Source organism: Panthera uncia (genome assembly GCF_023721935.1).
Source record: "Panthera uncia isolate 11264 chromosome D3 unlocalized genomic scaffold, Puncia_PCG_1.0 HiC_scaffold_8, whole genome shotgun sequence".
NCBI classification, from domain to species: domain Eukaryota; kingdom Metazoa; phylum Chordata; class Mammalia; order Carnivora; family Felidae; genus Panthera; species Panthera uncia.
In genome coordinates this window covers 9,049,274-9,121,362 of record NW_026057586.1, presented here as the reverse complement: position 1 = coordinate 9,121,362, position 72,089 = coordinate 9,049,274, and the positions used below count along the sequence as shown (strand labels likewise).

The window sequence follows — 72,089 nt, the reverse complement described above, 5'->3', positions numbered from 1 at the left end:
TCAATTTGGAGCAGCAGTGGCTCCAGAATTTCTGTTGTGAAGGGAACTAGGGCCCATAATGTGGTTGGGAGGGATGGGTCAGGCAAGACAGAAGAGCTAAGGAATTTATCTAGACTTTTTCCCCCAGAACAGTATACTTACTTGAGGATGGAAATGGAGATCCTAAGGGAATAAAGATATCTTCAGCCTTTTGGGGGCACCAATTAGCATTCAAATGGAAACTTCCTTTCTTCTGCATTTTTTCTGCAGTAGTGACCTTCACTGCTTGCTTTTATGACTTGAAGTTCAGTTTGTTGTTAAGCACCTATAATTCTGTTTTAGAATGTGGTCATTGTGTAGTTCTGCTGGCAAAGCTGAGGCTGAAAACAGCTGAATCCCCTGTTTCTTGTGTTCTCAACACCCTCTCCTGTTGTATTTTCTTTGGGTTCTTTTATAAAGATGCAGAGAGGGGCGCCTGGGTGGCGCAGTCGGTTAAGCGTCCGACTTCAGCCAGGTCACGATCTCGCGGTCCGTGAGTTCGAGCCCCGCATCAGGCTCTGGGCTGATGGCTCGGAGCCTGGAGCCTGTTTCCGATTCTGTGTCTCCCTCTCTCTCTGCCCCTCCCCCGTTCATGCTCTGTCTCTCTCTGTCCCAAAAATAAATAAAAAACGTTGAAAAAAAAATTTAAAAAAAAGATGCAGAGAAAAATACAAAAAGTTTTGTCTGTCAAACCCTGAAAATACTGTCATCCTTCCACATTTGTTTACTCGGCTTGATTTTTAATCCCTGGACAGGGTAAGTAACGGTGCAGTGTTGTCAAAAGGAAGGAGAAAGAAAAGTTACCCTTTTGTCTTTTAATTGAGATATAACTGACATATAACATTGTGTAAGTGTAAGTCTTACAGCCCATGGTATTGCTTTGATACATTTATGTATTGCAAGACGCTTCCCACAGTAGCATCAGCCAGCACCTCTACTGGGTCACATCATTATCATTTCTTTTTTTGTAGTAGGAACAATTTAGATCTGACCTCTTGGCAACTTTGGAGTTTACAATACAGTTATTTGGAGTTACAAATACAATTGTTGTCTATAATCACTCTGCTGTGCATTAGATCTTCAGGACGTATTTATCTATTAGTTCTAAGTTTGTGCACTTAAACATCTCCCCAGTTCTCCCGTCCCCCAGCCCCGGGTAACCACCATTCTACTTTCTGTTCTTATCAGTTCAGCTTTTTCAGATGCCACATATAAATGATATCAGAACTTGTCTTTCTTGTTTTTTATGGGGTTTTTTTGGCTCTCAGTAGAATGGCTGGAGCTGGTTCGAGAGCTGGGGAAGAACTTCCTTGGCTTTGCTCATGCATGATGAATTCGTAATGTTAAACAGAGCTTGCCACCTATAGGTCAGCACACTGTGGCTTAATATCATTCCACTGATTTTCTGCCTTCTCTTTCAAGAGGATCTGTGCAGAGATATCATTTTATCTAAGAAATATTGCTCAGCGTGGCTTACAGTAAACTTTACTGGGGAGCCAAAGGGGTCGATTTGTCCCTTGAAATCTGCTCTTTCAAAGTTTTGCAGTGTTTTATATTTGAGAGTCACAGAATCCAGTTTGTATCCGGAGTACCTGTTCCTCCAGATAAAATCTTGCTCTAAATAACTACTCAGCACTGTGAGGCTAGAGATGAGTGGCAGGCTTTAATGAGAACATGTGTTTGCACAACAAGTGGATTGTTTTTCCTAAGGAAGAAACATAAAACTAAATTATTTATGTAACATTACTGACTCCCACACTATTGATTATAACCGCTGTCATCAATTTGCTCCCCCTCCAGCCGTCCCAACAGGTTATTATTTACAGATTGTGGTATTATTTGCTGCCAGGATTGCATTTTTAAAAATAAGTATGAACAGTGGGAGGAAATTTTTAGCATACCAGAGAGTTCCTTTCCTCTTGAAAATGACATAAGCGGCATCTCTGGGTTTTAATTAATCGGATACCAAGAGTTGGTCCTAAAATTTCAAATAGGATCAAAATGAGTGGCAAATGATAAGCCTGAAATAATTGCATAGAGTAAGGGAAGGAAGTTATTAGAATGAGTTTCTTTATGACTTAAGACCAATGCCAGAGTAATCAAATATTGATCATGTTATTGACAAAAGACTAAAATTAAATAATATATTTATTAATTGGACGATAAAATAACAACGGCCTATTTAATTGTACATTCAGGCTCCTGGGTATAGAGAGAAAATATGAAATATAGCAAGCAACAAAAATTATTTATTGCCCATTAGCAATTAGGAGATTTCTAGTTAAATATTAAGGGATTACCTTGAAGAGTTTTTTGTTTTTTGTTTTTTTTTCCCTTCAGAAGCCTGAGAAAATTCCATTTATCCAATTTCAATACGCAGGTTAATAATGAGCTATGCAGGATGTCATTGTACCAATCCATAGAAGGTAAAACTAGGAAAAAACACTGTTATACCACAAAAATATGCTTTGTGCTATGTACAAAAGGATTAGTAAGGGAGTCTTGTCGTCTTCTTTGAAAAAGGTACTTAGTTTGGATAAGCTGTCTACTCTAAATCACACAAACAAACAGAATATTAATAATTTATAACCCCAGGTTATCCTGGAGCTGGGTCCATAGTTTGTAAGTGAAGTTTCTCCCAACTTATTCTAATATCTGTGACAGGTATTTTCCTGCCCTCAAAATAATCACTAAGGGAATATTTGAGCAATCTCAACTAACGATGATTTAAAGAGACAGTCAAAACAGAACCCCAACAAACACAACAAGCCCAGAGACATTATTCAACCCAGTTCATCCCCCTCCCTGCCCCCCCCCCGCCCTCCCGCCCCCCTCCCGCCCAGAGGAGCACACAGGTGTAAGTTATGGTAATTGTACTGATTTCTGTGCTTCCACAGCTGAAGAATCCACCTTAGAGTCATAACCTTATTTAAGTCTTAACTTTACTCTTAATAGAGTTTTCCCATTTATGTATTCATCTCCCCTCCTCAAGACTGAGAGGGTTTCCTAATGTCTAAATTTGTGGGGTTTTTTGTTTTTTTTTTTTTTAATTTTAGTTAGCAAACAGGATTTGGTGTGCAATGGACGACTAATAGAGCCTACTTGAATTCAAATTGCCCACCTCATATGATACAGATTTTTTACATGAAATAACTGAAATTATTTATTTTTCTGTGCTTTATCACCATGTGGGACACACAGTCCACATCCACTTTTTATATCAATCTGATGCACTTTGGATTCAAGTACTTACACCCATTTGGTTCTCTTCTCAAGAAAGAAATACATTGTGAATTGCTTAACAGATTATAGTCACCCACCTGGCAAACCTTCTCCCATCATTTAGCATTCCTGGAGCACTTTGGATTTAAGTGCTTTATAATAATACTTATTCTCTTGACTGTTATACTTTTGATGAGTAACAATATTTCAGAGGTGCTTTACTACCTTCTGGTTGCTTCTATACATCACTAAGGAGGAGAAATAAGATCGAGTAGGATGTCCTTGCACGATATTAGTTTGAAGGCTTTATACAGAGTATTAATATTTTAACCAAGCAGAAAACTTTGGAATAAATAGTATAACGTGAATTAAATCACCATTACTTTCCTATAATTTAGATCTATTTCTATGCATGTGAAAGCGCCGAGCTTTCTCTAGGGTACTCACATTTCTAAAGCCAACTTTCTGCTGAATCAGACTTGTCAGTAAATCACTGATTCGCTGATAATTTTTCAGGTTCAGCGACAGTTTTTTTCTTCTTTTATATCACTTTGTGGTCCCCAGGTCCCTTAAGATGGTCATAATATTTCATCTTCAGCTAAAGAAATAACCTGGGTATATAGAGTGTACATTAAGATCTTTCTGGGCTTTCAATAAGGACACTGTTTCAGAAATATATCAGTTGTGAGTCATGATGCCTTTAGCATTTTCCAGTACCCTTTGCTTATATATGCTCAGATTATATATCAATATATCTCAGGAATTCAGAAGTAGCGAACAACACATTCTTGCAAACGGAAACTGCAAATCAACCAATATGGATTGCTATTTGTACAGTACAGTCTTATTCATCATGACTTCCAGTCATAAACCCCTCAAACTGGGCACACTAATTCACTTATTAGCAACACATTGATTCATCACCTGCCTTAATTCCGTTCTATGATCTTGGGTTTCATTGCCTCTTACCAATGCTCATTTAAAATGCAACAATCATTTCATACCCAATATTCACTTCAAGAGCCTTCCCCAACTAAGAGAACTCATAGACATCTCCAGGAGCGTGTAATGAAAGAATAGTGGGATGACTGGGCTTGAGTCCTGGCTTAAGTGTTTCCTGCTCCTGTGACACGAGGCACATGATCTGCTTCACTTAGGCTCAGATTCCTGATTTGCAGGAGTGGATGCTAAGTACACCTGTCTCTCGAGTGGCCAGTTATTCTAAAATGAAATAGCTCAAAAAAATCACTAAAGGTTATAGCATGTAAATTGTTGTCAAATTTTTGCAGAATAGTATTATACTTGGAGTCTGTGCATGTCACCCACCAGTTGAATAACACATTGTTTCCTGTTTGTCTTCCCTCTCTTTCTTTTTTTTTTTTTTTTTGTTTTTAGCTTGTTTATTTATTAGAGAGAGAGAGAGACAGAGGAGCAGAGGAGGGGCAGAGAGAGAGGGAGAGATTGAATTCCAAGCAGGTTCTGCACTGACAGCACAGAGCCCAATATGGGGCTCAAACCCACGAACCGTGAGATCATGACCTGAGTCGAAATCAAGAGTGGGACCCTTAACTGACCGAGCCACCCTGGCACCCATTTGTCTTACCTCTCAGAACGGATTACAAGCATCGTGAAGCTAAATAATATGTACAGTAATCTTGTTATGTTCTGCACAGCATGTAGTACAATGCTAGTCATATACCCGATTCAGTAAAATCTGATTATAGATAGATTCTCTCTCATTCATTAGGAACAAAATACATTATCTAGACCAGATGACTAGATTGACAAATGGGTTTAACTTGATGGAACTCATTCGACATTTCATTACATTTTTTCTTCAAAAGCGACTAAGGCATTTGTGCTATTTAAGGGAGATCCTTGGGGCGCCTGGGTGGCTCAGTTAGCAGAGCATCTGACTTAGGCTCTCACAGTTTGTAGTCTTGAGCCCCGTGTCGGGGTTTACACGGACAGCACAGAGCCTGTTTCAAATTCTCTCTCCCTCTCTCTCTGCCCGTTCCCCGCTTGCACTCTGTTTAAAACATAAACTTAAAAGTTTAAGAGAGTTTCTTTCTGAAACAAAACATTGGAAGAGTAAATAAATAAAAATATTGTTTTAGGATAAAGCAGCAATAAACATCATTGAGGAGAAGACTGTATGCATTGAGGAAAGCTGAAAGAGAGCAAAAGTTAGCCAAGAAAGGAAATAGAGAAATTCGAAAATGGTCTGACCAAGACAATTCTGAATTCATACTACGCTGAGAGCAGTTGGCAAACTGTGGAAAACTACGAGTTTCGGTGACCATCACATTCGAGTTCTGATACTTTGCACAAGTAGGTTAAACTTTTAATTACAAGTTTTATCATCTATAAAATGAGGCCATTATAACACCTGGTTCATAAAAGTAGTGAAAGCAAAAGTAAAAGCTTGCTTTTTAGCAAGCTCTCTGGTTCTCTGACTTTGGAGAATTTTCTCTAAAACATTATTAGTCTTAGGAGAAACGGGCTAGAGTGATCAAATCTGAATAGGTTATTAACATAATTAAACAGATATTCAGGGTCTTGATTTTCCTTAGTGATTAAAAACTAAACCTTTATCTGTTACTTATGTAGCATATCTTCCAAAAAGCAGTTTCCTAATATCAAATAACCTATGTAACAATCTGTAGTGATTCCATGTAATAAAATACAAAAATCTCTATTAAAGCTTTATTAGATTATACCATTCACAAAAATTAACTCAAAATAGATCATAGACATACACATAAAATGCAAAACTATAAAACTCCTAAAAGATTACATAAGAGAAAACCTAGATGACCTTGGACATGGCAATGACTTTTTAAATACAACACAGAGGCACAGTCTGTGAAAGAAAGAGTTGATAAATTAGATTTCATTAAAGTTAAAAACTTTAAGGATACTGTCAATAGAATGAGAAGACATTCTCCTATAGACTGGGAGAAAATATATGCAAAGACATATCTAATAAAAGGCTAATATCCCAAATATACAAAGAACTCTTGACACGCAACAGTAAGAAAACAAAAGAAAATCCAATTTAAAAACAAGCAAAGGGGGCATCTGGGTGCCTCAGTCAGTTAAGCGTCATGATCTCAGGTCGTGATATCACTGTCTGTGGGTTCAAGGCCTGCATGAGCCCCGCATGGGGCCATGTGCTGACAGCTCAGCGCCCAGAGCCTGCTTCGGATTCTGTGTCTGCCTCTTTCTCTGCCCCTCCCCTGCTTGCGCTCTGTCTCTCTCTCAAAAATAAGTAAAACATTAAAAAAGTAATAATAATAAAAATAAAAATGAGCAAAAGATCTGAACAGACACCTCACCAAAGAAATATAAAGATACCAAATAAGCATATGAAAAGAAGCTCAACATTGTAGGTCATCAGGGACCTGCATATTCAAAAAATTAAAAGAACCCTCCTATTAGAATGTGAAAACCAAAAAAACAAAAACAAAAACCAACCACAAAAAAAAAACCCCACTGACTACACTAATTGCTGGGGATGTGTAGCAACAGGAACTCTCACTTGCTGCTGGTAGAACATAAAATGGTACAGACACTTTGGAAGACAGTTTAGGGGTTTTTTACCCCTACACATACTCTTATCATACAATCCAATGATCGCCCTCCATGTTTACTCAAAGGAATTGAAATCTTATGTATGCACAAAAAGTTTGGTCCAACATATGAAAATTTATTCATAATTGACAAAACTTAGAAGCAACCAAGATGCCCTTTGGTAAGCAAATGGATATATAAACTGTGGTCCATGCAGACAGTGGAATATTATTCAAAGCTAAAAGGAAATGAGCTATTAGGCCATGAAGAGACATGGAGGAAACTTGAATGCATATCACTAAGTGAAAAAAGCCCATTTGACAAGGCTACTTGCTATATGATTCCAACTATATGACATTCTGGAAAAGATGAAACTATGGAGACAGTAAAGAGATCAGTGGATGTCAAGAGTTACAGGGAGAGAGGAGGAATAGGCTGAGCACAGAGCATTTTTAGGACAATGAAACTACTCTGTGTGATGCTATAATGATGGACACATGTTGTTACACATTTGTCAAAACCCATAAACTATACAACACCAAGAGTGGACCCAAAGGTAAACTATGGATTTGGGGGGATTATGTTGTGTCAGCGTAGGTTTATCTTTTGTAACAAATGTCCCATTCTGGTGGGGAATGTTGATCATAGAGGAGGATGTGCATGTGTTGGGAAGACAGTCTATGGAAACTTTCCATACTTACCGCTCAATTTTGCTGTGAACCTAAAAACTACTCTAAAAAATAAAGCTGATTAAAAAAAAAAACTTTATTAAGACATCCAGAGAGACACAGATAAGTATAAATTGTTAATGACTTTCAAGTCAATGGCTAGACTGGTTATGCTGAAAGTTGACATTTGAGTTTGAGTCCTGTGAAGGAGACAAAAGCAAGTGCGGTCAGGTGACGAAAGTTCTACGTGTCTCTTCCACTTCCTGTCCATGAACGTGAGATTTATTTCTTTAACCCTCCTTCATCCGATCTTCTTCACACCCCCACTTGTTCCTGTTTGCAGGCTTTCTAAATACTGGTTTTCAAATTCCTTATTTCCATACCTATCCCAACCTGATTCCAATTTATGTAACTCCATTTCTTATTTTTCTGGTTTTGGTTCCTAGTTGTGTCTTGTCTCTGTTTAACGCAAAGGAACCCAGAAATAAAAATCCTGGCCCCTTCCTTTCCCATAAACTAGAGTATGGCAAATATGTTATTTAGATGGTGCTCATCTATTTTCTCAAAAAGGTTAAATTTAAACCACTACTAAAAACTTCCAGGTTAAGTTTTATTTTCAAAAAAACACTTCTATAGTGTAATTAAAATATACAATGATGCATTGCAATGCTAAAAATAGACTGAAAAACTGAAAAACTGTTTGGAAATTAGATATTAATGTAATTTACAGGGGTGCCTGGGTGGCTCAGTCAGTTAAGGATCTGACTCTTGGTTTCAGCTCAGGTCTTGATCTTATGGTTCCTGAGATCAAGCCCGTCATTGGGCTCCATGCTGAGTGTGGATGAGCTTGGGATTCTCCCTCTCTCTCTCTCTCTCCCCTCTCTCCCTCTCTCCTTCTCCTTCCCTCTCCCTCTCCCCCTCTCCCCTGCTCATTCTCTCTCAAAATTAATAAACATTTAAAAATATATCTAAAATAATTGTAACAGGTAATAGAAACTACACCAGCAGCGATGAGAAATACATTCACAGACACACAGAGGCATTAGGATTTTAGTTCCTGCCTTCCATTGAGGCTCGAGCAAGAGCTGATTTCTTTCAAAGCTAACTTTGAAAAGATCTGCTGGGAAAAAATAATGTAAGACATTTAATAAGCATGTTAGGCTTTGGGGTTTTTTTTGTCCTGAAAAGTGACTTGTTTGATTCATATACAAATTAAGAGAATTGCTCAGTTTGATTCAGTTGTCAAGAATTCTCAACTTGCCAGTTTATCTTGGAGAATCATAAAGCAGAACTTTATTCATGAATACATACTTGGTGTCTTACTTGATCAATAGGACAGTGATTGCTTATGCAATCATCCTGTGAAGCAGTTTCTTTAGTAACCACCTTTATCACATGAAATTAGGAGTAAGAATAGGAAAGTTTTATTTTTTTAAAACATGCCATGCTTCAAGGATTTCTTCCCCTCTCTATTTAAATACCAGAAAATAGAGATGAAGTGAGAAGCAGTTTGGAAAACTTCATGTTTGGATTTTATTTGCTCCTAAATGTTCTTCAGAAACTTTTTGAATATAGAAGATTTAAGATGCATACAGCTGACAGTAACAGAAAACCACATCACAAGCTAGTTTAAACAATGAGAAAAATGCATTATCTCACATAGCAAGAAGTCCTGAGAGCAGTTCCAGGGCTCAGTAAGAGAATAGCTCAACGTTTAAACCGAGGGTTCTCTTCATCCTTCCAAGTGTGGAAGTGAGGCCTGCTTTGTTCTCAGCTGTGTCTCATGGTTACAAGATGCCTACCAGAGTTCCTGGCTTCTCATGCTAACTTCAAAACAGTTAGCGGAAACACACAGAATATCTTCCTGTGTGTCTTTTGTTCTGAGGGTGAGCATTCTGAGGGGAGAATTGATAGAAAATATGTCCCATGCCCATTTCTAAAGCAGTCACTGGCAAGGGAAGTTGGATTGCCATAACTGATTTAGGAATACGAGTGAAGAGTGTGGATATAGAAATAAATCAACATTGGGGCACCTGGTGGCTCAGTCTGTTAAGCACCCAGCATCCAAGTCTTGATTTCGGCTCGGGTCATGATTTCACGGTTTGGAAGCTCAAGCCCCACATAGGGCTTCATGCTCACAGCCTGGCGCCTACTTGGGATTCTCTGTCCTCTTCTCTCTCTGCCCCTCCCCTGCTTGCTCTTTTGCTCTCCCTCCCAAAATAAATAAACATTTTTAAAAAATAAATCAACGTCTTTTTCTAGGAATAAATCCTGCAGGCACCATCACTAACTGTTGTGGAACTGAGAAGCAAACATTTTCCCCAGCTTTATTGAAATATAATTGACAAATAAACATTGTGTATATTTAGGGCGTACAAAGTGATATTCTGATATATTGTGTACATTGCGAAATAGATACCACAACCAACTAATTAACATACGCCTCACCTTACATACTTACCTTTCTGTATATGTGTGAGTGGTGAGAACACTAAAGATCTACTCTCTTAGCAAATTGTGAGAATACAGTACAGTATTGTTAATTATAGTCACCATGGAATACATTAGATCCCCAGAACTTAGTCATCCTGCATAACCAAAACCTGATACCCTTTGACCAACATCTCTCCGTTTCCTCTCTCCTCCAGCCCCTGACAACCACTATTCTATTTTTTAGATTCCATATAAATGGGATCACACAGTATTTGCCCCAGGTTCATTCCCAGGCATCTTCGAAAACCAAAATCCTTTGGTAGTCCCATAGTATAATAGCATTCTGCATTTTAAGAGGCAAATTATAATTGACAATTAAGACGTATCGCTTACCTGTTCTTTATCACATGTATGCTCTCTTTATGTTTGGCTTCCCATACGAAATTTCAAAATCCTTTATTTTGAAGATGATCTATTTACACCTTTATGTATATTCAGTATACACAAAATAGATATGCCAGAGATTTTTTTGTAGTTCATTATATTGTAATTTAATAACTCATAAAATCTTCTCTTTAGAGTTTGGCATATGAACCCTGCCTGCAGTCATGGACTTCAAAATAATAAATAGTGTCTGTCTTAGTTTAGTGTAAGCTCCGTGATAATTAGTCCCCAAGACCAGCTCATTTCTTGCCCACCAGTAATTGTCAGGGAATGTCCATTGTGTGGCCCACGTTCATGCAGTCATTTCTGGACCCAGGATAAGAAAAGTTCTGCCATGTTTAATTTTTAAGTTTTCCCGAGGGATTATCTTTCCTCCAGCCTGCTGGAATGGGCACAGAGCATGGGAGGATCGGATAGACCAGGATTGGAAATGTTGCAAAGTCATTTTCACTCACTGGCTAGAGCTCAATCATACGGTCACAGGTAACTAGTGGGCAAGGCTGGGAACAGAGCCTGGTTATACAGAGAGATGAGCTATTTGACACCCATGTGTCCTGTTTGCATCCATGACCCTGTTTTATTCTCCTAATAACCCCACGATATAAGTACGACTGATACCCCCATACTGCATATGAGAAAACAGACACAGTCAAACAGGTTAATCAAATTGTTTTACAGTAAGTGGTAGAGCCTAGAGTCCAAATTTCCAAGTTTTATCCTTTTTTATGTTGTAACAGTTGGCTGTCTGAGGCCAAACAAACTTTGGTCATTTGCACTCTCAAGGTTCTCTTGAACATTCAGAGCACTTCGCTTAAGCCAACGTCCAGCTGCCAGTGTCTCCTCCTGCAGAAGTGCGTGTCAATGACCCCCTGTGCTTGGTGCCTTAGTGGGCGCCCATATTGCCTTCTTCTGCCTTTCTGTATCCCTCCCACCCTTACCTATTGGTGTTCCCAAAACTTCCCACAAAAACTACTTTTCTTCAAACCTCTGTTTTAGGGTCTGCTTCTGGGAGAACGCCAACTAGGACAGTCAATCGCAAAAACAGAAGTCTGAGGGGAAGAAAAGAGATGCCGTACAATTCATAGAATATCGTAGCATTACACAGACAGACATATACAACTATAGATAGTTGTGTAGGGATATATACACGTGTGATAAATCATTTCTAAAAGGAAAAGAATGATAAACACAATTCAGGAGAGTGGTGTCCTGTGGGAAAGTATCCCTGTGAGAGCACGTGGGCTTCTTCGTCATCTCCAACAGCCTGGCTCTTTTGTAAACAAAATATATTGAGTTTATCCTTTATGATAGTTCATAGCTTGCAAGTGGATTAGCGCACATTTATTCATGTGAATGGAAAAAGACATGATTTTAAAACAAATATATTAAGAAAAGGACATTAAAAATATCCCAAAAGAAATAAATAAAGTAGGTACCATCTTAAGTCCTTAAATTCCAGTGGGGGGTTTAGGGACTTCTGAGCTGTATCTTCAGTTTATGTTTTTAAGTGGACATTGTGCAAGGAGACAGTCACCACAATGGGCTCAACCAGAATTGCTCACCTGACAGGGTTTAGAAAAAAATGCAAAAAGGCAGAGCTCCCAGTTACGTTTGAACTTCAGGTAAGCAACAAATAATATTTTAGCATAATTATGTTCCTAGTATCAGTATGTGCCTCTCCCTTTAGTCTGGTGATGTCCATTTTATTTCTCTTAGTCCAGTGGGATATACAGTTTTCTGTTATTTAATGAATGTATTCAAATATTACATGGGATATACTTACACTAAAACATGTGTTGATTATCTGAAATTCAAATCCAGCTGGGCATTCTGTCCTGTTTTGATTTTTCCCCACTCATGAGCCTGCAGTTCATCTGATTCTGAACACACTTGTTATGAGTGAGAAATCGGTTAGACATTTACTTCCTGTTAGGTCTCCTATGTCTGAACAAATGAGAGTCAATTAGGATATATGTATAAATTAATAAAAATTATACTTTACATTAGATTTTAGAGTAACTTGATCCTTGGTGCTGTGTCCTTCGGTCATATGTTTTTCATTTTACAAAGCTTTTTTTTTGGTCTCTTCAACTATGATAACTGTACTAAGCCTGAGAAAATGAACTTTAAATTCAGTTTCTTCACACGTATAAACGCATAGCAGTTACCATCTACTTCCTGGAGAATGTGGAACATGTGATCAACAGAACATTCCCCGAGAGGAAACGATCAAAATATGAAGGAGATTCGACTTGAAAAGTAAATACAATAAGGAGATTCGACTTGAAAAGTATATACAATATTACTTACCACATTGCAATTCCGTGTCATTTAGGAAAAGTACAGTATTAAGTATTTAGTTTCCAGTTCCTCCTTGACAAGGGTAGTGAAAATAAACATTAGAAGTTGACACACACAAAAATTTTAATTCTAGTGTGCTAATCCCATTCCTATAACAACTAGATGTTTTCCAATTTTTAATGGGAAATCAATTTAATAATTATTTTAGGCAATTACAGACTTCTTCATGTGGTAGATATGTAATACATGTAAGAATTGACTGGCTATACTGACTAGGATTATTGTACTCCAAAATGCACAAAGAGGGTATTAATCACCTAGATATATCATGAAAAATTAATAACATACACAGAGATTGGGGGGTTGATTTAAACAGAATCCCCAGAGGATGGAAGTTGTACCATTATATAAACATACGAGCATGATCATCAGCAAAGAGACATGAAAACATGTTCCCATCGTGTCATCAGGAAAATGCGAATTAAAACATACCACTACACACCGATAAAAATGGCCAAAATCTAGAATACTGACAACACCTCATCATGGTGAGGATGAGAAGCCATAGGAACTCTCATTTACTGCCACTGGAGTTGAAAAATAGTGCAGCCACCTTGGAAGGCAGTTTGACAGTTTGGTACAAAATCAGATTTACTCTTTCCATACCATCCAGCAATCACACTTCATGCCGTTTACCCAGAAGAGGTGAAAACTTGTGCACACACAAAATCCTGCACGTGAAGCTTTACAACAGCTTTGTTCATAGTTGCCAAAACTTGGAAGCTACCAAAGTATCCCTTAGTGGGTGAAAGGATAAGTAAACTGTGGCACATTCGGACAATGGAATACTAGTCCAGGCCAGAAATGAGCTATGAGACCATGAAAAAACCCTTACGTGCATATTATGAGTGAAAGAAACCAATATGAAAAGGCTACCTATTGTATGATTCCAACTGGATGGCATTTGGGAGAGTCAAAATTATGGAGACAGTAAATGATCAGCCATTGGGTTAGGGGTTGGATTGGGGGCATGTATAGATGGGGCGCAGAAAATTTTTAGGGCAGTGAAACGTCTCTATATGATTCTATAGACAGATACATGTCATACGTTGGTTCGAACCCATATTCTGTGCATCACAAAATAGAAGACACAGAATAGACATTTTCAGCTCAGTACTGAAGGCGTTTGCTCCTTCCAGGATGCCACTAAAGGCATTTTAAAATTGTAATTATATTTTAAAAATGTAAAAACAAAGCAAAGCAAAGCAAACAAAAAACCAACTTAATGTAACATAGTAATACCCAGTGATCTCACAATAAAGGCACAAGAAGTAGAATGCTTGTGAGCAATAGATTAATAAACAGACAGGTAGGTCTCATTTTTGACTGTAAAAATATCAATAACAATAGATGGTTTGTGGCATCTAAAATGCCTTATTATCAGACAACTAGTAAATAATCTCCATAATAATATTTCTATGTAAGGTTGTTGGCTTCACATCTGATGATACAATAACATGACAGAGGATAAAGATATGTTCAGAGTGAAAATATTTTGAGTGTTCTATAGAGGTCGAAAGAAGAATTATTAAAGTTGAACTTTACTAAGTCGACAAATCAAAACATGTTAAATTTCCTTATCCACATTACTAAAATTTCTGGAACTTCTCTCATTTCAAAAACCTTTTCACTTTGTGAAGACCAAATGAAATTAGAAATGATACCATGGTTTGAAAATCTTAATGAATTATATTTCAATAAAGCTGTCCAGTGAAAGGTTTCAGAACACGGGGATATTAAGAGTGGATTTATAATGTAAGACCTGGGCTAGGAAGGCCCAGAAGACACATCTTTCACCACAGCTGTGAGAAATAAATTCATGAGGGGAGCTCTAGCACTTTTGAAGAACTGTGTGGTCTTTTCCACGTCACCAGTTGCAAGAGCCCTGCACATGGAAATGGGCTTTCAAACAAATGGGGATAATGGGACCCCAGGGTAGTAGGAGCCAAGTGAAGGACTTAATTACCAAAGGCAGAGTGAGTGTGGTTACTCTAATGGCACAGAGTTTAAATCCAATTGGTCAAACTAGAACTGAAACCAATGGGAAGTCTTACCTGCTCTGTATAAACAGAAAATCTGCAGGTCTGATGAACTGAAGTCTGAATTGAATGACTAAAAAAGAGGGCCATGCCCCTTAACCTAGTCCCAAGTCACACATTTACTGTAAATCATCTTCTCTACCCTTCCCTAAAGGGTACTGTCAGCCATTTACCAGGTGACAGTTTTGCAGAAGAAAAAATAATCAGATATTGATGATTTATGGACATAATTTATGGACATTATGACAGTACTTCCTGTGATCCACCAGTCAGAGAAGGAAATTACGGAGGTCAGATAATTAGTAGACTTTTGGCTTGAGTTTATCTCATAGTGAGCTCACCCTGATTATTTTCCTGGTTCTAGAATGGGTACTTAGAATACATGTATAGCAACTCGCAGAACTTCCATATAGTACCTGATTACAGAGTGAGGGCTAAAAGAGAGAGAGCCAGATGGAAGCCACTGGAACGGACTCTACCTTTGAAAATCACAAACCAAAGGCAACACCACATCCCTGAAGAAACTGCAGGAATTAGTGCCATCATCAAGGACTCAAAATAAGATACAAGGGTGGTGATTTTGTCCAACTCTCCAATTTTGCCTGTGTGGAAAATAGATGAGTATTAAAGACAGAAAGGTGATAATTGACAATTTAATCAGGCCTTGATCTAACTGCAGCTGTTGTTCTAGATGTGATCTATTTGCTGCAGCAAATTTAACACGTCACCCCCCCCCCCCCCCACACACACACACACTCCTTGTGTCTGATGTATAGCTGTGGATCTGGTGAGTACTTTTTCCCTCTCTACCAGGCAAACTGTGGCTTGCTGACCAAATTCAGCCCGGAGCCTGTTTTTGAAGAGGGCTTGAGTTAAGAAAGATTTTTACATTTTAAAAGAGTTTAAAGAAAATAAAAGAATATGTAACAGAGTCCATATGTGGTCTTCAAAGTCTAAATTATTTGTTATCTGGCCATTTACAGAAAAATGTTTGCTGACCCCTTGTGGGGCTTTAAAGAACATGTTTCTATTTCTGCCTTGTGAGGGCTTTCTTAGCAGTTTTTGCTGAAACCTGGAACCTGGGCTGAAAGCAGGTAATTTATGACTGAATAGAACTTTGGAGAGTTTGCCTTCTGGAAGTATTGTTTTCATTTCAAGGGGGGCTGAGGCCTGAGATTTGGAGACATCCCTGGGCTGCTAGATACAATGGTGTTGTTATCTTTCCCCTGGGGAAATGTATTTACATTCAAAGGGTTATAGTAAGAACTCAGAACACTCAGGAAGGAGCAAATTTTTCTCCCTTCTTTCAGGACGGAAGGTGGACATCACCTAGAGGTGTATATAAGCACCTCAATTTTGCAAGATTTCTCACCTGCACCACTGTTATGGACTGAATGTTTGTGTTCCCCTGCAAATTCATATGTTCAAATCCTTCCCCCAGTGTGATGGTGTTAGCATGTGGGACCTTTGGGGTGATTAGGTTAGGAAGGTGGAGCCATCATTGATAGGATTAGTGCCTTTCTAATGGACACCCCCACAGAGCTCTTTTGCCCCTTATAAACAAGAGGACCCAGCAGGAAGGTTCCCGGTCTTTGGCTATGAACCAGGAAGTGGTGGGGGCTGTAAAGGCTCCGCCTTCCTAAGACAGATGCTTGTGTTTAGCACTGTAGGGGCTTCAGAAGGATACTCATACCACCAAGGTCAGAGCCCGCAAGAACTGCCATAGGCTTCTGTCAGCTTCTTCTTGCTCTCTACCACCTTACTTCTGTCTCACTGCCCAGCCAGCTCTGTGGACCACACACTCAAGCACCACATCCGAAGACCCCAGCCTTACAGAGAACTTTCAACCCGCTCCTATCACTGTGCACGTTCAAATTCCTGCAGTGAATCTCTTTGTGAGTGTGTGTGTGTGTGTGTGTGTGTGTTACAAATCACCTAGTGGTTCTACTTCAGAGATACTCTATACTTACTGATTAAGCTGTCTCTGCACAGTTGACATTTTACAGTTTTCCAGTTTTGTGGAAATATGTAATGGAAATGTTGCCTTGTGATACTCTCATAGGAAAGGTATGATGTGTGAATTTACGTGTATGCGTGTACAGTCATTCCCAAGGAACTGACAATGAAGACAGGAGCCTTTATTGAATGGTTTTGGAGGAGCACTGTGATTTGGCTATTTATAACCATTATGGTTTTTTGAAAATTCTGTCTCACCTATCTATGCAATGACGGATTCAACAATGAACAATGGTTCATTCAAATTCTTACTGAACATTCAGCCCAGGCCACACAATATCAACTCTTAAAAATATTATTAGCTTTGGAGTAAATACATTGGTTTAATTCATTAATAGTGCAATGCTGTACATTAAATACCAACTATGTTTATATAATGTCCTGTGTAGCAAGATGGTGGGAGGAAGGAATTAATATCCCTTGGAAGGGTCAGTGAAAGCTTCAAAGAGGTGGTGATTTATAAATTAGACTGGATTTTTTTCTTTTGTTAAGATTAGCAATACTCTGATATAATAAGTGACAGTAGCCAGATATTTACATGCTTTCCTGGAAAAAATTATCATCAAATGTCTGCTTATATATTTATTAATTTTCCAAGTTGATTGAAAGGGATGAAACTTTGTGTCTATACTTCTGGCTTTTGAATATGATTTATTCATTTATTTTTAATAGCAAGAGACTTTTTAGAGTTTCCAGGAACCAATTTGTTCAAGCCTCTCACGTGCCTCTTTGAGTTGATATCAAGGTTTTTATTTTACATAAAGCATATGGCATCTAAGTTGTTTGAGATACATCATACTTGATATTAAAAACACCTCGGTGTTTATTCAGGATTACCACAATGAAACAAAAATTTACAATAATGCTTACTCTATTCCCCCCTCCCCCACCATTTATTTTGAAATTTTTGAAACCTACATTCAAGTTGCAAGAATAATACTTGTTGATTTTAGGTGAAGGACACATGGTACCTTCCTGTCCTGTACTACTGAGAACTACCCATTGTAAATATGTAGCTAATTTTACTTTACCTGTTTGTTTCCCTAAGTATATACACAAAGAAGTATTTGTGGGTGTTTGTTTAACTAGAACTATAAAATTGACTAAAAGCAGAATCTTTAGGGTCCAAACCATGGTGCTGTCCCTTCTTCCGTTGTAACAGCCATCACTGCACAAACACTGCGAATTTTAGTTCCTCTCTGGTTGTTATTATTGTGGACAGTGTGAAGTTATACAGTCCAATATCTTCGGGAAGAAACTGAGATCACAAAAGTCTCATTACCGGGAAATGAACTGTACCTGATGACCACAAAGAGGTGGGACAGAAATGGCCTTGTGCAGAGATGGGCTTTGGTGTCCCTGAGCTACACCTTACATCGTTAAATGGGTATCTCCATACACGTTGTATATTTGCCAGCAGTAACTGCTCACATAAGAAGCTTGTTTTACAGAAGGTAGCACAGAAGGAAGAGGCAAGATTGTGAATACTTTTGAGTTTTAAATTTCATTTTCTGCACAAATGGCTCACAGGGATGAATGAAGCCAGAAAGCGTGGTACTCTGACGTTCAGGCCTTACGAGTGCCCAGTCTTCACCCTCATCTCCAACAGCAGAGGCTAATTTCAGTCCACTGGGCCACACTGTTCCTCTCTAGAGGAAGAATGGTAGAGAAAGAGGGAGATAAAGGATCCCAGCTGGACATAACCTACTTTCTTGTTCATAAGAAAAACAAAACAAACAAACAAACAAACAAAAAACACTTTCCCGAAGCTGCTACTGTTGTGCCAGCAAGTTTACTCACCGTTGGCCGAGGCTGCGGGGTCACGGAAGGGAACTGAAGCATGTGATGCTCTTGGGTCATACGTGACCTCTGAACGCTTGCAAGGAAATCACAGAAAACCCAGCTTCTTCCAAGGCACTGACACTTTTACCTTTCCTAACAATCATTTAAACCATTGGGTCACAACTGGGAGTCAACAGCAAAATCAGCTGGGGAAGGTTTTGTTTTCTCTTTGTTTTGGCTTCAAGCAGAAGGTCATCCGAAACCAACCCAACGGATCTTCTAGGGCTTCTCCGTATTTTCATAAATCATCTGAGGCAATGGATGCCTATGTGATTCCAATGATAATCACTGCTGGTTCGGAATCCATAACTTAAAGTGTAGTAATTATTGCCACAAGGCTAACAGTTTTACACTGACTTTTGCAAAAGAGCTAATTATTTTTCAATAGTATTTGAGGGGTAGAGAATATTTGTTCCCTAAAAGTTTTCATAGTTCTTCATCTCTAATCCATTCTTATTGTCACTGACTGTATAGATTTTAAGATTTTTGATCCCAAGCTAAATATTATAAAAATCTTCTGTATTAAAACATAAAATATTTCCAAAGTTTATGACCCTTTTATGTTAATTACTTATCTTTTATATTGCTCAATCAGTAAACATTTAGATATTTTTGGAACATGCGTTTAAAATCTTCAATTAAAATAAGTCTTTCTGCTGTTTTTTTAATCAGAACCCTTCAACACTAACATACTAGTAATAAATACATTATATAAATATATATTCAATTATTCATTTATTTATTCATTTATTAGACAAATATTTATTGAATGCATACTTCATGCTAAGCATGTTTCAGGAACTGAGAATGTAGTGTTGGACAAAAAAAAAAAAAAATAGATAATGTCTCTGACCATTCAGGGCTTATATTAGTGTGTATTTAAGGTGGGAAGCAGGCAGTAAACAAACACTATGTAAGGTTACAGAGAAGTACTTGTAAAAAATAAAGCAGCAAAGGGGTTAGGGAGAGCTGGAGTCCAGGAGGTCTAATTCATGTAGAATGGTTTAAGGCGTTAATGATAAGATGGCCTCCAGTATGGAGGGAGCGACTCACGTGGATATCCAGGAGACCGCCATTCTAGTCAGAGGAAATGGCTGGTGCAAAGCCTCGAACTTAGTGTGCTCCAGGAAGGGCAAGAGGGCAGGAGGATGTAATGGAATGAGCAGGAGGACTGGGGAAGTGGTAGGAGATATAAATGTGGTAACGAGTCAGGGGCAGGGATGTTGTAAGAAGCAACTACAAGTTGTATCAGTTTGGTAGGTTGCTGTAACACAGCACAACAAACTATGTGGTTTAAACAACGGAAAGTTATTGTCTCACATTTCTGGGGTCAGACGTCTAAGGTCAAGGTGTCTTGTGTCTTCCAGGGTTGGTTCCTTCAGAGGCTCGGACCGAGAATGTGCCGCAGACCTTTCTCCTGGCTTCCTGTGGCTTGCTGGCAATCTTCGGCAGCAACTCTGCCTTCAACCTCACACGGTATTCTCCCTGTATGTGTGTCTGTCTCCAAGTTTCCCCTTTTTATTAGGACACCAGTCATTTGGGATTGGGATCCACTGTCCTCCAGTGTGACCTCATTTTAACTAATTACATCTAACGACCGTATTTCCAAAGGAAGTCACGTTGTGAGGTGATAGGGGTCAGGACTTCAACATATGAATTTGGAGCGACACATCTGAATCAATAACACAGTGCATGGTGAGGGAGGACCTTGTCTGTTAGACTAAGGTAGCAAGGCACTGGAATGTTTTGAGCAGAAAAATGCCATGATCTGCCTTCCATCATAAAAGGGACCCCCTTAGCTGTTCTCCAGGTAGTTGACTGCAGTCAGGCAATGGTGCAGGGCAGTGAAGTCTGGAACAGGGTGTGGTGGCCTAAACCAAACTGCTAACCTGTAAAGTGCTGTGAAGTCTGGCTTCCACGTATATCTTAAAGACATAACTAACAAACATTTCTCACAGGTTAGATGAGAGGTATTGAAGGACAGAAGTCTCAGATCAATCCAGGGCACTTGGCCCAAGTAGTTAAAATGATGATGTTACCATTTACTGAGATCAGAAAGACTGAGCATAAGCTGGTATTCGGTGAACAGCCAGTGCCTTGGATATGTTGTTTGAGTTGCTTACTAAACACCCAAGTAGAGACGTTGAGTCGGATATAAAGTCTGGAGTTCAAGCTGGAGGTCCCAATTTGTGAGAGGTCCACGCCGAGATTTTTAAAATCAAGAAACTGACTGAGGAATGATGTTGAGCACCTGTTAATAGGTTTATTGTCCATTTGGGTTTTCTCTTTTTGTAAGGTTCCTATTCAGGTCACGTCCTCATTGTTCATCCTGGGTTGTCTTTTCCTTACTGAGTTGAAAGTGTTCCTTATATATTCTGGACACAAGTCCTTTGGTAGATGTAAGTATTGTGAATCTCTCTTTTCCCTCTCTTAATGACATCTTTTCATAAACAGGAATTCTTAATTGAACAAAATCCAATTGATTTTTTTTATGGTTATCTGTGTTGTGTCCTCTTACACATTTGTTCTCTACCAAAGGTCATGAATATTTTCTATAAGAAACATTAGTTTTATTTTTCTATATTTAGGTTCATGATCCATCTTGAAATAATTTTTGTGTACAGCGTTTAGTATGGCTCCAGGCAGGCTCTCTTAGCAAACATGCACGCTCCTGTCCAGCTTTCCATGGTCTCTTTCTTGTAAGAACCTTCCTGAAGATCACAGGGAGTAGCAGCATGCCCTATTACCCTGAGATTCTTCTCCCAAGTCCCATATGATCACACTGCTCAGAAGGGATGGTGAACGAGTCAGCCTCCCTCCTCCTATCCCATTTGGACTCCGCTAACAGAATGAGTAATAAAAGTTATTTGTTAAACAATTATCAAATAATTCTACAGAGATCTCAATCTTAGTTGATCTCCAAAGACCCTTTTGAACTATACATCATATCATAAATATATAAAAAAAATTAAAGTATCAATGACTTTTCTCCACAATATATCTGAGACATATCTAATAATTTTATAAATAACTGTGGTTCTATTTGGAAAAATAAATTCTTCTAATACCTTCCTAGAGGTTGGTTGGCCCCTGTGAAAATCATTGTTATGATTCACACACGAGCAATTCAGAATTTGAGATTATATTGTTAACAGCTCACAATAGATTGTACCAAGTGTGGTAATTTGGACGTGAGAGGTTTATATATTAATCTTGGAAGCTAAGGTACCTAGTCTTTCACAAAAAATGTGAATTAACCTATGTCCAAATAGAAGGTGAATCTTTTTACTCCTTCCAAAATAATCCCTTGTAAAAAAGAGTCACCTTCTACCTAACAAAAAAATCTTTCAGATTCAGTCTTGACTGGGTTATGGTTTGGAATAGGATTTCCAGGGATTAGCATCAAACATGTTGAGAGACTGGGTAGATCACCCACCTCTGATGGAAGAAAACCAGTTACATAAATCCACAAGTGAACATAGCAAGGATAGTGACGGAGTCATGTGAAAAAACCGAATGAGCAGAATATCCTCAGTTACTATGTATGCTTCACTTTCACTGGACTACTTCATCCACCCAACTAAAATGTATTAAATTTAATATATTACAATCGGCCAATTTTTATTAAAAAAAAGTTTTTTAAATTGGAAACAGAAGGCACTATTGTCAAATGGACATAGAGGGTGGTTTTAGTGCTTACATCTATGGCCTCGCAGAATGTCCGTCTCGGAAGGAAAGTCGTGTGTAAATATTTTCAGTGTGGGTGCTCTGAACCTCCCGACAGCCCGTTCTGTCTCTGGAGAGTTCTTCTGTTGAGACCTCTTTGTATTGCGTTCCACACCCGTTACCTGCACCTACAGTAACAGGTAGGTTACTACCGGGTGCAGTTGCGGACATGCTGAGCAAATCCAACGCCTTCATCTGTAGGAAGAAGGCCGCTGTGTTCTACTCTGCCTGGTCTCTTACCCCGAGTCCCAGAGAGCCCACAGACCTAACAAGGATTTCAGGTTGAACAACAGATCGTAGGAGAAGGAAAACCAAGACAAACAGGAAAGTAAAACCTTGGAATTGAGCACTGTACGTGATGACTGAGGTCACAGCAGTTCTTTACTACTGTATCTGCGGTACACAGAAGACATTTAATAAACATTTGTTAAAAGAATAAATTGCAAGAAAACAACTGCCACTTTTTTACTAGTTGTTGAAAATGCCTTTTCAGTTTAATTTTTTTTTTTTTTAATGTTTTTATTTATTTTTGAGACAGAGAGAGACAGAGCATGAGCATGGGAGGGGCAGAGAGAGAGGGAGACACAGAATCCGAAGCAGGCTCCAGGCTCAAAGCTGTCAGCACAGAGCCCGACACGGGGCTTGAACTCACAAACCGTGAGATCATGAGCTGAGCTGAAGTCAGACGCTTAACCGACTGAGCCACCCAGGCGCCCCATCCCTTTTCAGTTTACAGGGGATGGGCTCAGAGGAAAGTTAGGCGCTGAGAAGTACTCAGGAAGGCTTTCAGGAGAATCAAATCATCTATATTCAGTATCCATTAGTGTTCTAAATCTGGGTCCAAATAACATTTACATCTGTCTAAACTATTTACACGGGCTGATAATCCTACTGAATACTTGTATCCCTCCTCTTACGCTTACTCATTTTCACTGAAAGCACAAAACCCAAAGGATTTTCAGAGATGTTTGTCAACCTAAATTGGTTAATTTCAATGTTAAAGAAAACTTCTTTACATGTCTACCCACTGAAATTTGCTTGAATTGCAAAAAGTAGCTGAGCAAATTTAAGCATATTGGTATTTCATATTCCCAAAGTCTTGGCTTTTCTCTGTGGTAAGCAATACTAAATTCTAAAAGAAGTGAGAAGAGAAATCAGTTTGATACAAAAATGGTATAATTTCTGAGCTGTTTTCATGTGCCAGGCATGTTCTTAACATGCCTCATGTGTAACTCACCCGATCTCCTAATCCAGTGAGATGGGCGAAATCTTCTGGAATTAGCACAGGAGCAGGGAGGGTAAGCGTCTTACCAACTATGCACAGAGGGTGACAGAGCGACTGGAGAGGTTGATTCTAACCAGCTAGTTTGTGTGATTCCCAAGTTGGGTGGGGCCATTTTTTTGGCTGTTATTCCCGTGCCAGAGCAATTCTTATTAAAAAATGTGCCCACAGTATAAAATATGAAAAATAAATTACTAAAAAAACCCAGTATTTGTATATATATTTTTAATAATATACTCTCCCCATTTGATGCTATTTTTTTTGAAGTTTATTTGTTTATTTTGAGACAGAGACAGAGGGAGTAGGGGAGGGGCAGAGAGAATCCCAGGCAGGCTCTGCGCTGAAGGCACAGGGCTTGAACTCACCCAACTGTGAGATCATGACCTACACAGAAACCAAAAAGTCGGACTCTTGACTGACTGAGCCGCCCAGGCACCCTCTCCTGCCATGCTATTTTTAAAAAGAACATTTTGAGGCTTTGGATTCCAATTTTACTGACAATGAAAAGGAGGGGAGCCTGTGTTATGTCCGAGATCACAATGTAGCTGCCAATCGTGGACTCGGTTCCAATCACTTCAACTCTAAACTCTGAAATTAATATTTAAAAATAATCAAGTTTTAAATACAAAATATATCCAACCAATCTTGGGTTCTTCATCTATAAAGGGATAACAATCTGATCTCAGGTGTGTTTACTCATTATATGTTTCTATAACGATGAAAAACTTACAACTTAATAAAAGAAAAAACACTTTGTGGAAGATCGGTCTTCGCTATCCTCTTCACTTGCACAAGGAACTGTTTGTATTCAAAACGAAATAAAAATAGTAAAAATAATAAACGTGTTTTCAATTAATTTATTTTAGAAAAAAACAGGTTTACAATTGGTGCCATAAGGCAAGATATCATGAATTCAACAAGTTAGTAATACAGACTTTCAAAAACCTTTATAGATTTAGTCCAAAGTAGAAAATTATTTTTTGCCCACTCTTGGACTCAGACACATTCAGAAAAAATATATATTTATAAAAATAAAATGGCAAACATAATCCCACCATTAATTGATAGTCTTAACATCCCACACTGGTTTATTTGAACAACGTGTGCATAATAAAAAGAGCTTAGTTTTTTTTCCTGTTCTATCTCCTAGCATATGAAGCAATGATCGAAATATGTAAATTACTTTTTAGAAAACCAAAACCAAACAAGCCCCTGAAGCAAAACACCAGAAACATCAACAAAAATCCACTAAAATAATAATAATAATACAGCTGTTTACTCACATAGGTCCTTCCTTCAGCCTCCAGATATTTGGCTCTTAATGCTATTTGTAAGTCAGATACCAGGAGACCAGTAGGTTCGAGGAAGAAAATAAAAATTCAGGCCTAATACACCTCAAACAAGTTTCAGATAATAGTAGCTAGAGAAATATTACTGTGTATGATGAAACAAAACAAAAAGGATTGCAAGCTATAAGGGGGTGCACGGCTTGATAAAAACATGTACTTTCTCTGCTAAAAAAATTGAGCAACAGATCCCACAACAACAAGCATCTAGAATTTTGAATTTTAGGATTAAAAAATAGAATTTTATTGCAACTGAAAGAAAACGTGAAACTCCAACTTAATATGCAATCATGGTAAGATTCACCAATGAATTAGGACATGTATGTCCTAATACTAAATTCATTAAGATATTAACTATATTTTGCAGTAATTTCTCCTGAAATGAAAGTAGCATTCCAAGTACTGATAACCACATTAAGTGAGACCATATTAAAAGCATACTAGTGAACAAAATTTTTAATTTTTTTTGTAAGAACTTTGATAATATCCTAAAGTCAACAAATAAAAAGCAAAATCTTAATACAAACAGAAAAGAAAATTATTTACTTATAAACTATCTAACCATTTTGTTTTCCTAACAGTCACACTTTGAAAAAACACAAATAGAATGTGGGCCAATGGGAGAGAGCTGTGAAAAAGGAAACAGAGAACTAAGGCATTAATTTACAGATAAAAAAAAAATCCCAATACAAAGACTGCCAAACTTTTTGTATGTTGATATATATTGAGCTTTTAATCTATTTTTCCCCCTACTGAGGTCTTTCATTTATAAGTGATGCCTGACAAAGGCTAAGAAATGTGCAGATGACTGATAAGAAAATGGAGTCATTTCTTATCATTTCCTCCTGTCACTGGTGGAGGCTAAGCTTTACCTTCCTTACTAGACTAGACTCGAGTGAGGCACTGTACCCACCTAAGCTTTTTTTCACTGCTGCGAAGCAAGCTTGACCACTGGGAACATTAAGATTGTTCCTCCAAAAGAATCCCTCACTACTCTTTGGAGAGGAACCTATTTGTTTAATTAATAGCATTCATCTCCAGTTTCCACTTGAGAACATTTCTTTCCAGTATTTCCTGAAATTTCCTATGTGCTTCACTATTAAAAATAATAGAGTGCCAAACGGTAAAAATAAGCATTTCATCACTGTATGTAAAAGAGCATATGGATACGATAAAACAATTGCTAGCAACTTCTTAGGACTTAGATACTCGAGTTTTGTTTCAGTCGTGAGCAGCTTAGTATCAGACATCGTCAACAGCTGCCTTGGGACCAAAGCCCTAAACAACTTCAATGTCAGGACCATGAGTTGCATATTTTTAAAATGATTACACATTTTTCAGTGTTTAAGAAAAACCATTCTATTGTTTAACTCAATTGCTCAATGAATAGTCACCCAATGGTCATCTCATAAAAATCTAAAGTTAGCTAAAATGAAGGGCTCAAAAATAATCTACAATAAATATACCACAGTGTTACTTGCAACAATTCCAATCTGTATACACGAGTTGGGACAGAATTCCTCTGTCACGTCATTATAGACAGAAGGTGAAAGGGGTGTCAGAATTGAGAGGACGGAGAGGGTAACACTTGGCTGTCGATCACTGGATACAGACTTTGCTGACAGGCTGATTATGTCACTCATTACTCATTATGAACATAGACATGCCCATAATATTACATATGTCAATAAATTTTATATATATATATGTAAATATATGTGCATGTTGTGTGTGTGTATATAGATAGATATATATATATATATCTATCTATATACACACAAAGATACACACATATTTTAAGTTACCATACAGTTACCATACCATAAACATAAAAAATAAGATCTATATTACTTTTTAAAAAGCAGCAGGAGCTTTTTATCAAAGGAAATTTTCAGAAGAAATTCCAATATACAAAACAAGAAAGAGAAAAAAAAGTAGGTCATTCTGGCTAAAGAAGGGTAGGAGTAACAGACTCTCCCCTTTCTACAGTGATCACTGAGACACCTGCTAAGCATGTCCCAGCACGTGGTCTGAAATCACTGCTCCAAGTAAATCCTGTTTAATTTGCAAAGATTAAACATAAGACTGTTTTTTCCCACTATACAGACCCATATGAAAATTTTATAATGTAACTGAGTAGAAAGTTAAAAAGTAACATTTCTTCTCCGTTAAAAATAACTAACAAAATAAAATTGGTATGCTATATAAAACCAAATTATTTTTAAGTTGTAATCTGAATTTGATCCATGGAAAAAGGTGTTAGTTCTCCTTAAAGTGCTAAATTTTAAAGGCTTGATTTTGCCCGTGTAAATCTCATCTAAAATACATGAGGAGAATGAATGGTAGGAGGTGAAAGTATTGTTTTTCTTTATCGAACATGTGTCTTCTACCTGACTGACCAATTTAAATATTCTGCCCAAGAATCTTAATTTGTCACAGAATGCTCAGATAGAGAAACATGCAAAAGAACTACTCTGCTAAAACGACATCTATATGGTAAACTCCGATGGAGTGCTTCCTCATTTTTTTGTTTTAGATAAACATTTCCTGTGTTTGCTCCAAATGTCTCCCCATTTATGAAGGACTACTTCACTCCATGCAGTTTGATATTAGCAAAATACAAATAACATATTCTCTTTTGTCAAGATCATGATTAAATGTCTAAGTTCAATAAATAGACTCTTGGATAATTTGAAATCCTATCAAATATGCCACACTAGCCAAGATTCAATCTTTCTTCTTCTCTAATACATCTTTGGGTTCTTGCACCGTAGGCCCGAGGGTGGCTCCACCGCTTGGCTCCTGTTCTTTGCCGTCTTCTACTGGTTCCTGGCTTTCGATTTCACTTCTGGACACCTCGTATCGTTCTTCTATGTACCCTCCATCAGTGTCCGCCGTGTAGATGCCGTAGCACATGATACTGATGACACCCAGTGGAAGGCCAAAGAGAAAGCAGCCCATGAGGGGCGAGCTCTTGAATATAGACTGTGGGAAGATCATCACAGCTCAGTGTTTGTTAAAAAACCACTACACAGTTCATCCTCTTGCTACCCCCCAACTTCTTTTAGTTCCAATCAATCAAGGTCGGTATTTCTGCAGTGACTACCCTGTTACAGACACTGTTAAGAGACAGAAATTTTACACTGTGTGTGTGTGTGTGTGTGTGTGTGTGTGTGTGTGTGTATGTGTGTGTGTATCCAGCTACCAGCAGCAGAAAGAGGCACCAAATACTCTATGACTTTTCTAAGGACATTCATTTTCCTCACATCAACCACAAAGGTCTCTCTGAGACGGTAACTACGTGCCCAGCAGCTTCGGAGTCGTATCTTGGACTAGACGAACCTATTCACCGAGAAGGCTGCTTGTTTACCGTAAAGCAGGTGCATACGCATTCCTCTTCACAGGACGCTTTAAATCCTTTTTACTTTCTGCTTAGTAGCAAAGCCACATGAGCTTAATAATAACTCCTCTCAGCATATACGCCATCTCCTCAGGTCTCAGGAAACAGTAAAAGCAATTTGGCTGAACAGGTCTTTCAACTATACTGTATCCTATGGGTTGTGACTACACGCTTCTCAGACGGTAACCCTGAGAACGATACAGGTGAATTCAGAGGAGGGCAAGGTCACCTTGGATTGAGACAACGGAAGAAGGCTTCCCAGAATAAAAGTGTTCTGAGGTGGAAATTTAAGCCTGAGTAAGAATGAGGCACTGAGAACGCCCAGGCGGCTTCTGCAGTATTCGAGAACTAATGAGAACACCTGAGGCGGACAGAGTATTGTCCCACGTGTCGCTGGAAAAGGGAAGGAGAGCGATCACAAGTGACTGTTTTAGGAATACTCACCGTGCAGTGGTAGAAACAATGCACGGAGCCAGGGTAAAAGGAAAGGAAGACACCGCGTGCAAGTCAGAGGAGCAGCTACGCATCACGTGCTAAAGGCCTACTCTGAGGACTTCCGCTCTGAGAACTGCTTTCGGCCGTAATGAGCGAAAACACCTCTGGACTGAGCAGCTCAAGACAGACAACTACAATGCAGTTTAAGGCTCCAACAAATCTAGGAATGCTGACCGAGAGCTGAAGCACCTTCAGACCCAGCGACTGAAAAGGGCGGAAAGAGGCTCCGGAAAACGCTTGTAAGTCACGTCACTGAGGTAATGGATTCTGAACTCTAGTCAACTCACCGATCGTACAGAAGTAAGTAGACAAACTTAATTTCCACCCGAAGAATACATTTTCTTAATATAAATATGCACCAGTTCTCATCTTTAAAGATGTATTTTTAGGGGCACCTGGGCGGCTCAGTTGGTTAAGCGTCCGACTCTTGATTTAGGCTCAGGTCATGATCTCGAGGTCGTGACATCAAGCCCCGTGTCGGGCTCTGTGCCGGGTGAGGAGCCTACTTAAGATCCTCTCTCCCCTCCTCCCTCTGTCCCTCCCCGACCTGCATGCACACGCCTGCACTCTCTTTCTCAAAAGAAGAAAAAAAAAGATGTATGTTTTTACCCAACCCTTTGAAATTTCAGGTTTTACCTTCCTTAGACATTAACCCATACGTTTTCAATTATCAGTGACACCAAGCAAGCTGTCACGACTCACCACAATAGTCGATTTGGCATCAAATATTATTCTTTTCAATCTCTGCAAAATGCTATCACCTCCTTGGGCCTTAAATTTAACAGGAAGAGAACAATTACATTATTTAAGTACTATAACTTCATTTTTCTGTTATAATCTTACAAGTGCAGGTCAGGGTTGACCCCAGAGGATTACAAAAAGCACCTGAAAGAGCCATGCAGCAAATATTTACTGTGTTTTCCGTCCCCCTCCCCCCCAACCTCCTTTCTTGCGTGAACACACTCTGACCCTCCTCTGAAGACTCAGTCTCCCTACTGACACTCTGAGCGTCGTGGCTGATGCTGACCCACCTGAGCCCTGCCCAACTTCTTTCTGGGTTTAGCTGAGCTTGTTAAAGTCACTGCACCTCAACTATCGTGGAGGGAACCTCCCCAAGAATGACACCCAAACGGCAAAAAAGTGCTCAAAGGGAGAGAAGAAAATTCCTGATGAAAATCAAATCCCTGCCTTCAGGTATCTCTGAAGTCTGGCTCATTCCTTGAATTTCTGTACGAAGCTCACTTTGTGGTCAAACAGTTTGAACTGGGTTTCACTAACTGACATACGGAAGAATTCTCACTCATATAGGTGAGTTTCATTTCAACAAGTATTGTTCTCACAAATATAAAATTCCTACTCTGTGACTGTTTTCAGAAGAACTGCTTGTTATTCCGTGAGCCAACTTTCAAATAAAGTTTGTAACAATCTGAAACAAAGCTCTCACAAACCAGTAATTAGACTTCCTAAAAGTCTACGAGTCTCCTACTTTTTCTATTTTATTCTAGCCTACTGAATTATGATGCCTGCCGCTCCTATCTGAAGTCATTTCATGAGCCCATAATACGGGTGACAACCCACACTTTGAGTAACACTGCAGTACTCCTTACAGGGAAAAATGCAAAGTGAAGACAACCCATTCATTATTTCTAGAAAATATTTTATGTGGTTGGATTTGGAACTCTCCACTGAGGCTGATTCTCGGTACATTTCCCCATCTCTCAAAAAACTGAGGTCTCAGTCACAGGTTTTTCTTAGGAAAGCAGCCTGAATAACTTAATCCAGTTATGCTCTTGAACCCAGAGAGGTTAAGGGCTGGGGCAGCTCACAACTGGGATGCCCCTGCACACGGCAGACCTCTCAGCATCCGCAGCCCCGACCCCAAACACCAACACCACCTACCGTCACTGTGACAACCAACGATGTCTTCCAGATACCCCTAGGATGTCCCCACCCATAAGCAGCTTCTGTGTCTCAGAGAATGCTGCTCTGCGACCTGAGAGAAGCGAGGCGGGGACCCTGCCCCACCCCCCCCACCCCCCTCTGCGCCAGGCGCCGCCCCTTCCTTTCAGAGTCCCCGGGAAAGAAGAAAACTTGTTTCTCCTCCACCTCCTCCCACGGCCCCTGTGAAACGGAAGGGAACAACTCACCGGGACTGTGCCATCTAAGATGTCACGAATGAAATGTGCCATGTCCTCGGCACTGCCGATCTGTCTGTCCAGTAAGAAGTATTGTTGGTTTGAAGTATTCAGTACAACCACAGTCGGGACTTTCAGTTCACTGAAAAGGGAAAAACAAAAGAAATCAAAATACACATTGAACAGAGAGAGAACAAATATTCTGACAGTCATTTCTATTATAGCTAAGTAACAAGTACAAGAGGAGGAAGCTGTACGAATAGCTTTGCCTCCCTGTGTCTACATGAAGAAAATTTCAAATTGTGCATCGGTTTAAAAAAAGCTGAACGAACACTGTATGATAAACATTCTAATATATGGTATCAGACAGCTTGGTATTTATGATTAAACTGAAGGACAGAAATTATTACGTATGAAGTGTCAATTTCTGGGCAACCCCGCTCCTTTCCCTCCAAATACCAGCAGTGTTGGGTCACACACGACCCGCTCCAGTCAAGCGGCACGAAGGGAACTTGAAGGGAACTCGACGGGAAAGAGCGCGGTGTCTGAAGACACGCCGCCTGTGTGCAAGCCTGGGGCTTTCCCGCCATTTACTTTTTAAGCCTAATGTTTTTCATTTATAGACGAATAAGAGGTGGGTAGTGGGAGGTTGTCTTGTTTTAAAAATCAGGAAAACTCAAACATTCAGCACAGTCCCTCGTACATCGTACACGTTCAATACATGCTACTCTGAATTCTCTGAACGCCCACCATCCCAACGCACGTTCCACGGGCGTCCTCGGGAAGGGCCTCACTGATACACTACGTATCAACTCAGTTGATACGAGAGAAAACATTACCAACAGGTGTCATTTAATTGAAATAATGTTTTATTTTTTTCCTTTCAAGGACAGGTTGTTGAATAATCATAAAAGGAAGGGAGGTGCTCAATTCTGTATGTCACCTACACATGGGCTTATGGCTATTTGTGCCTATATAAAAATATTATACAAAAGCACAAAACTACAGTAGAAACAATTTACACCACCACTGTATTATCACCACATAAGTAACCGAGTCCTGTGGGTTGCTTTATCGCTCATAATTCTCTCTCCCTCCCCACCCAAAGCCCTTTTCCCAGTGAGGCAAATCGTGCTCATGTGACTCCTGATGTTGGGCTCAGCCATGGACTTGGCCAGCCATGGACTTGGCCAGGGGGAAGGTAACAGAAGGGACTCGAGCAGAGACTTCAACTAAGCTTGCAGGGCTAGGCTTGCCTTCTTCTATTTCTGTGACTGCCACAAGAAGAGCCCCAGGAAAACGTCCTGCTAAGGTCAAGGATATGGAAGACTGTGCAGCTGATGGCACCTCAGTGGCAGTTTGGAGCCACATCCTTCTGTGCCCAGTCAACATCAGCCAAGCCGAGACAAGAGAGAGAACAAATACTATTGCTTGAAGCTACTGGGTATCAGGTAGTTGATTATCCAATATTATTGTTAGGCAAGAACTAGCTGATTGTATAATTTAAAAAAAATCTCCATTCTTCATAATGAATGCAAAAAACAACTTTTTGATTGATAACAGCTTAGTTATTAGTTATCATAATGTGTAAATAGGAAAAAAACTTCTATATTTTACAGAATGGATTAGAATTTGGCCTTCCTATAAAAGCACATATTGTAAAAAAGTTAAATACACAGTTGAACTAAGGACTATCTGTTGTGAACTAATTCAATTCAAATAATGATGGAAATGGAAAACATCACTTCATCCTATTCCCTCTTAATTATATTCACAAAAACCCCAAACAAAACAAGTTAGTAGACCCAGGGTCTGACAGTCCCTATTTATTTTGAGAAAATTTAGAAAGCATAGTGCTGCCATAGAACTATCTTATAGAATATCATGTGTTTGTCCTAAGTTAAAAACACTTTACGCATCAATACCTATTAAATTCCACTAATTTATCTGACAATATTAGCGTCACAGAAGAGCTTTGGAGTAAGAGAGATCTGGATTTGAGAACTGGATCTCTTTAACTTACTTGTTGGGCATCCTTTGGCATATTACTTAACTTCCTTGGGTTTCTTCTAAGAAATTTCAATTTCCTCATCTATACAAAATGGAGATAACAATCGTACTTATACCTTACTAAGTTCTACAAAAGTTCAAAAATACATATTGACCAGTCGAGTGTTGGTCACAGAATTAAGTGCTCAATAAGGACTTTTAATTATTATCACATAACCATCATATGCTTTCTCTTCTTTCAGAAAAGAAAAAAAAAAAAAAGCAAAATATGAATAAAAAACAAACAACACAACAAGGTGTTGGTGGTAGAGATTATTATTTTTCTCTGACCATGACTGTAGCTCAAAATATCTACTATCTCACAACTTACATTAAAAGTCATACTCATGAAGGACGGCCCATCATCTGTACATATTCTGAATATTATCCTGGATCAAGGCGTTGTTTATTAGACCCAGACTGCTTTGACTTCTTACAAACCATGTTTTACTGAATGCTGGCTTGCCCTGAAGGACATTGTAAGAAATGGTTGTATCAAAGTCCCTACTATATATGCTGTAAAAATCCTATTAAAAATATACTTCTATTATGGTGTCCTCCATTACGAGATTATACAGCATAGCATATTCTCTTAGGTTTCTGCAAAGTCTGCCATACTCCTTATAAGCTATAGTTGTTTGATAGACTATGGGGAATGTATAAATAATGTTTCTTTACTTTGAGTATGAAAAATTCAAGGCCAAATTTTTCAAGTACCTTTAATAATTACCTACAAATGATAAATCCCTCAAATAATAAAGATCTTTTATTTTAGTTTCCTTTGTCTTGATGTCTTCGTGATATAGGATATCTGGTACTTTATATCATTGGTAAACACTCTCAAATCTTTATTATAACAAAAGGGATAATAAATATAAATGAATAAAGGTAACACTATAATTTTAAGACTTTTAACTGAAAATTACGAATGTTATCTTGGGATTGTAAATTTGGTTTTAATTTCCCCAATGGAATACATGCGCTGAAACCTGAAGCAAGGCAACGCTCTGCCTCTGCTCCCACGCCAAGCTAGAGAACACCACACACGGCACAAGGGCACAACGCCGTGAACTTGAACTGGCACCTCAGTGTCGCTGGAGGAGGTCACCGGCCTCTAGCGAGTGGGCTTTCCGCACCTTCACTTCGGGGGCGATCTTAAAGCTCCACACTCTCCAAAGCCCCATTTTCCCACCACCTCTTGTGTGTGCTGTTAGGCTCTGTCTGGAATGAGTTCTCTGCATTTCTTCTTGCAGGAAACTTCTCTTAATTACTGCCTCCTCTAGCAAGCATGTTCTGAACCTTCCACCTTTGTGTGCACTGGGATGGGGGTGAGAGCCTCCATGTTTCCAAAACCTTCTACTACAAAGACCTTTTCATTCAGTTGTGGAATTACTATGTTGTGTTACCCAGCAGACCATTAAGTATTTGAAGACAAGGACTCAACTCATTTTCTACATCAACAGTACCAATCACAGCGTGTGACATGTAGTAGATATTAAATGTCTACTCCATAGACTCTTATCTGAAATTCATTCAGTATAGGTAGGTTAAGTGTTTTCTAATACCAACTTTTTGAAGTGACAAATCAAATCTTTACATCATAAACGTAACCGATAGAATTATTTTAAAATCATGTATTTTCCCTATAAAACTATTTTAATCTGTTAAAATAAATTCTTCTAAAATAGCAGTTAATTCTTGAATGTAAAAACATGCTACTTAAGGGGCACCTGGGTGGCTCAGTTGGTTAAGCGTCCAACTCCTGATTTTGGCTCAAGTCACAATCTCATGAGTTTGAGACCCACACAGGGCTCTGTGCTGGCAGTGCAGAGCCTGCTTGGAATTCTCTCTCCCTTTCTCCAACTCACATGGGTGAACCCTCTCCCTCTCAAAATAAACAAACTTAAAAAAAAATGTTTACTTAAGTTACATTTACTCATTAAAACTGAACTTAAAGTGTGTGTTAAATAGAAACCACAAAATCTGGAAGTTTTTGAACACTGTCTTCTTTCCAAAATACTATCAATTATTAACATGGAATTGGGAAATAAATTTTTTTCTATGTTTATCTGAGTGCGTGCGCACATTGTGCATTGGGGTGGGGGGGAGGGCAGCGAGGGCAGAGAGAGAATCCCAAATAGGCTCTGTACTGTCAGTGTAGAGCCCGACATGGGGCTCAACTTCATGAAACCACGAGATCATGACATAAGCTGAAATCGAGAATCAGATGCTTAACTGACTGAGCCACCCAGGCACCCCAAGGTAATTTTTTTTTAATATAGTGCAATTATTAAAGCTCAATGAGTTTCAAATTTAGATTTAAAAACGAAAGTATGGTATTTGAGGAGAGAATATCTGTATCAGCATATAGGAAAGTTTGCTTTTTTTCCAGCTAGTGGTTCTTTTGTTTCTCAGAAACAGAAATTTAAAAATTGACAGAATTGATAAGGAAATCATGTAATCATTTAGAATTTTACTTACTCCATTAGCAAAGTATTTATATAGTCATTTCCATCCATATGGCCAAACTGAAAATCTCTAAATAACAACAACCAAAAGAAAAACAAAAGAGAGAGACAGAGAGAACACTATTAGATACAAAATAAGGTAAATATGTACCAAGAACTGAACTTTAGGGCTTGGTAAGCATGTAAACACTATAAACGTTAAATATAAATCACATAAAATAAATGTCGAAAAGAGTATGAATTCTACTGGCCTCAGATACAGATACACACGAGTAAAATTAAACAAGTCCTAAGACATTTCTAGTCTCTATATATTTAACATGCAGGGCAATATAAACTTTTCTAATTAAAATATGTTTAAGAAAAAATACCCACTTCTAAAAAGAACTAATCAGAAAATGCTCATAGCAGGACAAATATAAATATGTATCACTCATACTTCACTAGAAGACTCCGAATAAAAACGGGATAAAAAGTAAATATAATGAGTGTCTCTTATGGCAGCAACAAACACAATGGTTAGCACAAAGCAAAAAGATCACTTAGTTTTTATATTGTTATTCTTTGAGTTCCTGTGACAATTATCATCTGTCTGTATCTGACTTGCGACCGCGCATTTATCTTCAATGTAAGAGCGCAAGTCCATATATCCTAACCACAAACGTATCCCGAATCCTATCAAGAAGCAAGTATGCTCCAAATTACAAATGAAAGTTTCTTTTTCACTTATATGACATCCATCAACAAATTTTAAGTCCAAACAATTCATACCGAAATGCAACATACTATAATTCACTTCAGTATCTTGACTCACCTTTGAAAGTACGAAACAGTACTATTTTTTGCCTCACTGTATAACAAAACATAATTAAGCAAAGATAAAGGAATGTTCCTGAATGCAAGCACCTACCTGTGGAACTGGTCTCTGTAATCTCTAGCAACTTCCTGAATAATTGACTTTAATCTGTGAAGGAACACATGAATATTTCATCTCTGCAGTTTAAAAATATATTATGACTTTTCAATTACAACATCTGCTGCCTATTCTAGCAGTGTAGGAAAAGTAAGATACTATATCAAGTTTATGTGAAGTCACGTAAAGTTTGAATGAGATGATATTTGATATACCTGGTGTGTTCATTTGATGTATTTTTCTCATCAATAACTGCAATCGCCACAAGCTTTCCTGAAATTAAGAACGACATATACCTAAATTCAAAACCCTCGTTACACAAATTTTTCAATTTTTATTGTAGGTATGAATCGGGAATTAGTAAATAGCTTCTAGAACTTAATTCCAATTATGCTACATGTTATGCACAGTAGACTGAATCAGCGCACTAGTCAACTCCAAGTGAGACAGATGCTCCCTCCCAACCCCCAAATGTAAATAATAGCAACTAACAACTTATATGCTCGTAAGTTGTTGTTTTCACACAACTCACAAAGTGTTAACTAAGTATTTTGTCCAACGCTAAGACATTAAGAAATAAGTTGATAAAAGAAATTTATCATCAACTAACGTAGCTCTAAAAGAATGACATGTAACAAGGGGATGATTTTTACACGCTATTCCACTCAGTACCACGCATGGGTCACTACCTGCCAGTGATGCCACACAAACCAAAATGGACTGCAATTTACCTAACCCTGAATACAACATGGATCCCTTTCATCTCTAACATCCTCTAGTGGACAGCAGGATGTCATAAGCAGAGCACTGGGACCGGAGTCACAAGACCAGACGTCGCGGTCCAGCGTGTCTATCCTGTTCTAGGTGGGGGGGAAACCGCAGTGAGGCGCCACCATTTATTAGCTGAGGGACTTAACCACGCAGTGATGGCCACACAGACACAGCCCGGCACCAGTGGAGAGCACAGTCTGGTAGGGAAAATAATAGTAACATTTACAGATCATTTACAATACACAAACAGACGTATGGCTAACAACGAGAAGAGTTCCGAAGGAAAGGAACACGAAGCTACAGAAGGGTATGACACAGCGAACTTCGGTAGTTTGAGGGGACCAGTAAAAGGTGTTCTTAAGAAGCAATGTCTGGTCTGAGTTTGACGGATGAGCATAAATTAACTACACATTTCTGGGTATTGAAGGTGTATTGGTACAAGGTTTCCAGCCTTTGCAGGAAACCGAGAAGTCAGTGTGGCTGGAGAGGAGGGTGAGGAAGACCAGAGAAAGAGGACACGGAGACTCAGGTGGGGTCAGAAGACACAGGGACCTGCCGCCACCAGGACAAGAGCCAGGACCTCTTGTGGTCGTGTGGAAAGTGGCCAGTGGGACAAGGAACAGGGGCCGAGCCGCAGCAACACAACCGAACAAGGGCAATTGTGTTGGACATAAAACAGGAACATTCCATAGCCAACTTCTTTCCGAATTAATCTGGGAGAAGAAGCTACAACCACCTCGAGGTCATGATGTCTCTTATGATTACTGAACTGAAAGCAAAACTACTGTATTCCTATATCGTCCCCCTCTTCCCTTCACAAGGGTCCGAGAGAATCCAGAAGTAAACCACATTCTTTGACAGTGTCCACACCACCTTCCAACACTGAGCGAGCACACCCCCTCTGTAAGGATAAGCAAAGACAGAAACGTCACCAGACACAGAACATGAAAAAGTAGGCTCAGGAGCCAGAACAAATATCCTAAGAGTCAGAAAATAACATGAGAACCTGTTAGAACATTTCTAATTTGCATTTTTAATCAGATTCAAAAGCAGGAAATCATCAAGAGGAAACTCTACGCACACTACTTCTCATATAAAAAAAAAACAAACTGAACCTTGAGTAACATTTTCCCGTTTTTTAAAAATCTGCAACTATACTTCCATCCCACTTATCAATGAAATTATAAATGAAAACAAATGTGGCAATAATATCCATAATTTATTTCTCATTTGTAATTCAACATAAATTGACAAAACGCTTCCTCCTACAACTTACATGGTTAGTTTCTTACAATAGTTTTCATCTATCTGAGACCCTACAGTCAGCTGCTGATCGCTTTCATTTTTGCATCTATAAATATATTTACTTTGCTTGTCATTTCCAATCATGCAACTTTAAGAAACCATGCTAATGTGGTGCCTGTATTTTCCTCACAAGTAAAAGCAGGCTTTAAGAGGTTGTGATGAGTTGTATTCCGACTCCCACTACAAAATCAGCCTCCTAATATAGGTTCCTGGTTATTTTTTCTCATTTCTTTATTACCCAGGCTCAGTTTTCCCTGGCACTATGAGTTCTAACTAGGAAACCTTTTCTAACTGACCTTTATCCCCATACAAATGTTTGTTCTTTGTTAATATTAATCTATATTCTCATAAAGCGGAACTGGCGTTGAGGTCTATTTAAGGAAGGAAATTATGAAACAGAGCTTAAAATTCCCTTCCTACAAAATCAGGTTTAAGTGACCAATAAAGGAAAAACTGTACAGATTGATGGAGCATTGTATATACGCTTGTTACCTGTGTCTCCAAGTTCATACAAGAGGAAGCCATCCATGGTAAGATAGTTCTGAAACCTCTCCCTGTTAATCCAAGATGACAGATCACCATCCTCGTACTCTTAAAAATACAACAAAACTTAGTAAGTTATATGCAAATATGACTTTAAAATGCTTGTAGCATTCTAATCTAACAGTATACGTAAAATGCCTTGACACAGAATCGTAATCTTAAACTCATAAATTTCATTTTAGGGGTCTATTCTAGGCAAAGAATGAGCTGTACAAAAGGATTAATGCACAAAGCAATTCTTCACCACAGCATCATTAAAAACAACAAAAGACAAATAAAAATAAAGGAAATAAGTGAAATACCCTCAACAGAAAATAATTTAAATAATTATGGTACATTTTTGAGGAAGACCATTTACAGACTTTTAAAAAATGGAAAATTAAGTGGTAAAGCAAGTTGCAAAACAGGTATTACAGCATCACTGGAACTCTATAAAACATAAAGTATGAAAAAAACAGACAGAATGATAAAATGAAGGCATATACTCCTACCAAATGGTTATCCTAGACTGGGAGTTATCCCTGAATGATGGCAGTATGGGTAATTTTTTATTACAGTTTCTTTACCCTTTTCTATTTTACATTTCTACTGCACTTTAAAATCGTTTCTCATATGTACAACTACCATAGCACACATATGAAGCCACAGTATTTTGGCCTTTATCCAACATCAACTGCTTCCCCACTAAACAGAGAGGAAGCATTTATAATATTCAAGAGAAATATTGTGTCCTGATTAGAAACAGAATTCTGAAGTACTTGTGAACGATTTTAACTGCATGATAAAGAAGGTGATGTAAAAGCCTACCAATATGTTTGGCTAAAGACTGGATTTTAATGATTTCTTGAACGATGTGCTTTTTCTATCACTTGCATCGCTAAACAAAACATTTTCAAGTTATCGAACCTATCAAATAAGTGGCATAATCCAAATCTGGAAGTATTTTTGGCTTCGGATTTACAAATTAGAAAAATAAACATAAAAATAGGAGTTGATTATTGGGCCACAATCTCCACTCCAGGTCAAAAGTAAATGTTTCAAAGATTATACAGAGTGATAAATCTGGAACTCATCAAACTATCCTTGGGGCACCTGGGTGGCTCAGTGGGTTAAGCACCGGACTTCAGTTCAGGTCATGATCTCATGGTTTGTGGGTTCGAGCCCTGAGTCAGGCTCTGTGCTGACAGATCAGAGCCTGGAGCCTGCTTAGGAGCCTCTGTCTCCCTCTCTCTCTGCTCCTCCCATGCTTGCACTCTCTCTCGCTGCCTCTCAAAAATGAATGAATGTTTAAAAAAAAAAAAAAAGAAAGAAAAAGAAAAAAGAAAAAAGAAAGAAAAGAAACGAAATGAAACTATCCTCCTGAGCCCCTATCACAAAGCTTCTAAATTTATTGGCAACAATTAAATACTAGAAGCAGCATTCAAAGTAAATGGTTTCCTCTGAAGCTTCAGCAGGTTCTCAATACTAGCCTACTGCACATTAAAAACCGCTGGCCTCTATAATAGCTACAGATACTTAACCTATCCCTCCTGTCCCCTCGTGGGAGGCCATGTCTGAAACATGGTGACATGAGGATGGGCACTCTTAGTCGTCGTGATTCAAGAACAGATTTACATCTAAACAGGTATGAACAGACTTTTTCCAAAAAGAAACAAAGTGGCTCTCTGAAGCATTAACAAACTCTTAACAGAACTAGAACAAGAGATCTGAAGACTAATGCTTGATTACACTATTTTGACTTGGGGGAGAAACACATTAATCCTATCTTTTCATTTGTAAAATAGTAAGAATACTAGGATCTCAAAAGGATTGTTATCAAATAGGACAATATATGTTAAGTGCTTATCACACAAGGAGGGTCGTAATCAAAGAGCAAATGGATAGAATCAGTGTAGATGTGAATTATTTTCCTCCTCATATTTTCATATGCGCCAAGTTCCTCCTAACTTCCTTTTTAAGCCCAATGTCTAATGAGGACAATCAACAAATATCCGGTGAATGAACAAATAAGTGAATGAACCTGTGATGAATTATACATCCATCGCCTTACCTAACGCTCTTCAGTCATCTCTTTCATAACCTCAGAATATTAATCTACCTGCTTTAATATCTATCCCCACAGAGGGGTGACGATAACATGGAATATCAAATACATAATAGTATCTGCTGTGTAAAACATAACAAATAAATGGGAGTTGTTATACTATAGCAAAAAAAATAAAATTCAGCCGTCACCCTTACTTAAAATTAATGAAGATACAAAATTTTAGAAATGCTTAGTTTTCGATTAGTATAATAGTTAAAATGTTCCTTTCATTAGAAAAAAATCAGAATATTCTTTTTATTAGATATTCTTCTATTTATTTGAGTTATTTAAGCAAGACAAAACTTACAGCTCTCAAGTAGGTCTAGTTTCTGTTCTGTTCTAGAATAACAAGACTCCAGAATATTTCTGTAATGACTAAAATGTTGCATATCTGTGCTGTGCAACATAGTAACAAAAAGTCACACAAAGGCACTGAGTATTTCAAAGGTAGCTGGTGGAAATAAGAAACTGAAGCTTCGAGCCGAAATGTTCAACTGGACTGATGAATGGATAAAGAAGATGTGGTACACACACACACACACACACACACACACACACAATGGAATATTAGAGATTAAAGAGAATGAAACCTTGCCATTTGCAACGACATGGCTGAAGCTAGAATGTATTATGCTAAGCGGAATAAGTCAGTCAGAGAAAGACAAATACCGTATGACTTCACTCATACGTGGAATTTAAGAAATAACACAGACAAACAGAGAAGGGAAGGAAAAATGATAAAAACAAAGAGGAAGGCAAACCATAAGAGACTTTTTTTTTTCTGTTTTTATTTATTTATTTTTTGAGACAGAGAGAGACAGAGCATGAGTGGGGGAGGGGCAGAGAGAGAGAGAGGGAGACACAGAATCTGAAGCAGGCTCCAGGCTCTGAGCTGTCAGCACAGAGCCTGACACGGGGCTCGAACTCACGGACCGTGAGATCATGACCTGAGCCGAAGTCGGATGCTTAACCGACTGAGCCACCCAGGCGCCCCATAGAGAGACTCTTAAATCCAGAGAACAAGCTGAGGGTTGATGGAGGGAGGTGCGCGAGGGGCACTGAGGGGGACGTGTGCCGGGATGAGCGCTAGGTGGTGTAAGTCAGTGAGGAATCAATCACATTACACTGTTTGCTAACTTGGATTTAAATAAAATTTTAAAAAACATATCGTATGCCTTTAAACATACACGATATTATATGTTAATTCTCTCAGTAAATGTGGAAACACACGCACACAAAAAGAACTGAAGCTTCTACTTTATGAGACTAATGGAGAAGGTCACCGAGACTGCTACAAGCATGACTTTGCATTTACTTTTGCTTCTCAGTGGCTGTGTGGGATCCAACAGATGTTGAGTTTCACTGTTTCCCTTGAGATCTAAACGATCTCCCGGAGCCCCTGTGAGTTTGCTCCACTGGCCCGAGGAACCTCACTGCACGGTTCTGAGATTGTGGGGGTAGGTATTTGACAATGCCAAGGAACTGCTGATTTTATTAAGTGTTATAACAGCATGTAATTATACATAAAGGAAAACTAACATTTCTAAAAAGATGCGTAACAAGGCACATGGTGAGGAAAAGCCTCTGGGATCTGCTTTAAAATACTTCCAACAAAGAAGAAAAGTGTTGAAGCAAATGTGGTAAGATCACGGTAATTGCCCAGCCTGGGTGATGGGGATGTGTTTTTTATTACTCTAGCATTCTCTTTATTATGATGTATGTTTGGTATAACACAAGTGTTTTAAAAATAGACTAGGTACTTACTTCACTGAAGAAATGTTGAACAGTAGGTGGGTGGTTATTCTATCAGGAAGGGAGAGATGGGAGCGAGGGCAGAACATACCCTACAGGGACTTCACCACTATCGAGGGGGTTTTAGTTATTCATCTTTTTGTGAGTCTGCAATGTTAGATCTTTTTTTTCCTATATAAATAATTTTGAATGCTTTAAAATAACACACAGAAATTGCTCAAAAGACAAATGACCAGACCAAAATAAATAAATAAATAAATAAATAAATAAATAAATAAATTCATTGCAGGCAAGACCCAGAAAGAACATTAGATGAAAAACGAAAGTTGAAGGGCAAGAAAAACCTGTCAGTGCTCAACTATCGGGAGACAGAGGAATCGTCAAATCTACCAATTCTTTGATCAACACCTAAGTCCTATAATAGACAGCATTTTAATTTCAAAATGTTTTACATCAGTTAAAACTTCGGAACTTACCATCGTAAACAAAGTAAGTTTCATCTTTGAAAACAAGTACAGCAGGCATCTCCTTCAGTATCACATACTGCAAAAATAAGACACGCAAACAACTTTTATCATTCTAAAAGTGCTTAATCGGTAGCTATAATTTCAAAAGTATCGAAAGAAATCAGAAAAAAAAAAAAAACACAACAATAATGAAATTGTTGCAAGCAGTTAAAAAGCAGCCAATCCCAAGCTTATCCAAGGATGGGTTTGGCATCTCTTTATACATCTCCAGGTACAGTGCCCTGTTGTTTGCTGTGAGAGCCATGGAATATTCTTAGAGCTGACAACAGAGGTAAAGACACCACAGGAAGTACAGGAGACCCACTCTGAGGTAGGGAAGAGCAGTGGCTGAGGTAACAATCGGCACCGGTAGACTCAAGTCCCTCCCTGCCATCTCTCGACTGTGTGACACTGAGGCCGCTCGTGTCCTGGGGAGTTGGGCTTTCTCCTCTGCAAATCAAGGACACGGAGTCCCTACCCCACCACAGAGTTAGGAAAATTAAGTCCGCTAACAAATGTGAGAGCAGGTTTAAACTGTAAATTGGCTTTATAAATGGGAACCTATAATGGCAATTAATAATAAGAAATTCTTTCAGAAGCATGCTGTATTTATTTCAAAATAGTACTATTATATAGTAGAGAAATCAGTATCCATGCGGAACAGATATAATTTGGGTAAACCACACAGAATTATTCCATGATGTGGTAATAATGAAAAGTAACAACAATCAATTGATAACTAATAAAATGCAAATAACAGTAACAGTAAAATAAAAATAAAGATGGCTGTTCTGGAAATATCAAAAAGGGGGGAAGGCATACCTCAGTAATATAGAATGAGCTGTTTACATGACTACTATAAAATGGTACAACACCATGAAAATAACTATTTTTTTATGAATGTGATTTATTGTCTAATTGGTTTACATGCAACACCCAGTGCTCATCCCAGTAAGTGCCCTGCTCAATGCCCATCACCCATTTTCCCTCTCCCTCACCCCCCTCATCCACCCTTAGAGTTTGTTCTCTGTATTTAATAGTCTCTTATGGTTTGCCTCCCTCCCTCTCTGTTTGTATCTAGTTTTTCCCTTTCCCTTCCCCCGTGGTCTTCTGTTCAGTTTCTCAAGATCCACATATGAGTGAAAAAAATAACTATGTTAAAGGCAGCAGCAAAGCTTGTAGGTAAGGCTCTATCATCAAGTAACTCTATTCGCGTGCTCTTGGCAACTCATCTACGAAGGTGCTTCGAAAGTATTTTTCAACATTCGGCATCCCTCTCTTTCAAGGATGCCCCTGAGGTGCCCGTACTGTTAATATTACTAGATACGTGGAATCTTGCAGCCTTTGATTTCCATAGATTCTGAACCCCTCGTCCTCTTTCTCTGTGTTCCTTAAACTATCTGATATCACAGTTATTTGTCTACAGGCCATTTTTCTCCATTCACCTTTAAGTATCCTGAAATTAGAAATTGTCTTCATCTTTATATCCCTTCTTACACTTACTAAGGCTTTCAAAAATACTAGCTGAAAAACTAGCTGTAAATCTAAGGAAGCTTTTCATGACCAAATATAAAATTCAAGATGGGGGGGAGGGGGAGGGGCATAAAATCACGGGCTTTGTCCTTAGTTGAGAATTCTCTATGGGAATAAAAATCCTCATATGATTATGAAATAACAGACTCCCCCCAGCAGACTTTTGCAACCACATACACAGAACTAAAAAAGAGATGACAAATATTGCTATTTGCAGGAATAATGAAGGGATGTTTGAAGAAAACTAGTTGAGAGGCTAATAATAATAAATACAGCACATGAGGGGTGCCTGGCTGGCTCAGTCCGTTAAGGGTCTGACTTTGGCTCAGGTCATGATCTCACAGTTTGTGAGTTCGAGCCCTGTGTCGGGCTCTGTGCTGACAGCTCAGAGCCCGGAGCCTGTTTTGGATTCTGTGTCTCCCTGTCTCTCTATCCCTCCCTGACTAGTGCTCTGTCTCGCTCTGTCTCTAAAAACTTTATATATATATATCTATAGATACATATATATATATCTATAGATACATATACATATAAGAAATAAGTAAAAGCAAATACAGCACATGATAACCAATAGTCTGTCCGGGTAGCAGACACCATCTGTGCTCACCCAGAAGCTGTAGGTGCTAGAATTTTGATCTCAGACACCTGTCACTGCAGAAGGACCGGGGTGGCATCAGACGGTGTCAGGGGATGAAGCCAGCACGCTCTCTGCTGTGCTCCAAAGAAACTGCTTGGAGAGCTTCGGAGGTGAAGGTGCAGCGTACATTCTCATCTCTAACACTAAAATGTGGTCCCCTGGGCTTTGGAGAGGAGAATGGACTAAAAGTTCCAGTTCCAGTCCATCCTAGGCCTTTCTAGCACACTGAGACAGTCCAAAGAAGTTCATAACCCTGTGGGGCATCTATTTGAGAATCTAATGGCAAGTATGGCTCTTCATTCGCCCTATCTTCTCCTCCCCATCAAAAATAAATGCATAAGCAAAATACTCCAAAATAACTTCTTAGACCAAACTAGGTAAATTAACCTAGAATGAGTTTAAACTGACCAGAAATTGTCTGAGGCTCCTCCAAGGAGCTGAAACGTTTATGGACATATTGCAGGAAGCACGAGACCGTATTCTAGGTAACTCAGTAATCTTCTTAAATCAATAGTACCTAAATATTAGAAAATAATAAACAAAAACTAATCAAATGTATATTATGACTTACCTTTGTGGGGAAAAAAAAAAAAAACTTTTGATTTTTTGTAACTTATACTGATTAAAAAGAAAAAGCTTCCCTTGATTTCATGTTTCTCGTCAGCTCGTGCCAAATTTCTCAGGTCCCTTCTCAGCAAAACCTTTCTAAAGAGAAGTCTACACTTGTAACCTACAATTTCTTACCTGCATTCTCTCAAATGACACCAGTGAGGCACCTGTCCTTCTCATAAAACCAACAACAACCTCCATGTGTGGACAAAATCACAGTTAACTGTACTCTCCTCATCTTGACCACTTTGCAAGCACCTTGCACAATGGATCCTTTTTTTTAAAAAAAAATTTTTTTAATGTTTATTTGTTTTGAGAGAGAGAAGGAGAGAGAGAATCCCAAGCAGGCTCCGCACTGTCAGCTCAGAGCCTAATGTGGGGCTCGAGCTCACAAACCATGAGATCATGGCCTGAGCTGAAATCAAGAGCTGGATGCTTATTAACCATCTAAGCTACCTAGGTGCCCCTGGACCTCTCATTTTTAAACTTTTTTTTTTTTTTTTTTTTTTTAAATCTTGGTTTTCCACTCATCTTGTTTTTCTTACCGGCTATTTTCTTCGTATTTTCTTTTGTAGTCTTTAGGTCCTGGGCCCACTCATTTCCTTAAAAATTTGTATCCCATGTCTACAAAGTTTTTTACACAGCCTTAACTCCAGAACCCTATATCCAACTGTGAATCTGATGCTTGTACTCGGATGTCTAATAAGTTGATCACTCGCCCATTCCCAAATGTGTTCCTTTTGCCATATTCTCAAGCTCATGGATCACACTATCACCTACCCAGTTTTTAAAACCAAACACCTAGTTATCAAACTCAACACCCAAAAGACAAATAAGCCAGTGAAGAAATGGGCAAAAGACATGAACAGACACTTCTCCAAAGAAGATGTCCAGATGGCCAACCAACACATGAAAAAATGCTCAGCATCACTCATCATCAGGGAAACACAAATCAAAACCACAGTGAGATACCACCTTACACCTGTCAGAATGGCTAACATTAACAACTCAGGCAACAACAGATGTTGGTGAGGATGTGGAGAAAGAGGATCTCTTTTGCATTGTTGGTGGAATGCAAGCTGGTGCAGCCACTCTGGAAAACAGTATGGAGGTTCCTCAAAAAACTAAAAATAGAACTTCCCTACGACCCAGCAACTGCACTACTAGGCAACTGCACTACTAGGGATACAGGTGTGCTGTTTCAGAGGGGCACATGCACCCCCATGTTCATAGCAGCACTTTCAACAATAGCCAAAGTATGGAAAGAGCCCAAATGTCCATAGATGGATGAATGGATAAAGAAAATGTGGTATACTTATACAATGGAGTATTGCTCGGCAATCCAAAAGAATGAAATCTTGCCATTTGCAACTACGTGGATGGAACCGGAGAGTATTATGCTAAGTGAAATTAGAGAAAAACAAAAATCATATGACTTCTCTCATATGACTTTAAGAGACGAAACAGATGAACATAAGGGAAGGGAAACAAAAATAATATAAAAACAGGGAGAGGGACAAAACAGAAGACACTCATAAATATGGATAACAAACAGAGGATTACAGGAGGAGGTGTGGGGGGGGGACGGGCTAAATGAGGAAGGGGCACTAAGGAATCTACTCCTGAAATCATTGTTGCACTATATGCTAATTTGGATGTAAATTTTAAAAAATAAAAAATAAAATTAAAACAAACAAACAAACAAACAAACAAACTTCTAGCAGTTATCCTTGATTCTTCCCCTTTCCTCCAGGTCAACAAGCTTGAACAATTTCATTTCCAAAACCCAACATTTTCCCCTCTCCCCGTTCCTTTGCAAACCTCCAAGCCCGAACTTGCCAGATTACTCCACGAGTTCAACTGCTCTCTGTGGGTCTACTCTCATCTCCGTCCAATTCATTCTGCTCTTAGCAGAGGAAAGTCCTTAAGATGAACATGAGACCAAGTCCTTCACTAACTTCAGCCCATCACATGCATGGCCATGACCTGCAAGGCCTCCCCTGGCCTCTCTGCCTATCTCCTTTCTCACTGTGTTATAGCCACACTGGCCCAGCACCTGCTTCCCAAATACGCCCAAGAGTGTTCTCATCTTGGGCATTTGGAATATCTGTTCCCTGTTTCTAGTTTACTCGGGCCACAGATCTTTGCAGGGCTCCTTCACATCATGTAAGTCCCAGCTCAAATATTTTCTTCTCAGACATTTCTTGAGCAACCAATCTAGAATAGCCACCCCACCCTCATGTTTCTACTATCACAATGCTCCTTTACTTTTTTCATACTAGGTATATTGTGTTTATGTATTTGTTTACTGAACATGACCCCAAAGATGTAACCAGCAACAGTAAAATTTAGCACACTTCCTCTTTCCATGAGCACGTAAGCTCCACCCTATCAGGGTCCTGAGGATCTTGCTTGTCAAGAACTCAACAGAGTGTCACAGCACGTGATTAGGTAAGCAGTTGTGAATTAATATATAAAAACACATCACTCCATTGCTTATAAGCCAGCTGAAGTGTTTGAGTTATCACTTCTTACTACTGCTATTATTTTAAAGAAGAGAACAAGCACGGACCTAATAAACACAGTCCCTAAATGCTAGGAATCTAGTGGTATTTACTTATTAATAATAAGCAATCCGGTACCAGTAGCAAAGAGCTAATGTTTACTGTTTCTATACATATGACAGTAAGTAAATTTGATAAATCAAGTAATAATTTAAAAAATGAAATTAAGTCATCAAAATCCAATTTTAAATATTACCTCAGGAACCACGTCTTCTGAGGCAGAAAAGAAGTATGTATATACAATTAATTCTGAAGCAGCATCTATGTATTTCTCCTGTGAAGATACAAATAGAAAAGAGGTGACTTTTAAATACGAGGATCCAAATTCATTCCTCATTAAACATTCCGAACAGCGGTATCATCCCCAGCAGTCTCGTCACAATTGGACGCCTCAGTGTGTTTATGTGAGGTGATGATGGAATGTTGAGTAGCACGTGAAGTAAACGGTTTCCAAAGCAAAGAGACCACTGTTACTCAGTGCTTTTATACTCCTCTAAACAAAGTTAAGTGTAAGATAAGCTCAATTCCTATTTATTAATTTGATAGTTACAGGAGAAGACGTGTTTATACATACATAAAATGATCTTTAAGAAGTTTACACTTAAATTGCATTCTGCAGTCTCAAGGAGCCACAAATGCTAAAAAGTAACACTAAATTTGAGTAACCAGGTCAACAAGAGAAGAAATACTAAGGCAAGCAACACCTTTTAATTCATTTCTGTTTCATGAAGCAAACACAATAGAGGGCATGTAAGAAAGTGTTTTCATTAGAAAAATACTCACACTGAACTCTTATTACCAATAAGAGTGAAGTAATTTTCAGTTCTGGATGAAGTTTTGGCTATACGGAAAATTCAATTACAATACACCCGTTACTTGTGACTAAAAAATAAAGCCATTTGATACCTTCAAAGGTGACTCTCCACCTATATAAACAAAAAACACACGATGTCTCTTTTGCACATGTTCAAACATCTGCTGACTTGGAAGCGGCCGAATTAGAGCCCTGTTTGAAAGCAAAACAAAAAACTAACTTGTGTTTGAACTAAAGATAGTACACAATATAGGTCTAAAGTTATGAAGTTTTAATGTTGTGTTAACTGCATTTTAAATAATCACCCAATCCGCATAAGCCTAATAAAACTACAGCCATGACCACTATTTGTACCCACATAATAAAAACACAGTACCCACAAGTTAATCCATCAATTTAAAAAATAACTTTAAAAGAAAAAAGTAAGTTTAAAGTCTATCCCTTTAGAGAGTACCATCTTAACCAATATTTTGGTAGGCAAGAACAGAACTGTAATCCATCGAGAGTCCTCAGCTAAAAATAAAACGATCCACGTGAGAATTACTTTTTTTTCTCTTTCATGAGATCATTCACGCTAACACACTGTGAATGTGTTACCTCAGGAAACTAGAAATACTATGTGAAGATTTATATCCATTTAATACTAGATAGCTTATGTCAAAGGTTATTATCAAACATATCACTTACAAAGTGTTATTAAAAAAACTAAAAAAGAGCCAGTCTTCTTAAAAATGTGGTCTGCATTATCAGATTTATCCTGCACTAAATGTGCAGAAAGAATAACACAGCGTTTGCACAGGCAAACATATTTTCAAAATGCACAATTCCTCAGATGCACCGCACCACACTCACTGCTCGCCTCTATTTTCGTACTTGAGTAATTAACCGGCAAGTGATGCAAGTCCAGAACTGAGCCACGAAATTTCTGTGCAACAGAGTCACCCCTGGTTACATCAGAAGACCATCTTAAGCTTAAAGTGAAACTCCTTAAAAATCGCCAAAACATAAAGACGAATCTAACCACAGGGAATAAAGTACATCCCACACCAATGCCCTACTATAATGTAAAGGTATCTTAAAATTTATTCAGAAAGGATTTATAAAGAAAATGAGATATGCAATCAATGAGAAAATACAGTGAAAAATATATCAATAAGTTTTGCAGACTTGAATAAAGATCATTCTGTGTCTTTTCTCAAATACTTTAAGCCCGGCAGTGTCATGCACTCAACAAATCCCCTCCGATATCTCAATTTACTTTAAAGCTCTTTAAAGGTATCAATATAATATATCCTGTCAAACTCACAAGAAAGTGCCTATACTTTCGAAGTTAATATAGGCTAACCTACTTTGATGAATGTTCTCCTTAAGGAGTTCCACACACCCGCATTGAATAATTATAAGCACCAACTTTCTTTATACCTCAGCAAGGTAGATGTAGATTAAAAAAAAAAAAAAAAAGAATCACCATATTCAAACCAACAGGATGCTTATGAAAGAAAGTCTGTTTCCTTATCGGTAAAACCTCAGAGATCTATAACTCAAATAGACATCTGGGTTCTAATTATGCCACATTCTAAGCAAAATGTGCAATAATATCTCACAGTTGGCAGAAAGCAGCATGTAACAGATCAGGGAAAGTATTTTAATTAGCTGTATCTAAAAAGAATTTTCCAGTATCACAGGCCAGGGATTAAACCCAAGTCTATCAGAAGAATAATACCGTGGGGTTTCTTTCAAAAACTCCAACATTAGGTAACAAGAAAAATAAGTTGATATAAATGAGGCAGTACAAGAGCAAATTTATAGTAAAATAAAAATTACAATTCACAAAGTTGTTATAAGTAATCAAATTTTGAAAATGCTTCAAAAAACCCACTGGGGTGGGGAGCCTGGGTGGCTCAGTCGGTTAAGTGTCCGACTTCGGCTCAGGTCATGATCTCACAGTTCGTGGGTTCGAGCCCCGTGTTGGGCTCTGTGCTGACAGCTCAGAGCCTGGAGCCTGTTTCAGATTCTGTGTCTCCCTCTCTCTCTGCCCTTCCCCTGCTCACGCTCTGTGTCTCTCTGTATCAAAAATAAATAAACATTAAAAAAAAAATTTTTTTTTAAATCTACTGGGGAAAATCTTTTTTCTACATATGAAATGAATTTAAATGCGAGGTTAACAAGTACATAATACATATCACAGTTCTTTTTGTTTCTTTCAAGTATCTCTCTATACGCTGCATAACCCTACCTTCTGTCATACATGAACAGATTCTACTTAGGTTAAGCCCCTAAAAAATGTGCATTCAATATGGTTTATTAAAACACATTTAATTTTAAAATATTAGTATCCTATAGTAAAGGCCTTTCCTAATAAAAACTTACCCAGATACTCTGTGAGCAAATTCAATAATATCATCTTTAGTTCGTGGTCCTCTATAATTATATGCCAAGTCCCCTTTTAATCTTAAAAAGAAAAAGAAAAAGATAAAAGCTGAGATTATTTCAACTCTTTTAGTACGTAATGCTAATCACTACTGTCTCATAAAATCACAGAATATAAAATAATAAATGCAGAGTGTTTTTAGAAGCGGCATAACCATGTAAAATACAGTGGGCAACTGGCTTCAGGGGACCAACAACTCAAAATATAAAGAAAAAAGCTGCATTTTATTAAAATTACATGAAAACAGTTTACTCTGTATTTGATACTTGCATTGTACCTATGCCTTCTGTAAAGTGCATAATCTACACATTCATGGTCAAGAGCTTGTCAAAGTAGTACAATTCTATCTTCTCTAGTTAAAAAAAAAAATGACAGGGAATTAATAGTATTTTGGTAGAGGGAAAACAAATTGTAAGCAACACAACATCATAGTAACTTGACAGAGGCTCTAAGATTACAGAGTAAAACAATGCATAAAACACCTATTCTAGAAAAGTATAATTTTCCAAAAGCCTGTCAACGAATTATGTGTCCAACTATGATTTAAAAAAAAAAAAAAATGTGAAAGCACAAGAGAATACCTATAAGTAAACAAAAAGAACAGAAAGGATAATTTACTTGACACAAGTAAAAGAGGCTTAGCAAATGCTTTTTTGCAAGTAGGGGAAGGAGGGAAGTCAATATAAAACCCCAGAAATAAAAAATTAAAATTAGCCAAATTTTGAAATTTGAGATTTTAAAATACTGAAAACTTACTTTACTATAAAAATAAATTTCAAAATCATCCCTCAACTCGCACACTACCAAAATAAGGAAGAAACTCAAGAGAAAATTCAGTAAAATTATGATTATCAAATAAATCCTTTAGAATTAATTAGCACACCATTTCTCCCAACTTACATACATACACTTTATATTATACTTTATCGACACTTTCAGGTTAGAATTAAGTCCCTCAATTTGATGCTCTTGGTTTCTTTCATCTCTACTGAAATGAGTCTATTTTAATTATAGAAAAGTAAAATTTGTTAGGAGATGGGATTCACATGATACAGCAGAATACACTCTTGAGCTCCTCAAGGGTAAAAGCCCTTTTTCATAATCGACAGCTGGTCATCTGGTCCTGCAGGATGCCTGTCCCACAGGAAGCGCTCAGAGCGCAGTCAACGAACTAGCCGAAAACACCACATTCGCTTCAATACAGAGAAAAGCCGAAAGATGCAGTCCCTCTCCTTTGATCACATACTGCACCTAGAAAAAACTGCTGAACCCGTCTTCAATCCTCCAAGGAAGCTACTAGAAATTAATGTAATAAAACGTAAGCAGAGTGAACTAATAAAAATACACATATAAACATACAACACTCAACTTACAGCTTAATTGTTGGATAACCTCGAACTCCAAACTCTGAAGCAATGCCTTGATGAGAAAAAGAATAAATAATTCTAAATTTTTTTTTAAATGAGAAACTAGGTAGTAAATGAACCTTTTACTTAAAAATATAGATTTATACAAACCCTTATAGCTATGTTTTTAAGTCTTTAAAAAGAATATAAATTCACACACAAAAAAGAAAAAACATGACATTCTCGTACAAAACAATTACTTAATAATCCAAATTATGGCCAGCACAAAACACTATGACAAATTAAGGAATAAATGCCAAAAGAATCGTTAAAAGAATACTTATTTAAAAAGATATTCCTGTTAAAAAAATATATGTAAATAAAGTCTCATTTGTCATCTGATTTCATTTTCCAGGACAAATACTTTTTTCTAGGTCTCATTGGCTCCTTGCAAAAAATGAAAATAAATAAAAAACAAAAACAAGCAAAATCACGCTTTCCTTTTCTAAGTCTTAAAATAACTGCATTATATTTTAATTTTTAAAAGATAAATTTTATTTGCAAAATTACTTAAAGAATCTGCACTCTATATATGATCTAAAAGCAACTTTATCTACTTGTTTTAGAAGTTTCTGCTACTGTAATAACCTAGAATAATTCTAGTCACTTTCAAAGATTATTCTGAAGTCCTCATGTTAATTAAAATGAGATACAGTTGCTACAACGGCATCTTTTTGAGGGAAAGAAGAAACGAAAACAATCAAATACAGAATTAGGACTTGAAGAGATATGGCAATCAGTACTGCAAATTAATACTAACCTCCTTTACAGAATCAAGGCAATCAGGACAGTAAAGAAATAAAGCAGTCTCCGTAGACAATATACAATATATTTACACAACCATACCGGTTTATGTAAAATATAATGTATTTATTCATATGATCTTTCCCACTGTTAATTTTAGTAATTTCTAGGATATCTCATCGTGGTTGGGTAGAAGGACACTACACTATTGTACATGGGTTCTGGTTTACCAATCACTTTAGTAATCATCCATCTCTGGTTTCTAGGTACTGCCCAATACACAAGAATAATGACAGAGTGAACCTGTGGCAAAATAATAGTCAAAATCTCTCAGCCTTCCTTTGTCATTAATAGAGTTTCTCCCTTGAACACGAACAAAGGTGACTGAAAGGGTCAGGACAGTGATGAACTGGTTTTGATGGACAGGGTCAGGGCAGTGATGAAGTTTTTACTGGAAGCAACGCAGACAGCAGAGGTTAACATAAATAACTCAGGTTCTGAAGATAGAGGTCTTGCCTCTGAAAAGCCAGATGAACTTAAACCAATTACATACCTGCTTTGTGCCCATCTCTACTGCAGGATTTAATTCTGCCAAGTCTATTCTAATTGGAGACTACAGGAATTGAGACTGACTTCTGAGTAAAAAATATAAAAATGATATGGGGGAGGGGGATCATGCGATAAAATATGTCCTTAATGACCCCTTCCCAAATCAAGGAGGTGGGGGAACGTCAGCCCTTATTACTTTCAACTAAGACGAATATAATTGACTGGGAAAGAGGTGTATATGCCCCTAATAATTTAATTTATTGTAAGATTTTTTTTTTTTAATAAATTTTTTTTGTAACATTTATTTATTTTTGAGACAGAGACAGAGCATGAACAGGGGAGGGACAGAGAGAGAGGGAGACACAGAATCCGAAACAGGCTCCAGGCTCTGAGCTGTCAGCACAGAGCCCGACACAGGGCTCGAACTCACGGACCGTGAGATCATGACCTGAGCCGAAGTCGGACACTCAACCGACTGAGCCACCCAGGCGCCCCTGTAAGGTTTATTTTTAAACAGACCAATGAAGAAGATATGCAATCATTCAGAAAATGCAGTGGTGGTTCTCAAAACAGTTTTCAGAACAAAAATCCCGGCTCCACATTTAAGTCCCACCACTTAATTTCCTTGGCCTCAGTTTGCAAATGCGTCAGGTGGAGACAGATGTATACCACCCACTCTTTAGTACCTAGACTCTGAGCATTAAACTTCACTTCTGATATAATTTTGACTTGACAGTGACTCCTAAAACCACATCTCCCTAGAGGAGACACAAACAAAGCATGGGTTATAGACGTAAAATGATGTAGGTTAGGATTCCAACTTCACATTTATCATCTGGCAACTCTTTCCCTTCTGAGGACAGCACTCACCTGGCTGGCCTTGTGGATGGGATTTTAAAATGAGAAAGCATGTGGACCAGAATCTAAGAGGGAGCCTGGCACACAGAGATCTTCAAATGTTAAGTCCATTTCCTTTCTATTTTTGATCCTGATCTGTTAGGTAGCTGCTGACACATCAACGTATAGAACAATAAGAAGAACTTTCGATGTAAAATACCTTATAACTGATTTCAGTATACCTTCAACTACGCCTTGAGACAATTTTGTGAGCAGGGGAAGGGAAGGGTGCTAATGTCACTCTTCAGATAAACTGATACTTAGGAAGATGTGGTAACTTGTTTGAGTGCAAGCATTGAATCGGTAGCAGGGCTATGACTGAAGTTTTAACGTTTTGTTCTTTTTCATAGCAGAGACCTGAGATCAATTCTTTCACAAACCCATCTATAACATGAGTAACTTCTCTGGAACTGTATCATTTTAAATGCTCGTAAAATGGGGTTAAACATATAGCCCCTTATTTCCTTTCTGTCTTCTCCTTGAAATGATAACAACTTGATAGTGGAGACAGGCTTGGATGTGAAACATGATGATCTTGGAATCTGGTCCTAATTCTGCCTCTAATTTTGGTGTCTGAAACCACTCAGTCATTTCACTGTTAACTACCTGCTATTACTTCATCTATACCGTGGGCTGGGAGGGGGGTGGGGAGAAGGGAGGGGCCAGCCTTAATGTGAAGTCCTCAGCTCAAAATACTATTTTTAGCATTTACCGAGTGTCACTATGTGTCTAACATGAAAAAGATCTAAAATATGGCAGCCGTTCTCAACTGAGAGATTTTGCCCTCCAGGAGACAACGGGCGGTATCTAGAGACATTTTTGGTCGCCATAAATTAGTGGGAGGCTGGGCTGGGGAGAAGGGTGCTGCTGGTATCTAGAGGGTGGAGATCACAGATGATACTTGCAAATCGGTTTTACTTTCTAGATTATAAGCCTTTTGATCAGTGACTCTGTTTGAGAAATGCTCAGTCTTGGCACTCCAGACATTTGGGGCCAGATAACTCTTGTCTGTGGGGAGAGGCTGCTGTGCACTGTAGGATGTACAGAAACATCCCTGATCTCCACCCTCTAGAATTTCAGCGGTTTTGTAACAGGAATCAGTACACTGTCACAGAGACTATCATGACCTGTTTTAACTTACAAATGAGAAACGATTCTGGTTCTCAATGAAGAGAGACTAAAATATATATCTTTATATAGTTTTTTAACGTTGATTATAGCATTATTAGTTAAAACCATGCATCAAGAAAATTTTCACACAATTCCAAACACGCGGGGCAGGATAATTCATGATAGTTCAAGTTCCTAGTTCAAGAATTCTATACACAGAGATCTGCTGAGTGTGATGACGTGCACTTCCAATCTGTGCAATTACATGATTGAGAATAAGGTACGTCACATCCTCTGAGAGGTTTTCCGTAATTGATCACTGAACAATCCATCCCTCTCCAAGCCCTATAACTAACTGTTCCCTGGACTAATACTTCATGGTTCTCCAACTTGGGTAGCAGAAGTGCCTGAAGTCCCTGTTAAAAACACAGATTATCATGACCCAATCTCCAAGACTTTCATTTGGTGGGGCTGGTGTGGGTCTTCAGAGTCTAAATTTATATTGGGCAGCCCAGGTAATCCTAATGTAGATTGTGGACTAAACGCTGAGAAACACTAATGCTGTGAATGCCTGAAAAGTGACCCATGGAGCGGATGAAATACACATGATACACCAATCCTTTAGTATTTACAGTTAGACACAGCATAATGTTGACAGCTAGTTTGAAAAAAAAAAAAAAAAATTTTCAGTTATTTACCTGATTCCAAGTTCTACTAAAAGGCCCATACTGGAGCTGCACTGAGGTATTTAAGGGAATTTTAAGATTTACATGCCAAAAATCTATTTGTAATCTCTAGACAGTAGTTTGCAAATATGTTAAATCTTTTTTAAAAATACCAGGAAGATAACATTCTTTTTTCAATAGCAAATAAACCACCACCTTGACTGCATAATAAAGAAGAAAATGCATCCGTTACGGATATCGAATACTAAATAGTATGACAATTTAACTTATGCTTACTGGCTATCATTTGTCTCTCCCGTCTAGCATATAAGTTCCGTGAAAGTAGAAATTTCTGTCTGTTTTGGTCACTGATGTATCACAGATGCCTACAATGTGCCTCGTACATTCTGGCATACAGTAAGTGCTCATTAAATACCTGCTGAATGAATACTGACCCTACAACTTTTCAACAAAAGAATGATTTTTCAATAAGCCATGTTTGTATGATTCAGGTAGTCGCAAGGACTTACAAGCAAGCATCACCACACAGGTTGGGAAAGGGAGTGGAGGGTTTAGCATTGCACATCCAAGGAGAAGGATATAAAGTGTAGGAAGCACCCATCACAGTATCTGGCAGAGGTGGTCCTTGCATACCAGTCCCCTATCCCTTTTCCCAACGCTAGGTGCTTTGCTGGAGGTAAGGTGCTCTGCATGCTCTATAGAGATTTCTTCCTATGAACTCAACACAACATACAACACAATGCTAAGTGAACAATAAATAAAATCTGTAACAATCACATATCAGAGACAAAAATTTAAACCTCTAAATGGCTTATGAATAATGGAATGAAAAACAGTCCCACCACAAAGCACCTAAAAAGCTATAATCCACATATTGAGTCTCAGTACCTACAAGAACACTGTATTTTAATCACAGCATTTAAAACATTTTTTCTCAGCTACTCAGGAAAAAATCTTACGTTTCCCCTCATCACAGGGTCACTTAAACAGTGACACACACGGGCACTAAATACCCACTAAACAATAAGCTAATGAATTACAATTCATTTAACGTAAACCATAGCATTATTTTTATTATTTATTTTTTTCATTATTTTTCTTTATATACCCATATCCCTTTACATATTATTTTACTCTATTACTCCATTAAATGATTCAAACGATCACAGGAATTTGCTGTGTTTGAGACTTTATTGCACCTGTTGGTTTATTCATATTGTTCCCTCTATGAGACTAGCCATTTCCTGGACAAGAACGATTCGTTTTGGTCTGTCTTTAATCTCTAGAGACTAATGCGGTAGTTAGTAAACAAACTGTCTCAGTGAATATGACTATGCTGGTGAACGTTTAAGTACACGCGTGTCTAACCAACAAGACAGGATGAAACAAGATTGCCAACAGATGAGAACATACTTTCGGGAACAACAGTTGAAAGCAATAATTTCTCAAACACTGTTAAAAGCTCATTTCAATAAATCAACCCAAGCATATCATTCTCTCTTTGGGCGAGAACTCCTGCCATCGCTCTCGTCTCCTCTCAGGGCTTCAACAACTCGTGTTTGACTCTGCGACTGCAGCCCTCACACCTCACGGCACCCCGGCTCTTTGGACCCCAGCGCCTTGTTCTCCAACATCACTAGGCCAAACGCCATAGATTCACAACAGCTGAGAAGAGGGAAACGCACAGAAAGTCAGTGTTTCGTTTCCATACAGCCAGCAGTGGTGCAGTTCAGTAACTACGCTAAGAATCTCATCCTGTTACTTCTGATGGTTCTTCTTTGTACACACAACCAATTCATCACATCTGTGATCTCAGCCTCGAAAATGTCTGTGAGCGGTTACTGTTTCTTCTCTCCTCCGCGGTCACCACCACGTCTGGGCTCCCGGCATCCCACACCAAGATGCATACAAAAGTTGACCTAGGTGATCTTGTCTCTAACCGTTCTTTGCTATCCTACCTGTCGCTGCCAAAAACATTTTTATCTAACCGTGTGCCTTCTCAAAAACACGTATTACCTCTTAATTCACAACGGATAAAATCTAAAACACTAGGACGTGAGGTCCCCCTCAAATCTGGTCTTATGCTTCATCTTACATGCGCTGGCCACTGTGGCAACGATTTCGAATAGGAAACGCTAATACAATCCTCACAACCCTGAGGATTATCACTCCCCCATTTACAGACATGGAAACCACAATTGCGAGGTTCAGGTTTTCCCCGAAGCCCCAGAAGCCGCACATGGCAGATGTGGGATCAAAACACAGGTCCGTCCCTTTCCAAAGCTGTACCCTGAGTACAATCCTGATTTCCTAAAAAGAAACGTGCACCACGTAATTCCGCTTTGTTCACTGATTAAAGGAAAAGGGGACCTCTGTGTACTGAATACAAGGACTTTACCTGTGCTACATCATTCAGATCTCAAAAAAACAAAAAGAACAACAAAAGACACAAGGCAATACAATATCTAAAGTGGCAGGCAGAAGCAGCAAGTGAATATAGTTTTGCTTTCCGAAGCCTTGCTCTTTCCAAATTTCTAGGATACCTCATACTTCACTCAACTTTAATTCTTTTCTCAAATCCTTTCAGGTCGGCATTAGTACACTTTTCTTTCTGTAAAGGGTCAGACAGTATTTCAGGCACCGTGGGGAGAACAGTCTCCGTTACGCCTGCTCGACTCTGCCAGTGGAACATGGACAGAGACACGGACGACAGTAAACAAACGAGTGGGGCTGGGTTTGTTCTGTTTACAAAAATGGGCCGCGGGCCAGGTCGGTCCGTGACGGTAGTTTGCCAAGCTCTGCTTAAAGGCGTTCATTCTCTGGAACAAACTTCGCTCATTTTCAACTCTACGATTTTGCCGAAACGTTCTAACGTGAATACTTTCTTGATCCTCCCTTGTATCCATTCCGACTCAACTCAACTTTTTAAAGTCCCTATTTACTCCTCCAACACGCCATCTCAGGCTACTGAGACGACAACTCACATTCTGACTTCACACGGCAACACCAACAGCTTCACACTCACACTTCTGCAGCTGCCTCAGGTAAACGGAGCATCTCAAGTGGGCTCAAACTAGGAACCATGGCTCATACGTCTGTCAGGCACAAGAGTAATGCATACAGCATGTTACACATTTGATGGCTGATTCGCTTCACTCAATAAAGTATATAATCTTCAATTAAGATAACCTTAATTTACATAAGCAAAGAATAGATATTTCTTCTTCCCACCCTGAAGAATGCTTCATGTAATTAAAGCACTTTCACTACGAGAAGAGTAAAAGAGAGTAAATGCTTACTAGAATAGGAAGTAGCATCCATCTTCCCAACTTTAACTGGAGAACCAATGCTTTTCATCTCAAGACCAACTTCATTCCAAATCGGTTCCAGTTTTTTACAATGGCCACACCACGGTGCATAAAACTTGTTGGGGGGGGGGGGGGGGAGAAAGACAACCAGTAAAATGTTGTGCTATTATGTACATCAATCTTAATTTTTAAGCAATCTCTTTGACTAAATGTTCTGATAAAGAGTCCATTTTAGACAAAAAGTCTAAATATAATTTTTAAGGTGGTTACACAACAAAAGATGACACACACACACATGAATCTAGATAATTCAACTCTTAGTATATTCCTCAAAACTGGTTTTACCTTAAATTCATGTAAAATGACTACAAATTCCTATTTAAAATTATTTACAAGAAAAACATCTTTGCTTCACAGTGAGTCTACGTTATATATAAAATGAAATCACCAAACACACATACATCACACACACATCCCTTAAGTGTTCAGGATGAACACTTTCTATTTTTATTACAAAAATCCCAACAGAGTAGGTACCTTTGCTACGTTAAGAATAACTACCGGCAAGGCAAACGGGGGATCGCTAAGATGACTGGTTTGGCATAAGCACAAGTCAGGTTGATTAAACTGAAACCACCGTGCCTCTTTCTTCAATATCACCACAGGGCTGGGTGGAGGTGTAACAAACTGTTGTGCCTTCATGAAACAAGACTTATCTATTTTTTTTTAAGTTTATTTTGAGACCCTGAGAGCAGAGGAGGGGCAGACAGAGGGAGAGAGAGAATCCCAAGCAGGCTCTGTGCTGTTAGTGCAGAGTCTGATGCGGGGCTCGATCTCAGAAACCACGAGATCATGACCTGAGCTGAAATCAAGAGTCAGCCGCTTAACCGACTGAGCCACCCAGGTGCCTCAAGACTTACCTATCTTTTAACATAGAAACGTTCAAACATACACAATAGGAGAAAGAATTAAACAATGGACTCTCGTGCCCCATCGCTTAGCTTTAGCAATTGTCAACTCTGCTATTCTTATTCCATCTCTATTGCTGCCATTGATTTTTTGCTGAGGCAAGTTAAAAGGAATCCCAAACATGAGGTTTAAATACATTCCAAACTTGAAAGTGAGTTAAAGGAAAACGAAAATTTGATTTTGTTCCCTATTAACACGAAAACATGATTGTGACCATCAAGTGATATAAAAAATTTCAGAGTGGAGTCTGTAGTAAAGTCATACCACAATCTCCCTCAACATAATCCATACGTCAACCTCTTCAGAATTTCAGCAAAAACAGGTCCTTGCCAGGAACCTTAAGGCTGAGGTTCATTTTAATATAGTAAGCCAAATAGTACTACCTGACAAAAATTGACTAATATACATCAAGTACTAACCATATACTACCATATTTGTCTGGAAGAGACTAGAAAGTAACACAACAGCAGAGGTAGAAAACAGAAAAATTCACATACTCACATCTACAAGCCAGATGTCATCTTTTCGATTGTCTTTAAACCTATAAAACAAAAATGAGAAAACCAACCTCTGATCGTGTGTGTGTGTGTGTGTGTGTGTGTGTGTTTCCACTGTACAACAGGTGGAGATAATCAACTGATAAATATTAGGGCACAAATTCTATCAACAAGTTTTTTATGTAATTTTTTTTACTAAATGACCTCTAAATCTTACACATAAAACATCTTTTAAAAAGTAAAGAACTGAGAAAGTAATCAACAGTTAAAAAAGAAAAAAAAAAATGGGTGGGACCTGATAGAAACACAGGCATACGCCTCAGCTCCTGGCCTCTCTGCCCCATTTACACCCGTGCACTGCAGGTAACACAGCTGATCGGAGGCTGCTCTCCTGAACAAGTTCGGTCCTCCGTTGGTATCTGGGAATTTGAATTTCAGGACGGTTTCTACCATTTCCTGGTAAGATGGCTCATGGTTCCAGGGCGCTTGGGTGGCTCAGTCACTTAAGTGTCTGACTTCGGCTCAGGTCATGATCTTGCAGTTCAGGAGTTTGAGCCCCGCGGCGGGCTCTCCGCTGACAGCTTGGAGCCTGGAGCCTGCCTTGGATCCTATCTCCCTTTGTCTCTGACCCTCCCCTGCTCGCGCGCGGGGTCTCTCAAAAGTAAACATGAAAGAGGAAAACAAAGCAAAACAAAAAGATGGCTCATTGTTCTAATGCTGTGCAAACAATGTGATTTTATGATGAACATCTGCTTTCCTTGTGGGAGTCTGAAAACCTGGTACAGACTAGGCAGGAGGGTGCTTATATGACCACAATCCCTAAGCATGGGGTCTCTACTGAGCTTCCTCAGTAGATAACATTTCACGCTTGTGGTCACAATTCCAGATGAAGGAATTAAGCACATCCTATGGGACTCGACTGGGAGAGGACTCTTGGAACCTGTTCTGGTTTCCTCTGGAATTCACCCCCTGTGGCTTTTCCCTTTGTTGGTTTTGCTCTGTGTCCCCTCGCTATACTAAATTATGGCTGTGACTCCGACTACACGCGGAGTCCTCTGAGTGCGCCTAGTCAATTACCCAACCTGGGGGTGTTCTGGGGACCCTGTGGCACAATACCCTACAGCCACAGAATCTTCCTAAAACACTGTTCTGCTCGTTTGATCATGTCTCTCTTATTTGACACCTTCTCAGTACCCTCCCACCACCTACAAAAACAAGTATAAAGTGCTACACATACTCACGTACTAGCTGCAACTTAGCTTTCCACTCAAATATTATTAGCACCCTACAATTTCCAATCACCCTATGGTATGTATCAGTTAAATTCACATGTTTATTTGACTTTCGTGTTCACATCCTATTCAGCTAAAAGCATTTCTTACTCTATAATGCCTTTCTAAATTCCTCATAGCTAGAAACAATCTTTCCATATCATCTTTATCCTCTTTATGATTCTTATCCATTTCCACAAACGCAATAGTTACTTATGTATTATCCAACCAAAAGTATGCTCATTTCATCTCCTAATACCTTGCACAGAGATCTATATTCAAAATCTATACTGAATGAAATGACAGAAAGTCTCTATGGGGATATTTTAGTAAGATTCTTAAACCTACAATGAAGACAAAGAGAACGTATCTCCAGTATCTGAGCTCTTAGGTGCTCACATCTATCCGACTGTGACACAGACGGTCTGTCCTGCACTATGGGCACTCTTAATCAATCTCCCAGGTTGGTAAGCCCAAATCTTCTACCTTTGCTCCATTTACTATAAACTTCTACTTTACATACCAGTATCTATCACATGGAGCTACCCGGGCAAAGTGGAACAGCCACCTTAGGCAAACTGTTGAACTAGAAGCTCAACTGATGGTCGCTATTCGTGAGGCAAAACCCCATATTCTGCACCCAGTGGTAAATGGAGGAGGTTACTGTCTCCCAGTCCTTAATATCTAACAGCCTTTTCATCTCTCAGTGATCTGAGTCTTTGGGAAGGAGTCGGAAGGGTGTGCAAGTCCTTTACAGGGGTCCCCCCCCAACAGAGACTGTAGTCAGTAACTGTAAAATTGAAGGAAGGGGACAGACAACCTGGTCAACCATGCAGCACTAGTGAAAAGTACCTGATTGGTGAACTGCTGCATTGAGACCCAGACCTGAGATGTGTAGTCCAGACTGGGGTCATCTTGTCCCCTCCCATCAGGGGATCAAGCCCGTACTTCGAAAGTTCATTAAAATGCTCAAGTACCCCTGTGGGTTAGGAGGGGTGTGGAGCACAGAGCCCACTATATGCTCCGTGACTGGGCCTATCGCTGCGGAGCCTGAGCAGCACACTTAGGGCTGTTATCAGATGCAGTTCTCAGGGAACCTGAACAGGAAGCAAATGTGAGTCTGCAGGGCCCAGGGAGCGTGGCTGGAGTCGGCGGAATGCAGTGGAACGGAGATGGGCAGGCCAAACACAAAGAAGGTGTCAACCGACAGCAAGACCCAGTGGGACGCCACGGGTGGGATGCGAATGTCCGAGCCCACTCGCTTGAAGGAAACTACCTGGGGCAGCGTTAATAGCCTGGCCCGGGGCCTGACAAACGGGATGAATTCTGCACAATGTTTTAGTGTCTTCTCACCACCGTGGCCGCTGTGCACTGCCAACCTAATCTACGACGGGGTCGGAATTCCCACGGGCCATCCTCTCGCGGATCCAGGAGCCAACGTACCATGCATATGCTTGCTTTAGAGTGGAGAACGACTCGGTCTCCACATTTAGCTAAAAGCACGATATGCTCGTTGGATAGGTTTCCTTTTGCAGCCCGGGGCCTCTCTGGTGGGCATTCACACAGGTTACAAAACATTTTATCTTGGCGGGCATTGTGTAAGGCCCACAACTGTCACTGCGCTGAATACCTCAAACTCACATGACACTGTATGTCATAATAATGAGGAAAAAAAGCATTTACTAGGAGCAGAAATGATCTTCATGCAAATGTCTCATCTCGACAGGGGATCCTGTTTTATATGCTACACAACCAAATGGCCAAGCCATTAGCTATAGCCCCTGAGAGTGAAAACATAGCAGAGCTCATCTGCTGGGGCCAGGGCAATAAACGGGAGGTGGGGGAACGGTGGGGCAGACATTGTCATAATCGTCCACACCGCGTGAAGCTGCCCGCTGTGCAAGGGCTCCTTCCCATGCTCGCTGAAGGACAGGTCTCTTTCAGGTTGGATGGCAGCCACATCCAATTCCTACAAGTCAAGCCAGAGGAGCCATTAGTGAACCAGGCCCAGCGGTGGTCCTGAAGGTCTATCAGGTCCCCCATTAGGCCAGAGGCGGCAGTGTCTCCTTTGGTGTTATGTCTGGGAGGCGGAAGGGCCTGAGACCCTTCCGTGAAGTTGCAAGATGCCGGCTGGGCTCCCAGAAGTTCCATTTCCATTCTCCTGGGGATCCAGAGCTGGCCCTATTTAGGAACAAGACTGGAACTTCTGCTCCTGAGCCCACCACTGCACTCACCCAAGATCAAGAATGGTCTCTCAAAGGGCGTGTACCTTTCTTTCGGCCAACCTGGGGAGCTTACAGGTTGGTCCATGCTGGCCTCTGGGGCTGTCCTCCTGCCATAGGCTCTGATCAGCGAATTGAGAGTCTGCTGAGAGGTGTAACTCAAATGACAGATGTAGATCAGTGGGGCTAAGAGGGGGAGGCTTGGCGGCCTGTTGGAGGGCCTCCAGGGTATCCTGTTGGTTGGAGCCCCACTCAAGAGCAGCAGCCCTTCTGGTAACCTAACGGAAAGGCTCTATCAAATCTCCACATGGGCTCTGTAACATCATCAGTAGTCAAATAGGTCCACCAACCCCTGGTGGGATTGAGCCCCTTTTTCTATTTTTTGGGTCAAATAAGGTCAAAAGTTTGGTAATGATTTCCTGTGGAATGGGATGTCATACCACTTCCCAGATTAGGCCCAGGAATTTCAGTTGGGAACTAGGTCCTTGTACCTTGAGTGTATTAACAGTCCAGCCACGATGCCCCTTGTGAGTCATCACGGCATCCGGTCCTTGTTGGGCAGTGCCCTCTCTAGGCCCTCTAGGAGGTTGTCATCAATAAGCAGAAAGCCAATGCCCCCTCCAGAAGGAGGATTTCTTCCCGACTCTGGCCTACCCATTGATAGCAGACAGTTGGGGAATTTGAACAGCCTTGAAGAAGGACATAAAGCTGTGCTGGAATCCACTCCACGTGAAGGAGACTGACCAGTCATCAGCCCTGTAGGGAGGGATGCTGGAAAAGGCATTTGTGATGTGACCTGCTACAGACCAGGCTACCTCCAGTACCTTCTTCACGATGTCAGGTATCACCAGTGGCAAGAGCAGCACTTTCTCATTGAGGGATCTATAACGAATATCTAGTCTCCCGGTACCCGAGGCCTTGTGCACAGGCCAGACGGAGCTACTGAATGGAGAAACAGTCTCACGGACCACTGTCTTCTTTCACTCAGAGATCAGGATGGCTGTTTACTCACCAGGCAGCCAATAATGCTTTGGGGAGAAAATGGCACCAAGAGCCGGTAGTCAAACAGGTTCACCGTCTTCCACATGCTCCACTAAAAAGGCCCTCATTATAGCAATTCCCAGTGGGGCTTAGGAACAAAGGTGAATGGGAGTTCACACAGACAATACATCTGTACCAATAAAACACGTAGCAGCAGGGGCCAGAAAGCACTCACCCAGAGCCAGCCCTGGCCAAAGTGCTGTACCAGTCACCGTGGACTCCAAACTGGGAGGCATCATATGCATCCTCCTCATCAAGGTCGCAGGGTATCAGGGTGCACTGATACCGCAAAGGCCCAAGAAGTGCAGTTCTCCCCAACTTTCCCAGGAAACTCTGCCCACGGCACAAGATCTCCAGCCTACCCTGGGGGACAGAGGGACTCAGCCTAATACCTGCTGAAGGTCTGGGTAAATGTTTCAGAGCTTTTCCGCCGATCTGGAGGAGACACTGCCTGCGACAGTCACATAGGCTGTCATCACGTTGACCCTCATGGGGACTGCCCATCAGGCCTCTCATTGCTTAACATCTGGCCATGAGGTCCCTGGTGAGGAACCCATCAATCTCTCCCTATGAGACCCCATTATCGAATACACAGACCCAGAGACTTTTTAGGAAAGGCCTATGCCTCAGTTGCCCAAGGAAGGGCACTCGGTCCCCCCTCTTACATCACCGTGCTGCTCAATCTTTGCTATCTTGGTGGTGGCTACTTTTTCCAGGTCTAGATTATTTGTGTCAGTGAACCCCGGACTTCAGTCTCAGACAGACTGAACTGATGAGATGAGGAGGCTTCCCTGGGTTTGGTAATAAGCAGGAGCATCGAAGAGAAACCTAGAAATCTGAGTCTGGGTAAGTCTCATTATCCACGGTTTCCTAATCTCTCAACGTAGACCCAAGGGATCGCCAGGATGGCTCGCAGGACCACCACGGCCTCTGTGAGAATGCATCAGACACGTTTTTCAGTGACAGGAAACTTGTCACAGGTGGGCCCAACCTGGCAAACTCACCCAGCATGCTGCTGAGCAGGGTCGTAGGTATGCACGCCTGCTCATCTCTCCCTTCCTCCCCCTACTTCGGCAGATGTCCCCACTGTCAGAGCAGTCTAAAGGAGAAAGTCTACACTAACACAGCCCTCAAGGCATTGCCAAGTTTAACCAGATTACCTCCACCTTAACCATGGTTCCCTTCAGAATCAACATTTTGTGCAAACCATCTGCTGTCAGTCTCCAATTATCCATCAGCATAGCTAGTGGAGTGCTCCACGGATCCTCAGGAATTTTGCTCTTCCAGAAAAGCGCTGTGCTCAAATGACCACCTGGCTACTGTACCAAGTTTGTTGTGTAAAGGCAGTTAATTAGGACAACAAACCAAACTGAAAGTAATAATCAAGTCTTTATTCACTCACTATGACCATGTAAGCCAACAGGCAAAAAAAACCAACCGAACAAAGAAAAAAAGGCAGCAGCTCCTCAGTGTTCCCTTTTTCCAAGTGGAACAGTACCAGGTGCGGGTCAGGCGGACGTGGCATAGACAAAAGAATTCATCTAACTGGAGAGGAGCACTGAACCAAAGGCTTCCGTCCCTTTAGGGACACGTGGGCAGGAGAATGAAAGATGGAAAGACACAGGAGTGGAAAAGTACAGAGTCCAAGCAAAGAAAAGTGCCTTCAGCAAAGCCCCTACATAAAGAGGTGTCAGAGGAGATGCCTAGGAAGTGCTCTGGGTGAGGCCCCCAATAAGAAGCCTTCAAAAGAGGCAACTGGGCGAGGAAGGCACATATCCACATGAGCTAAGCTGGCCCAGGGGCCTAGTCTGTGATCACAACTCCCTCCAGAGTCTGCAATGCGCTGGTGCACCAAGTCTGGGGTGGGGAGGACAGCTTCCCTGCTGAGGCCTGCCAGGAAAAGCCTTATAATCGCCTCCGGTCAGGCCTGAGAGATCACACGTAGGACTTCGGTCTGTCTAGAGCTGGACTCCTCACTATCACTACTGACCTAGTATAAGCAAAGCCTCGTAATTAATGCTATGGTACTATAAAAATATATAGTATAGTTACCAAATTCCAACACCTGCTCAGTTGTGATACAAACAGAAAAACATAACACAATGAAAAATGATAAAACAAAATACGAATTGTTAGTAAACTCTTCGAGTACAACAGGACTTGGAACAACTTCTGAAACAAAAATTAGTGCTATATAAATACTGATCGTGACTACCTCTATTACGGAAAGATTAAATTCATGCAAATATTCAGATAACGCCAGAGTTTAAAGAAGTTAAAACGCTATTTAAAAACAGGTATACTCACGATTCATCTAAATCTTCCACAAATCCTTTACAGAAAGCCATATCAAGTAAAAAAACTGGAAAAAAAAAGAAAACAAAGGACAAAATGTTTACAATAAAAGCTGACTTATTACTTGTTTCATACTACATGCTTAGTCATGTATAAAATGTTTTTTATTTTTTACAAACTGCCATAAAAACCACCACTGATCCATTCCGAGGCACCAACAATGCATAAGTATAAGCAGTTCATCCGTTTACTAAATATCTGCTCTGCAGGCAACTATACAGTGACCAGCAAGGTTTATGTTGGCTTGTAAGTCTGAGGAACAGAGGTTCTCTTTCAACATATTTTTACTTTCATCCGGTTTTTCCTTTTGGCCATTCTACCTTTTTTTTTTTTTTTTTTTTAGCAGACACAGAAACCGTTCTTCTATATCTCTTCAGTAATAAGAAATATTACCTATCTTCTCCTCTGTATAAACTCCAACTGCCATTCAAAATCCTATGTATTATTTTTTCCCACTTTATGGATAGAAAACAAAACTGAGCTACACCTCTACCACTACCAGTTCTCACAGCCCGGCACGGGAACCAAACGGTTGCCGAGGAAATGAGCACACTAATGGGGACCAGGGTACCTGATGCTGGCAAGAGGCTGAGAAAGGCCACCACAAACTCTGATCACTTTTCACAGTGCACAATCTGGCAACCTGACCATGACCCGTCCTTGGCCATCTCTTTTAGCCGCAGGTGGGTAAAAATTCATCAGACGTGACAATGACTCGGAACCTAAAGCCAAAGCAAGGTCTGGCCCCAAGCTGGGGTGGTGGAGTCAGCGCTATTGAAACTATCACGCCTATCAGTGGAGTCAGCGCTATTGAAACTTCCTGTCACACTAAGCAAAGAACCAAATGGAAGACAGGCGCATCTTTTTCAGGCACGGGTCCCCGGCACAGCCACTCTGGGGGAAGGAGCCGGCAGCTGGGGCTATCACGGCGGATCCCAGGGCTTCTCTGCACGCAGGCGGGAGACCCCGGCCCAGGCCCGACCCCACCCCGGAAAGGTCCCAGCACGCGCCCGCACCATCGCCCCCGCCCCCATCGCCCCCCGCGAGGTCCTTACCAGTGGCGCAGAGCCGCAGGCCGGCCCCGCGTCTCCTAGCTGCCATACTCGCCACGGGAGAGCTGCACAAGCCGCGGAGAAGAAAGAGACACCGGCGGCCGAGGCTTGAGCTCCCGGAAAGGGAAGCTGGCCTTGGCCGCGCGGAAGGAAAGCTCTGCACGCAGGGCGGGGGCGGGGCAGGCGGGCCTCCTCTACTCTCCCAGGACCTCGCCGGCCTCCGCCTCTGAGCATGCGCGGAACCGCGGCGCATGCGCAGAACCGCAGCGCTTGCGCAGTTGCACCTTGAAATTCTGTGCGCCTCCGGCGGCCTCCGGGAGCGTGGGAACTTAGCCTACGGGCGCTTTCCTGTAGGGGCGGAGCGGCGTGTAGAGTCGGGGGCGTTTCCGGGAAGTTAAATGCCAGCTAAACTTAGAGGGTAAAGTGAGGTAAACTCCAGCGCTGCTTGAGGTTTAGTTTGGCCAGCACTTTGGCTTGTTCCTCGTGGACAGCGAGCGATCAAATTCGTGAAAAGAGGTGGGTGTCAGCAGGTGTCAGAAAAATGGAAGCCTATGGATTGCAGTCTGAGCCCCCGTACATTTCCAAAATATGGACTCTTCGAACCTGTTTGCAGAATGAGATACCTACTCTGGTGCTAAGCGCCATTGATGCGGGTTTTTTTGTTTTTTTGTTTTTTGCCAACTAAAAGGGTTCCGTTAAAAAAAGTCTTTTCTCTTGGAACCTGAAAAATTGAAGTTGATCTTATGATGTAATTGATAATTTGCACCTGTTTTCTGATTATTTTTTATAAGAGTAAGATATTAGAAAATACTTGTTGCTATTTTTCCATACACAACGACAAATATTTATAAATATTCCTGCCACAATCACTACATCTGATTTAGATGAAAATTTTATCAGACATAAAATACCAGAGGATTTAGATTAAATCAATTTTGAACATGTGTTATGAGAATAGAAATGGATTATGATGTCACCCAGTTCACTTTAGGTTCAAGATTCCAACAGGCAGTGATCTCATAAATCTCCATTCCTAATTACTAGAAGATTAAATTATGATCTGATTGAGACCAAGCCCTAGATGTCATCCATTTTATGCATACAGCGTGGTATCCAGTGCAGGCCTTCAGCAGATTCGAACATTTTTTAATTGAGTAACTAGTTTATTCTGAGTTCAACATACAGAAATAGCTAATCCTCCTACGGTTCTCAAAATAGGGATCATATATCCTGCGGCTCAGAAAAGGTAATTTACTTAATAGCTCTGAATGATGGAGTTGCCATTTGAAACAATGTTTCAGACTCAGCTGTTCTGCTTGTAAGCCCCACAGGGCCTCCCAGGATCTCTTTACCGCTGTAGAATTCTCTCCCTTCGTTTTCCTCCCTTTTTCAGTCAACCTAGTTGAGCTAATGGTACGAATGTTTGACCAATTTCCCTGGGAGTTATGCTAGGTTCTTCCCAACTTCATAAGTAAGGCACTCACTGTATGAGTTTCTGTACATAAGCTTAAAAACAGGGAAATCAAAAGTGGTCGAAGGAGGTACAGGTTTTTTCTTCTTGATCTGAGTCCTAGGTGTATGGATCTGTTCACTTTGTGAAAATGCATTGAGCTCTGCCCTGACAGCTATGTACTTTTCTGTTTTTGCATCCTAACAATGAAAGTTTAAGAGCAAATAAAGCTACATAAGTTTTTTTTTTTTTATTTTTAATGAAAAGGTGCTCATTATATGGTGTTAAACAGGGCTTCACAAATTGGAATCATTTACCTGGAGAACCTGATAAAGCAGATTTCTGAATACTCCTTAGAGAATCTGAACCAGTAGGTCTGGATTTGTGTTTCTCACAGCTTCCCAGGTGATTCTGTTGCTCTGGCCTGCAGACCTCATTTAGTGTGGAAGGAAAATAAATTCAGAAAATACCATTCATTTTAGATTGCTTTGTGTAAAATACATGAAGTAAAAAAAAATGTAGAAATAAAAATCAAGTTTTTTATAGTTATT

At 39.7% G+C, this 72,089-nt stretch overlaps 1 protein-coding gene and 1 long non-coding RNA gene across 3 annotated transcripts; one reads left to right on the top strand and one right to left on the bottom strand.

The window, feature by feature from the left end:
• Positions 1-15,178: 15,178 nt before the first annotated feature.
• On the top strand, positions 15,179-22,958 carry LOC125914400 (uncharacterized). Its single transcript, XR_007455294.1, has 4 exons — positions 15,179-15,396; positions 15,742-15,852; positions 19,984-20,092; positions 22,544-22,958. It is a non-coding gene; the product is annotated as an uncharacterized LOC125914400 (long non-coding RNA).
• A 1,655-nt stretch (positions 22,959-24,613) lies between these two features.
• TMX3 (thioredoxin related transmembrane protein 3) lies at positions 24,614-70,309 on the bottom strand. Of its 2 annotated transcripts, XM_049619639.1 has the most exons (16): positions 70,092-70,309; positions 68,989-69,043; positions 62,152-62,191; positions 60,673-60,796; positions 53,355-53,400; positions 51,921-52,001; positions 49,643-49,742; positions 48,933-49,010; positions 43,364-43,430; positions 38,999-39,097; positions 36,646-36,703; positions 36,428-36,481; positions 35,531-35,587; positions 31,013-31,142; positions 29,568-29,636; positions 24,614-27,955 (listed from the first exon to the last, which is right to left on the bottom strand). In XM_049619639.1, exons 1-16 carry the CDS (start codon positions 70,135-70,137, stop codon positions 27,698-27,700), a joined length of 1,362 nt encoding a protein of 453 aa, XP_049475596.1. In that variant the 5' UTR covers positions 70,138-70,309; the 3' UTR covers positions 24,614-27,697. The 2 variants fall into 2 exon arrangements, with proteins under 2 accessions (XP_049475596.1, XP_049475597.1); XM_049619640.1 differs by lacking the exons at positions 62,152-62,191; positions 70,092-70,309.
• Between the last annotated feature and the right edge of the window lie 1,780 nt (positions 70,310-72,089).

What these genes read in the sequence shown, in the direction of transcription:
- TMX3 (XM_049619639.1), bottom strand. Translation starts at nt 70,137, where the DNA reads ATGGCAGCTAGGAGACGCGGGGCCGGCCTGCGGCTCTGCGCCACTG. An exon ending in TTTGCTCACAGAGTATCTGG is followed by an intron (nt 49,743 to 51,920) that starts GTAAGTTTTTAT and finishes GCTTTCAAACAG; the next exon opens with GGCTCTAATTCGGCCGCTTC. An exon ending in GTGGAGAGTCACCTTTGAAG is followed by an intron (nt 49,011 to 49,642) that starts GTATCAAATGGC and finishes GTATCTTCACAG; the next exon opens with GAGAAATACATAGATGCTGC.